This window comes from Homalodisca vitripennis, chromosome 2 (assembly GCF_021130785.1).
Source record: "Homalodisca vitripennis isolate AUS2020 chromosome 2, UT_GWSS_2.1, whole genome shotgun sequence".
NCBI lineage: Eukaryota > Metazoa > Arthropoda > Insecta > Hemiptera > Cicadellidae > Homalodisca > Homalodisca vitripennis.
The window spans coordinates 67,857,628-67,929,716 of record NC_060208.1 but is presented as its reverse complement, the minus strand read 5'-3'; the positions used below and the strand labels follow the sequence as shown (position 1 = coordinate 67,929,716).

The 72,089-nt window shown below is 32.9% G+C and overlaps 1 protein-coding gene across 3 annotated transcripts; it reads right to left on the bottom strand.

Annotated features, from left to right (window-relative positions):
- Positions 1–19,904: 19,904 nt before the first annotated feature.
- On the bottom strand, positions 19,905–69,879 carry LOC124354090 (uncharacterized Golgi apparatus membrane protein-like protein CG5021). 3 transcript variants are annotated; one of them, XM_046804295.1, is made up of 8 exons: positions 69,570–69,879; positions 58,376–58,467; positions 47,816–47,877; positions 47,036–47,190; positions 42,703–42,782; positions 36,922–37,047; positions 33,385–33,516; positions 19,905–26,922 (listed from the first exon to the last, which is right to left on the bottom strand). In XM_046804295.1, exons 2-8 carry the CDS (start codon positions 58,376–58,378, stop codon positions 26,842–26,844), a joined length of 639 nt encoding a protein of 212 aa, XP_046660251.1. In that variant the 5' UTR covers positions 58,379–58,467; positions 69,570–69,879; the 3' UTR covers positions 19,905–26,841. The 3 variants fall into 3 exon arrangements, with proteins under 3 accessions (XP_046660251.1, XP_046660249.1, XP_046660250.1); XM_046804293.1 differs by lacking the exon at positions 58,376–58,467; XM_046804294.1 differs by lacking the exon at positions 58,376–58,467 and having other exon boundaries at positions 36,922–37,035.
- Between the last annotated feature and the right edge of the window lie 2,210 nt (positions 69,880–72,089).

Below are 72,089 nucleotides of genomic sequence, written 5' to 3'. Positions count from 1 at the left end.
TGCTTCAGATGGAGAGCACTGTTGAAGACATTCTGCTGGTAGAGACTAGGACCATGACCAAAAACGCAACTGCAAAGGTGAATTTTTTTGAATATGTTCATCCTGTTTTTATCAGAACTAACAACACTAATTTCTGTAATAGAACTAAAAAAACTGTAGTTGAAATGTAATGAAATCAAGGAACTAAGAAGTAAAATATAATTTTAATTTTCAAGACGAAAGTTATTAAAAACCGTTACATCAACATTTTTGAAGGTGATGGCAAACTTTCATAAATATGTTTTAGACAATTGGTACCCATATTATACGTTATGTTGCCATTATCCATTGTTACATTCCTTTTAAATATTTGTGAATACTCACACACACAATTTATTAGCAGTAATTAGGGAATATTACTATACTACGTGTTTATTTTTGTAAGAGATTGTATCTAAGCTATGAAACTACAAATCATAAATGCAGGTATTAGGATGTCTTCCTAGCCAGAAACGTATTTCAACAGCAGTACAGTATTAAATATATACGATATTTTATATATATATATATATATATCGTCGTATAAAAGACATAACGACGTAACTGCAAATTTTCACATTTTGAGATATTGATGCCTTAATACCAAGCTTCGCGAGCTCTATCTACGAGTCTGAACGACGTATCTGTATCTTTATCCGTTACAAAGATATCGAGTTCATTGGGTGTGGCGTAACTGATATATATATATATATATATATATATATATATATATATATATATATAATTTGTAAAAATACATAAAGGCGTATGTTAACTTACGTCACTATGTCTTGTGGTAATATTTTTAGTTTGTCCTAATCCGACAAAACATATCGACGTAAGTGAAGATACGCCACTATGTCACGATAAACTAAAGTAATGTTACAAGTTTTCTCTATGGCGTATCTTACAATGTACACAATGAACATTGAACAATCTCAAATAACAATTTTTTACTGTACTATAGTACTATCATAATGCAATTGGGTCGGTAATTGATATTAAATACATTATAACATCACTGAAGCAGTTTAATTTCACTTTTATGAACATTATAAGATATTCATTTGAAAACTTAAGTTCTGAGTCTTTTATTAACTTTACTTCTTTGTTTTATGTTTTATAAGAGTAGCTGAAAGAAATTAATGCAAGATGGACTTTACAAGTGATGATGAACAGCCATTAGCTGCTTTAAAGATGTGTGAAAAGTCAGATAAATCAATTAACTGTACTGAAACTGAAAGTGAATTTGGCGATTCTTTTTGTGACCCTGATTATTTTCCTGTTTGTGAAATTGAGAAGTGCAAGGGAGATCTTTTCTCTGTTTGTGAGCAATGTAGTATACCTATTTGTGAAAATTATGCTCTCTATAGCTCTTCTAACGGCCACAACATTGATATTTTAAATATAGAAAAAACAATTACTACTATAAGAAACCAAGAAAATAGCTGTGAAATTGGTGACTGCAAAGGTGAAGTTTATGCAGCTTGTCCACTTTGTCTTCGCTATCTTTGTTATGACCATTTAATCAATAGCGTTTGTATCAATGATCACGAACTTGATCAGGAAATAAATTTGAATAGATGTGCAGAAACTCTCAAAAGCAACGTTAAGAAAAGAAAAAAACGCCTTGACAATCCGTGTAATACACACAATGAGACCAATTATTGTAACATGGACAAAAGTTTAGTCCCTGAAGATTTTCAGGTAGAGGGAAACCAGAGGGAAGTTGGCACTCTTAATCCTGTAGACCTAAAAAAAGAAAAGTTAACAAAAGAGGTATTGCGAAGGAGCAAAGGAACAGAGAAGAAGAATACATTAGTTACTCAACGAAAAAATTAGTGCCCGCAAGAAATATTTTAAGAGAAACATGCAAAGTAGAGATATGCAAAAAATTTGAGTGTTTTGAGTTTACTAATACTGAAAGACAAAAGATTTTAGAAGACTACTATGCAACAAATAATGTATAAATTAAAAGAGAATATATTGCAAGATATGTAAAAAAAAAAAAAAAACAGGAACAAAAATAAAGACAAGCTCAAAGGAATCGTCAAGAAGAAAATACACATTAAATTATTATTTACCAAGGGGAAATGTGGAAAAATCTGTCTGTAAAAAGATTTTTTTTTTTCAATACTCTTTTCATTACAGAAAGAAATGTTCGCACGGCTCTTGAAAAAAAGAAAAACACTGGAGTGTTAGAAGAAGAAAAAAGAGGTGGCCGCTCTGAAAAATTAAAAGAAAATGATTTAAAAGTTCGTGAATGTATCAAAACTGACAGAAACAGATTTTCACGGATGGAATCGCACTATTGCAGATCCTCATCTACAAAAGAGTACTTGCATCCTGAATTGAGTATTAACAAAATGTATTTTATGTTTGTCGAAGAGTACAAACAGCAAGGTATTTCTTGCAGCCGTACAACGTACAGTGATGTATTTAAGAAAATGAACCTTGGGTTTTACCATTTAAAAAAGACCAATGCAGCCTGTGTGTAGTTTACAGAACTGAAGATGAGCAAAAAAAGCTGAACTCGAAGAGCGATATAAAAAACATATAAATGAAAAGGATGCTGTTAGGAGTTTAAAAAATATAGCAAAGTTATTTTCTGATGTCAAAACTGTCAGCGCTTCATTTGACTTGCAGCAGGTTATCCTGCTACCAGTATCAAATGAAAGTCAACTTTTTTACCATAGACGGCTTGCCAACTTCAACCTGACTATTTACGATTTATTCTCAAGCAAATACAACTGCTATCTCTGGCACGAAGGCCTGAGCAGACGTGGTGCTTCAGAGACTTCTACTTGCTTGTATCTCTACTTACAAGAACTTGACAAAAGAAAAGTTGAAGAAGTGTTTTTGTTTTCTGATGGCTGCAGTGGCCAAAATAAAAATTCAGGTATTGCCACAATGCTTTTACATTTTGTGTCCACCTCTAAACATGTTTCCAAGGTAACTCTGAAATTCTTTTAACCCTATCATGGCCAAAATGAGGGAGACTCTGCACATAGTGCAATTAACACTGCTCTGACAGCTGCTGGTAATATCTATGTACCATCGCAAATTGCAACTATCATTCGACTTGCACGTATGAAAAAACCCTTATAACGTGCTTTGTCTTGAATCCAGTGACTTCTTGGATTTCATTGGGAAAGCAAAGCAACTTAGGGTTCTAAGTGTAAGGCAAGATGACGAGGGAAACAATGTTAAGTGGCTAAGTATGGTAGAGTATCTGGTTATGAAAAAAAGAACCGAAAAAGATATTTTTTAAACCAGCCACCTCTGTGAATTGTACACGAGTATCACGCTTCCTAGAACATCTGACAACCCAAAGATTAAACATAAATCTCTGAACTCTCTGCCACAGAAGAAAGCGCTATTACCCAAGGAAAAGTTTCAAGATTTAATGTCCCTATGTTCTGGACCCACACCTATTGTGAGAAATGAGGAACATGTGCTATTTTATAAGAGTTTACCTCATGTCTAACAAGACATACCAAAGACAATAACAATATATTCTGACTGATCACAATGATCTTACTATGTAGCTTAATTTTTTATATTTAAAATGACAATGTTATAGCTGTGAAGGAATTCCTATAACAAATTATATTTTGCATTTTATACTATATACTCTTTATAAAGTTAATGTTCAGTTATTCAGATTTAAGGAAATATTGCTTTTTAAATAATTTTCATTACGTATATTTACTGTCAACTTATACAATAACAGAGTTCATTTGACAATACCTTTATTTTAAAACCACATAATTCATATTATATACAGTTTCTCGTAATAGTCTTACATGTATAAACTAGTTTTACATAACTGTTGTTCTACATTCAACTTTCTTACAATAGTTTTTTTTTATTATATCGCTTACTTATTGGTCTAGTTAAAATATCATCTTTTAATAACCTCTGTTTCCTTAAATTAAAATTATATTTGGAATTTTAGATGCCTGGTTTTACTGGTTTTATTAAAAACATTATTATGGTTTTTTGAAGTCAGTTGTATTTGAATACTTTTTTTGTATTTTAGTGGTTAATATTTTATAACCTGTAATTTAATTAGAAATAAGTGTAGGCTATTAATTCCAATTAGTGAATATGTCAGCTTTTATTGGATCGCGGCAAATCTACATGAGTTAGCCTATTCATTTTATCAACATAACAAACCTTGGTATATTTACTTCATACTGATACTGAATCTATTCCGATACTCACATCAACAATATTCCACACATAATCAAACAGAAGTACCATCCCAAAAAATAAAGAAAGTAAAAATGTACTTTGTATTACTGGATTAAATTCGGTATACTAATATGTCTGGGTTCTTCATAATTAGTATAACGGTCTTCTGAAAGGAGGCGTTATATAGTACAGGAATATGAGCACCGAAACAACCTCTAAGAAGGTTGTAGGCTAAATTCGCTGCGTCCTATTTCCTATGACTCATCGACGACAGCCTCCTTTCTCGGAATCGTATTGACGCAATAAACTCATCTCGCTCGCTAAAAATCGGTCTGTCTTGTGACGGTGCTGAATGTGGTGGTTGCTGGAGCTTGTTTTATTGATAGATAATGTCTGGTGAGTTAAAGTCGAAATAGTGAAGGCTGTTTATAAATTTATGAAGGAAGAGACAGACCATCAAACTGTTAATATTCCTTTGTCGAAGGCTCGTCAAAGAATTGCTCCAGCAACTGGTGTATCAGAGCGAGTAGTGACTCAAATAAACGGTGAGCTTAAAAATTGAAGGTTAGTAATCACACAGTAAGTTTTATTACACAAAACCCGACGACGTAGAACAGTTATTTATTTATGACTATTTATTAATGACATTCCGTCAAAGTGTCAACGACTCCAACTTATTTTTGTTTGCCGATGATACTTCCCTCGTCATCTCTAATAGCAAATCGAGAGGTATAAGGAACTGTTTCAAAATAAGACGTGCGCAGTCCTGCAAGAATGTCTTTCGCCAAAACAATATTCTGACCTTACGGTCTATTTAAATTTTTAATGTCTTTCCTTTTACAAAAAGTCCACATAATTTTACTGTCAGCAACAATGTTGTTAATCATACTTGCCATTTAAGGATTAGAAATTACCTTATCTTAATCAACGAATTGATCTTAATTCGTCACAAAACAAAATTATTTGAAAATCAGAGTTTTTATATCTGCATTCCTCTTTTTAACTCTTTGTTTCTTTACTTGAAAAGTGTTGCTGATGACAGAGAATTCCTGAATAAACTTTAAAAATCCCTTATTTTAAAAGAATACTACAGTGTTCGAGAATGCCTAGAAGAGCACAAAATGAAGACCTCCATAATTAGTTTACTTTATTTTAGGTTTCATGGATAATTCTGTATTGATTTATTACTTTTACATACCACATCGAATATAACTACATGTATTTTGACGATTGTCCATGCATTTCATGTTTTTGACAATGAATGAGTTGAATTGATTTATTTAGATGACTTCGATAAATGTGTAGTGAGAAGACTAGTGTACAACTTTCACATTGAAGAACATCGGATATCGACTGCAAAACTATTAAGTAACGCGCTATGAGAAAAATATACTTCTCGGGCTATGAGAAAAGATTGAAGTGGATATTAAAGCACCTGTGGTTTATTTGGTGAAGGACAGCAAAAAATGGGAAATTATTAATAGAAAAACCAGAAATCCGAGGGAAAGGGATAATGTTTGAGGGCATTGAAACACAACAGGGAGCACGGGCGTTAATTAATTTATTTATATGAGTATTAGGCCTATATACGTCGTCTCACGTATCTAACCAAACTTGGTCGGATGGCTCAAATAGAGGATTACATATTCTGATTTAAAAGTGCGAGAGACTGATAATATTATCCATGCGGGTGGAAAGGAAGGGTTCGTGTCTAATGCTTTTACCTGTTGGAAGTAAGCAACCAAAGTGCGGACTAACACGACAACATGAATGGGGAGATATTTACGGTTCGTCGATAACGCGCCCTTCTACAACAAACAAATTGAAAAGGCTCCAATTTTATAGTGTCGTTTAACGCGTTTTTTCAAAATAACTTATTTGTCTATATTAATCGGCAAATCGAGATCGTGAGTTTAAACTGATATTAAAGAGATTGTTGCGCCTTCATCTCAGCGGCTAGCACGTAAACGCAACCCGCAAAACAGATAGCGTTAATGTGTTGAAAGGGTAGTATTAGACTCTGTGGTATTAGGGTTCCGTGCGCGCTGCTAAATTCCTCCACCTGTAGTCGACATTGTGGGACGGCATGTTTACAGCGGCTGAAGGAATGAAAATGGAGGGAGGGATCGGGCACCAACTCGACTCGTCGAACCATTCGCTCCACGACTACAATTGCAGGACACAAGCACCCGCAGCTAGTCCGTGACTGATGCAAATGGAATCACAACATACTAAAAGAGTAACCTTTTGATGGTCGAGAAAATCACCGAGGGGATACAGGGGCCGTTTTGCACTGATGAGGACCTTTAGGCCTAGTCTCTTTACTCAACCGAAAATTAAATGTTAAAACACTAGGCCTAGTGATCACACTTGTGTTCTTTGGTGAACTCACTTTTAGCTTTATGTACATGATACATTTATTAGAGATAGTAAGGAAATGACACGCGGATGCGATGCAGCGTCCTTCCAGCGCTTGTATTTTTAACCTGTCCGATGCTCAAGAGTGTTGAGAAAATAGTGTAAGGTAAAAATATTAGTATAACGGAAACCGTATATTGTCATTGCGAATGTATTTTGTTACTTCACGTGAAGTTATTTTAATATTTTAAGTTGTGTTCGAGATATCTTTTGGGCATCCACAGTGTGCTTCAAAAATTAAAATAACACTTGTTTAGACCATGTTATACATTGTAGTAACAGTATTACTAATAATAAAATTGTGAAGTACATATTATAATATAATAAAAATATAGATTAAAATAATTTTAGCAATATAGTTACTAGATAAAACTTAAATCCTGAATTAACAAATATGATACAGTCTTCCTTCTTCATTTCTTGTTGCAAATGAATGAATAAAGTAATCGTATTTAATGTACTGTGTACACTGCAGCCCGACGTACGTGGCTATTTATCTATCTCAAGTATTTACACGACGAAGCGTAAAGAAGAATCGCTTTGTATAATTTGTACGGGAGCCTAAGTGCCTTTCTCAAGACTATGCCAATATTTGAATATTTATATCTACCATGTAAAATTACTAATGTAAAGCAGGGCAATACTTTTTTCCGCTTGTTTTGCAACAAAAATGGTTTTAGATTTAGACGTCCAATCAAAGCTATTATCTCCGGAGCTTCCAGTCATTTAATTATTTCAAAAAATCCACACAATTCATAAAGAGTAGTGAATAAATTTCTCAGCTTTTCAGCTCCGAATAGAAGAAATCTAATATTACATTAAAAGTTGTCACGCGGAAGTTGTAAATAACACTTCATTTACAGCTTCCGCTTTTGTGAATCACCAAATTTCCAGGTTTTGTAGTTCACCCTTTTTCATTATTAATCAATTCTATAGCTCTGTTTACAGTTGCATTTTACCTCTTTTTCTAAGTAGTTTTCAACTTTTTCGCAAGAAACTATAAATAGACTCTTAGCAATGTATTGTTTTATCCAATCTCTGAGTTTTTAAATAAGAGCTTTACACTGATCTTATTGAATATTTCTAAAACGTTGCAATTTATATGCCATCTATTATATCTCATAAAAGTTGCCATTTATGTTGTCTTAAGTTTACTTACTTTATCTTCTATGGTCTTAGATTCATTATTTCTCCAAAAAATCGCCCATTTTTCACTCTAGTTGTATTTGAAATGCCATTCAATGCTGCCCATATTCAATATTATCACCTAAATTATTTGTAACGTCCATATTAATTTAGTGTTAAATAATACATGTTAAATTATTCCTAAGCAATAAATTAGTAATAATAAATGAGTGCATAATAATATGTGCAATGTTCTGAGGTCAGTTGTAGTGAACAGCGATATAAATTAAGTGAATATTGTGCTTGGCGCATGCGCAGGTAACGTGATGGCGAGTCGTGTGCATCCTACCAGTACTAGAGCGCACTCTAGTTATGATGCAAAACTACTCAAGAATGTTCACTCGAAACCAATATTGAATTTAAAATTTTACTAAACTTAATCAGTTAAATATCTACTTAAGTGCAGCACACATTTTGATAACAATTATATTTTTAATATAACTTATCTCTAATTTAAATTATGATACAACCTCCGTTCATATGGAATTTAATTTAGAATGTTATTCTACCAGCCACGCTGCGCTCTTAGGCCCGGACCTATGCAGTAGTAAATCCAGGTCTGCCGAAACGCAATCCTTTGCGAGCAATATTAACTCATGATGTAAGAGCACTGCTATTGAGCCCCAAAAATCAGCAGTTTTTAATTTTAGCTACTCGAATCAGCTGATTATAGTATTAATTAATCGAAATGTTGAAAGAGAAACATTTAAGCTGCACCTAGAAGTTGAGCTAGAACACATTCATGGGGCCTTAACGCTCAACAATTTCCTAGGGCAAGCTTTGAAAGGTTATTTTGTACCTCCTAACCTGCCTAGAGTGACAGCCACCTCCCAAATAATTTTCTATATACACTACTACTAGAGATAAAAGAGAACCTTGGTGTGCAGCATACAAACCAGCTTGTGTCACTGATGTTAGGCTACATTGTGTATTAGCCTATGTATACGAGTTCCCATTAGTCTGATCAGCTGAACAGAAACTAACACGTGCTCAGTCACTTTGTCTCACTTTTACTTTTGAGGCTTAACAACTTCTTTGTACCATCTACTAATTCTTCACCTTCTTTATTCACTATAAATCGTCAATGTAAATCTTATAAGCAGGGGCACGCCGACAGGGGGGGGGCGAACGGGACCGGTCCCCCAAGAGATTTTATTTCAAAATAAATGATTGACTAATCTTTTTCCGCTAAAAAGAACAATTATGTCGAAACTTTGAAATTAGCCATAATAAAATATGAAAATTAAAACTTTATATATTTTTTAATTTGCGAAATACACGGCACAACACATATAATAATTCAATCTTGTTCAAACACTAAGTATTTGAATTTTACCGTCACGCAGCAACTACGAAAGTGAGGTTAGCTCACACTATTTCTTGTAGTTTCTACATGTAGCCGGTACTTTCAGTAACCAAGTACAAAAGAATCTCGTACTAATTTAGAATCATAAGTAAAAAATTACTCCTAAAATGCTACAGTTACTGCTAAACGAGTCCGATTACATTGTACCACGAACCACAGTAAACGTGTAAAGTACCTATATCGTAAAAGTACCGTAACTTTAGCAGTAACCTGTACCGGGTACTTTCGGTTTGCGTTAACTTGTACCTACTCTTGGGGCAGACGAGTATCCGGTAGAAAATATCTGTTATCGTAGTCCCTACGTGATCAGTTGTCATACCAAGTGACTGAGTTTTCCGAGCATGAGTAGATCTGTACTGTGTTAGTTTGTTTACATTCGTTGTAACCAATAGCCTTGATCATGAATCCTCTAGGATTCATAATCAAGGGCACGAGGCAATACCGCTCTGAGTGCAGTCTGGCGATTTGCACGTTAAAACGAGCAGTTACCGGTAAATTAACAAAACCTGCTCAGTTTAATATGTGTTAAAAATAAAACGTTCTTGTATAAACATTTGGACTTAATCGGATCAGAAGCTGCCGAATTATGAATGTTCAAATTTGCAGTTTGGTTGAAATGCACCAAAATCAGTATATTTTCGTTGTTATCAATATACAAACTGGAAATTATTTTTAGTGAACAGTTTTGTATGTTGAAACGCAGAAATAAACAAATTAAATTTTAATATAACTCCCGTTATTGTAGCATTATATATTTTGTTGTCAACTTTCAAACTCGGATATCTATAATTTTTGATCCGAGAGTAGACATAAAGATTTAGCTTTAGTCTTGATTTATGATTTAAACTTAATATTTTGTTAATGTTATAATTAAATTTAGTTTTAGTTAAATATACTTAATATAAACTGTAATTTTTCAGAATATTTGAATTAATCTGGTATAAAGTTCCTGGTGATTGGTAGTAAAGTGGTTTTACTGTAAACTATACCCTTTGACCATTGCTCTCTTTTTATTAGTTCATAAGTACTATAAAACTATTCTAGATCGAAATATTTCAAAATTTTCTATTGATATCAGGGGTTTCAATGCTTCTGACTCTCCAGAGTTCCGGATATTTTTTTCTCCCCAGAGAAGATGCTTATAAGTATGCATGTCCTGTTTTTCAGATTCGCTTGTTATTAGATGAAGTGTTTAACCAAGGAGACTTTAATGCAGCAGGCTTCGTCACTGTCAAGCCTCATCTTTTTATTACAGTGAGTGCATTTTTCTTCTCAACCCCTAAGAAAATCTTATTCTGAAACACTTTACCCATTTATTTATAATTCATATTAAGTTGGTACAATTTGAAAATTACCAGGTAAGAGTTAAGTTTTGCATAGAAGTTGGGATTAGGATAGTTGCACTTATTGCGTGTCTGGCCTTCTGATCAATCCCCTACCTCTGAACTCTCTACTAGTAACCACTCCATTACTAGTAATCTTTCAGTATGTACTATTTGATTAACGATTTTAAGAATTTCACAAAGTGCAATAAAAACTTGTATATCTCTAATGCAGAGATAATTTGAGATCAATTAATTTAAAGTAAATTATTTAATGAATAATTCAATCTCAATCAAATCACAATGAAAGCCTTATTACCTAAGCCTTATTAGTTATATTTACTAAACTCTAAGTCATAAACATAATCACAATTGAAGAAAAATTGGTTTCCCACACAAAGGTTTCATATACAGGTGTCTTATAAGTGGAGGATCAAAATGTTGTAAGATAATCTGTGAGGCAATGTTTAGCAAAAAACCCCAATATATGTTTATCCAATTGCTGATAATTTCACACTTGTTGACTCTTTTTAATTTATTGAGAATTAAGTTTAGAAGCAATGAAAACATTATGTAATCATGTTATCATTTTGTGTGGGTTAGATTAAACAATCCTCAAGAATACAGAAATAAATTAAGCTACTTTAATACATAGTAACAAAAACATACTTACAACGTGTAATGCTTTATCAGCTTTAAAATGTTAACCTATATTTAAATAAAATATCATGCTAAAGTGACTCCTCAAATACATTTCCTTTTAATTCAGATAAAAAAGTTTTTTTTAACATGGGTTCATTTAAATATGAGAAGACAATTTTAAAATTGATGAAGCATTGTGTTTTTAAACTGAGTTTATGTTACATTGTACATAAAAGATATTAATACCATAAAACTAATACTAAATAATAATAATAAAAATAGAAGTAGTTTTATTTATGGTTACAAAATGTTTTTATGCCATCAAAATGTAATTCTCGTGAAAATCACAAAATTCTAAATAACTATAACAATTGGATAACCATGCATAATTTTCTTGTTGGAAATGACCTCCCAGATTATCTCTCAGCATTTGATCCTCCACTTATGGGATCATGTAGAGTTCTTTGAAAAAATTCAATGCGTATTCTGAGATGCTCATGTCAGTTCAGGTTTCACCATCCCAATCTTGACTGTTAATATAAAAGTTTCACAACAACTCACTGGCCATTTCCTGAAAACACCCCTTCTGTTTCTTTTTTCAACAGCGTTAACAGTCATACTTAACAGCATAACGATATTTTCGCTCAGAGGCAGATATTGTTAATTGGTTGAGTTCTAGCCAATCACAAGATAGCTCTCACAGCTAGACTTGACTTGCAAATATATGCACACCACTGGCTCAGCCAGTGTCAGTTTAACATCTCTAGATTGGAGGTTGTACTCTACTGTACATTCTTGGCAGAAAAATCTGATTGTAATTGCAGAAGCAGTCTTTCATTGCTGTGTGAACTGGAAAACATACAGTATAGTCATTACACCAGCCCTGGAAACCTAAGAATGAATACAGTGTTGTTGTATTGCAGTTTGTGTCACTTAGCATCGACTACTACATCATGTGTGAGCAGAATCTTGAGTATCTGAGAGACATGACGGGGATGCTGATCTTAAACATCAATAATGGCACAGAAGACATTGTCTCTACAGCACTGGCAACAGAAAATACCTCATAGCTGAGGCAATTAATGCCAAATGGTTATCAAACACCAAACACCTGCCCTTTTGATGTAGAACATACTTTTGTGACAACCATCATATTTAGATTAAACAGCTGACACTTTCATTTACTGTACTTTAAAAAGTGTGCTTGACCCTTATATTAATGCAATCTCATTAAAAGTTTATTGTAACCACTTATTGATTGTTTTAATCTTCACCTTCGATCATCTTACCATTTGCAAAGCTTAATTTAAATTACACAGGTATATATTTTTGGAGGGATCCGGAAGTAACACACTTACCTGTAAGTATGCATGAGAGTATTCCTCATCTCTTCATTATGGTAGCTGGGTGAATTGCCTAAACTACCATATAGAATAGAGTAGAGAAATTTAAAAGCAAAACTCCTAATTGAAAGTTTTGTAAAAATTATGTGATAATTAAAAAATATATTTCACTCCTTGCGTATTATGTGGTAATAGTGTAATCTACCATTACAGTTGCTCAGAAAAATAGTATAACAATTTTGAAGCACAAATATTTTCAGAATAAGTCCTCTTTTTCTTAACATTATGTTAAGATTATTTATAATACTGATGGTAATATAGATGTTTTCCCCTATAAGGACCATGCTCAATTTTAAACTATTTACTATCTTAATTGCAGGTTTCTAAGACATCTCATTTTAAAGGTATACAGGCCCATGGTCAGCATGTGATGCATTATGAGTCCGAGAGACATTTCAACCAGAATCATCAAAACAAACAGTAACCAAAAGCCATTGGGATTTGATGTATGCATTCAAAATGTAAAAATGTAAATCATCAATAAATACATTAATATTTCAGATTAATTATTTTTGTTAGTTTTTCTTACACTAAAATGTTGAAATTCGAAAAACTACGTCCTAGTGACCAAAAAGATTTAAATATAATCATGGATCATCTGGCATATCAAATTAAAAATTATTAAAAAAGAAACATCTTTCAAATTTAAATTTCATTTCTATCTCTTCTAGTTTAAAAGTTATTTGAAAAAAACCCGTATTTTAATACCATTCACACATTCTTCTTAGTAATTAAAAATAACAATTGATCAAATTCAGCAAAATATTTATGATAACCTCTTAATGTAATATAACATGTTATTGATAAAAAAATCACAGTACTATAATAAGCTCAGAAGTCTTATAGTAGGGATAGAGAGGTTGGTATTTACACTAGATCCATTACAGCGTTTTAAATGTCTTTTTACAAACCTAAAACAGCTGATCAACAATGATACACTATAGAACGAAATGTTTTTATATGTATGCAATTATTTTATTAAGTCATTGTAAATAAAACTAATAAGTCACTGACTAACAAACTACAGATTGCAATGACTTAATAGAACGATTTATTAGGGTTATAGTTTATCGTGTTTATAGTGTATCTCTCAATGTCAAACGGTTCAACCACAGGAAATTGCGGCTGGGTGGTCTAAAACACCCCGTATGAAAAAGCTAATCTTCTCTAGTTGTGTTTGTAGTTCATGTTGTTTTGAAATGATTTTTGTATTTCGTTGTAAATCCGACCATCTATAAGACAGCAAAATTAAAATTTACATTCAACGCCCTAAACATGATTATAGAACCACTGACAAGTAATTCAATAATTTTGTTACGGAAAAAAACAGCATTGTACTGGCTATGTGTAAAAAAGCACTCACACATCTATGAATAATATTAGTAACAGAGAGGGGTGTGTTTTTGTTTTATAAAATACAACCATGTGCAAACTTTATTGTACTTACAGACTACAATGATAAGTTTTGCATATTATAAAGTGCATATTATAGTTTTAATCTTGCGCCCAAAATACCCTGAGTTGCTGGGCTCGAGACCTCCGAACCCATTTAGAAAAGAAACCTTAAAGGTCTGTTTCATATGCACCCAAGTATATATTGATCCTCTGGCATTATGGTTGTTTATTAAACAAAAGTATTGCAAAGTTGTTTAATTAGAAAGAACAACTGATAAAAACACTATACATATTAGACCCCATTAAAAATCATTTGGATACTTAAAACATTTTTTTAACTTTATTCTTATGACATAAAATGTAGAATTTTTCAGCACATTCGAATCTTAAAGTTTACCTCCCAACAAGCCTCCTCCTCCAGCAATACATAATTTTCATTTATTATAACATAAAAGATGGTTGCCTGCACAAAGTACATAGAGTTCAATAAAGATTCAAACCTGAACAATCTACCACAATTTAAGGAGTGGGTATCTCAATAAAGGGAGTATTAACAACCATATAATTGTATTAAAATGTCTATTAAGTTACTTATCAATGTTTAATCTGACTTATTCAATATGATTTACAAAAAATAAATTCGGCTTTAACTGTAAAAATAGTCTTTAAATTTTTAATGTTATCGCGTTTTCCGATTTAAAGTGGATTTGGGCAGGTCCAGATGACCTCCCTTTATGATATAATATGTTAGTAGTAAGGTGGAACACTTTTATACCCTGCAACACGGAGTAAGTTCATTTTTTGCTGTTCCAGTGGCTAGTGTAAAGTGACGCTCTTTGCATCTGTTATTTGTTTGTGTGTTTTTAAAATGTTTACAACCCAACAACAAGTTTACATCCTTCAGTTGTGGTGGAAGCATAATAAAAATACTGCTATAATAATTGAAGAATTTAGTGGTAATTATCCAGGTGTTGCGATATCCACTCGACAGTATATGTGGAAGTTAAATACGAAATTTGAAAACACAGGAAGCGTTTTAAATGCCTTGAAGTGTAGTCGTCCATGATCAATTTGCAACAAAGAAAACCTGCGGACAGTTGCTAAAGCTTTTGTAGCCAATCCCGGTAGATCGACTCGTAAGGTATCTGCTGAACTAGAAATATCAAAAGAAGCGTACAAAGAATGTTAAAGCAATTAAAATTTAAGCCATACCGTCCATCTTTACTCTAAGCGCTTCACGAGGATGATTCCTATAGGCGATTGGAATTCTGTGAGACAATAATTATCTGCTCAGAGGCTGATCAAAATTTCTTGTGATTAATTCTGTGGTGTGATGAGGCATGTTTCATACTAAATGGACGTGTTAATCGGCATGACCTCGCCAGACCTGACCCCATGTGATTTTTCACTGTGGAGTATTATAAAGGAAACTGTGAATGCTTCAAAACCTCAAGATCTTGACAAACTCAGAAACATAATTAGAAATTCATTTGAATTTGTTAATAACGATAAACCTTTATTGCTAAAAATTTGTGATTCTGTTCTAAGTTGTTGTATGATGTGTATAAAAAATCAAGGAGGACATTTCGAACAACGGCTATAACATAGTATGGTAATATGTAAGTAATTTCATATAATGAATTTGTTTTCTTGCCTACAGTAAAAGTGTTTTATTCAATTAACCTATAACGCCTTTAAATTTCTCTTCTGAGGAAACAAACTGACATATGCGCCACCCTGTATATTTATTGAATAGTATTAAATCTTTCCAAAATTTTGTGATTCGAATGTCTTGTCTATATGTTATAAATAATGTTTAGGCATTTATTTGTTGCTTATGAAAGGAATATATATTATTACTTCATCTATAATAGCACTAAATATTTTGGAAAACATTAAAAGGAAATGTTTGCACAAAAAGCTCATTGATGTATTTTATTGACTTTGAGTATGATAACAATAACAATAGCAGAAAAGATACATGTCATACTTTTAAAAGCTCTAAAGGTTTACAAAATTGATTAGTAAATTTCAGCACTTAGCATCAGTTTTTATGTACAACTTAAAAAATTAGTTTAATTTCAACTGTTTTTTTTTATGTAAATACCCTTAGCGGCTTACAAAATTTACATTTGCTCAAATAACAATAAAATTACCAAATTGCTTTATATAAATCAGATTTTTAAAGTTAAAATTCATCCACAGTAGTCCAGATAGAATAGTGTGTGCAGAATTTCAAGAAATTGGATATACGAGGGGGTACCCAAAAGTAACCGGAATTGTATTGCTGGCAGCCGGCAGCGTGTAGTACACATTCCTGCCGCTAGGCGTGTGTGTCGCGCAACCCATTGCAAGCTCAGTGACCCCAGTTCCGTTGTCCTAGTGCATTCTGTTCGTTCGTAGTGACTGTTTTCGCTAACCCTGTTTTGTTCTTGTTTCGTTTTTTGTCATGGCAAGTTTAAGTGAACAACGTGCAACTGTGAAATTTTGTTTTTTACTTGGTAAAAATGCTGCAGAAACTATTTTAATGTTGAATACAGCTTACAAAGATGATGCTATGGGGAAAACTCAGGTCTACGAGTGGTTCGCTCGATTTAAAAATTGCGACATGTCGATTGAAGACAATCCTCGTTCTGGACGTCCATCAACCTCTCGAACGGACGAAAATGTTGAGAAAATTCGTGAACTTTGTGCTCACCGACCGTCGACAGACAGACAATTGAGGAACTATCAGAGAGTAGTGGGTTAACTTGGAGCTCGGTTCAGCAAATTTTAACAGGAGATTTAGGACTTGAAAAGGGTTGCTGCCAAATTTGTTCCTCGACTTCTGACTGACCATCAAAAAGCACATCGAGTTGAAACTTGCCGCCTTCTGAAAGAACATCTCGAAAATAATCCCGATTTTCTGGAAAAGGTAATTACTGGTGATGAGTCATGGTGCTATGGTTATGACCCAGAAACGAAGCAACAGTCAAGCCAATGGAAGTCGCCATCTTCACCTCGTCCAAAAAAATGTCGGCAAGTCAAATCTTTTTTGATGCTAAAGGCATTGTTCATTCTGAGTGTTCTTCCAGGTCAGACTGTCAACCAAACATTTTATTTGGAGATTTTAAGAAGATTGCGCAACAGTGTTCGCCAGAAAAGACCCGATTTGTGGCAGACTGGAGACTGGTTCTTCCACCACGACAACGCACCGGCATACACAGCCATCTCAGTTAGGCAGTTTTTAGCCAAAAACGGCATGGTTCCGCTGCCCCACGCACCTTACTCGCCTGACCTCGCTCCATGCGACTTTTTTTTATTTCCACACATGAAAAGAGGCTTGAAAGGTCAACGATTTGACAGCGTTGAAGAGGTTAAGAAAAAAACGAAGCTCGAGCTTGCAGCCATTTCTAAAGATGACTACAAAAAATGTTTTGATCAATGGAAATACCATTGGGACAAGTGTATTAGTTGTAATGGAGATTATTTTGAAGGAGATAAGGTCGTATTGTAAAAAATTTGATAATATATAATTTTTATAAAATAATTCCGGTTTTTTTTTGGGTACCCCCTCGTATCAGTGGCCTGAAGAGTTGCCACAGCTATTATAACAGATCAATATGATTCAAATTTAAATTTCAAATAGTTTGCGGCAAACTCAGTAAGCAGAAGTTGTGTTATCACAAACAGCTGGTTATTACATGTAAGACTAAAACAAGTAATAAAGCACAAGATGTCAAATTTATACTGGAATCAATTTGATTTATTTAATTGCGTTTATCACTAAAGAAATTTAAAACATATTGGCAATATTAACGAACATTAGGGTAAAACTTATTAATTTAGGTTGGGGGCTGAAAGGCTCACCAGCTTCTGGTGTGTTGACCTGGCAGTTGTAGTGGATTGCTTTTCTTCTTCTGGCAGGATCGGTTTAAAGAGACAGGACTTGTGTTAGTGGTACTCGTGCTAGAGAGCACATGTTTTTACAACATTTTTATGATTAAATTTGTGAAGTGCCAATTGTAAATTATATAATGTAGTGTGATTAACATCTGAATATATTTGATTTTAATCATTATGTTGTAAAAGAACAAGTGTTACGTGGATAATCGGAGTGGCATGTTCATGTAAATTAAACTGGTGAATGAAATTACATAAAATAAATTAATACAAATTAAATTCAAGAAAATTTATTATCATGGAGATCATCTAATCCTGTGTTTTTACTCACTTCATTGGAATCACTTCACAATCAAGTTATCTACTCATCACATATAAAATTTTGCAAAAATCCTAACAATTTCACGCAGTCAACATAAACTATTGGCTAAATTCAATGACATGGTTTTTAAACATATGCAGTGACCACGTTTACCATTTAACATAACCTCACTTAAAAAACCTACAACTATGGCACATGACAATGTGAAGAAAATAATTAACATAATTCAAAACCTTCATCTTAACCTACATCAGACATCCTTCCATCGTCAAAAATAAACTTCAAAAAAAGAATATGGGGGAGTTTACATCAATTATTAACTCCACCGATATGCTGAAGTTCCTCATATTGCAGCAAAAACGTGGGGCTATTAAAATAAACTCCTACAATTGAACTACCTCACTATCAGCAGCGTTCCCACACTGGTTTTGGCTGTTATGGGCTGATAAAGAAATGACTAATGTTTAGCTAAATATTAATTTGACATAAAATGATTTATGTTAATAACAAAATAATATTTTACAAACATTTGTAAACAGGAACTAGACTAATGTTGATCATTCTTTCTTTATTCAATAATAATATGAATTGCTATCTAATTTAAAAGATAACCTCTCTTGTACTCTAAACTGTGCATAAAATATTGCAAACCACACGACTCGGGTGTTCACAAGGTCAGTAATCGCCGGCCGATGGCGGGTCCTCCCCTCCCCCACTGATCATCTCCGGGGTGCCTATCGCGCATCCAGTGTCCAGCGTTCATGTGATGTGTCTGTATGCCTATCTTGTATTGTCTTTGTGCGTTACATTAGTCATTATGCTTTATTTTGTTGACAACTATTCAACTGATTATATTATGAAATCATCCAAGATAAAAAAAAGACACTTCTGCCATTCTTCACTATACAAAATGAAGATATAAGTGATAAAAGTGAAGATTTTGGCTCAGGAAGGACATCTACTCCTGTGCCTGGTCGTATTTTGGGCACAAGGTGGGTATCCAGTTCCCTCAAAACAGTAACGGCCGTTTGGTATGGCTTTAGAATTATTTAGAAAACAGCATTCCAAAAGCTCTAAACTCCCTAATCAATTGCTTCAAGTTCATTCCTTGCAGTTCATCAGAGTGTGAGCAAGGTTTTAGTCACATTAACGTAACCATATCACCATCTAGATCATCAGACATGTATCAGCGCTGAAGTTTATCAAGCTGAATGGACCAAACATCTGGACATGGAAACCGGAGGACTATGTCAAGACATGGTTATGACATCACCACTCAGCCGAAGACACTGGAATTCGATGTGCTCAACCAGACAGAAAAGAAGTGGGAGGATATTTTTGTTTTATTTCACTTCTTGTGGTTTTTAAAATTTATGTTTAATTTAAACCTTCCTAACAATTCTTAATAACGTTTAGTAATGTATTGTGAAATATATAAAAATAAGATTAACATTTATTTTATTTTTTCTACAATTTTTTATATAAGTTAACTTAAACTTCCTGTAGACTCAGTGATATTCCATGATCTTAGATACATTGAATTTTATGCAAATGAACCTAGTGTTGCCACACTGAAAAATTTTCCAATACACCACTGCTCACTATATAGTAAGTATAGTAGTACAGATCAGTTGGGGTCTTGCTACGAGAGTGACTGTAATATCTAATATTGTTCTACACCACTTAGAAAATCAGAAAACATTTTATAAATACAATTTATTCAATACTATGTGTTGCAATGAAAAGGACAACACTACCATTCAGTAAAACATTTATTAATCATTAATTTATACAATTCACTACTATACAGACTATATACAATGGAATGTTTATAAACAACGGTTTTTATGAAGTATACAACATTTATCTACAACGAAGCAAATGTAATGTACTGTAAATCTCTGGCAAACAATTTAGGAACTTGTAGTATTATGTTTTAAAGCTAAAACTGAAGAACTGTAATTAGAAAAACTTAATTTTAAATTTAAACAGAAGATAGATTACAACTAAGGCTATAACACAATTTCTGTTTTACCCTAGTAAAATAAATACTTAGCTTTTTGGCTAACATTTCATTTTTGTAACTATTAATATATTTTTATTTGTTAATTTCAGACACAGCTTTACTTAAAATTTGATAAATATATTTCAGAAAGTGGAATAATTTACCAAGTAATTTTGTTACTTCCTAAGTTAAGAATAAATAGAACTAACAACCAAAGCAATAATGTCAAAATAACATTTGGGAAATTTATAAGTCTCCTCCAATTCACAAATACTCAACCAGAACTACAAGTCATTGTTTTTAACCAAAACATTTTCGTTGCGCATTCAAAAATAACGTTATTTAAGTTTTTTTTTTTTTTTTTTTAATTTAAACACTGGCTGATTGTTTAAATAAAATCAATTTTCAACTGTATTAAAAAAAACTGTAATTCCGTTTCAAACTACTAGTCTGTTCAACACATTCTTTGATGTCGCAATACAGTGATTAATAACTTTACTGGACTCAAATAAGACTTTGCAAAAGTGAATTGTTATTCAGATATCCACTAATTTGTATTATGACAAGTTAAGAAACTCATAGTTTTTTGTTAAATAATTGATAACAATCATCTGTAATACACTAGACCATATAAATCATCTAATTAAAACTGTTATTTTCTTTTTGTTATGCTACTTTTCACAGGCTACAGGCCTGTATCATACAAAACAAAGTTGGAAGAATCAACAGACTACTGATGAATTGTGCTCCAGTCAAGATAGGACTAGATCCATGTTATCATACACTTTCATGGCACTGACCGTGTGATCACAGGTCATGTATATTCACAAAAATGACAAAACTCAAAATATAACATTGGCTATTTTGAAATTAATACATCAAAATTAAAATATACGATTCACTTAAATGTCACAAATTGTATATTTACATTTCTACATCATGTATTCTTGTTACTGAGATTCTTGCACAATAATTTAAAATTCACATTCTAAAAATCAACAAACATAAAAGTATTGCACAAACTTGTTTAATTATTAAAATATATATACTTTTCTGAAGTGTGCAATAGGAAGATATTAATAAACTAAAAATGAGGCCCTGCATTTTAAAGATAATTATTACAATAATTATTTCATAATAAACTTTGACCTTTAATTCAAAATATAAATATATTTGCCTGACTGTGATTGCAGGGTGGTATGGAAGATAAGATATAACAGTCATGTAAGTGTGTGTGTGTGTGTATATATAATACAGTGGGAAGAAATTATGTGGCATAGTGTAACACGGATCAAACAACCATAGGATAAAAATGCAATCTTTGGGGAGCGTCCTCAAACAACAACCTTCAACGTGTTATGGTCCTTCAGAAGCGGGTGATAAGAGTAACGGCTGGCCTTGCGCCCCGGGACAGCTGTAGAGAAGCCTACAAAGACTTAAAGATACTCACTGTGACAGCTCTCTACATTCTTGAGATCATCCTACATGCTCATAGTCTCAACTTGACTCGAAACAACCGCCATGGAAGGGAAACCAGGCATGGGCATAACTTCAATTTACCAGCTCACAGAACTGCACTATTTACCAAAAAACCATCTTATGCTGGAGCTAAGCTATTCAATGCTCTCCCAACCCAGCTCAAGCAACTGGAGGAAAGCAACTTGAAAAGAGGACTGCGCTGCTGGCTTATGGAGGAGTCAATTTACACCATTGGTGATTTTCTGGAGAGGGAAATTGAACACAACACCATAATTTATTACTTTTTTCTTTTATGTTGTGTGACGACTGTTCTAAAATTGATGTTTGTGAATCAAGTTTTCTGTATTCGGTAATCCGATGCACAACACAATCAAATCTTAAATAACATAATAAATTACAGATCACAGCACCAAAAACTGTTACACAAACAAACAAGCACAGTAATGCACATGTGCTGTTACATGTTAAGTGAGTGTTTTATAAAATTCAAGTTTATCTAAGACATTCTGTTTCAAACCAAAATTCCACAAAACAAGTTAATTATCAATATTTATTTTAAAATTAAAATTATTGTAAACTGTGTTCTTTTTTAATACATTAAACCTATTACTCTAAAACTAACTCATATTTTTGACACATGAGGGACACAACCTGTGCTTGGGCTCTCAGAGTTAAATTATTTTAATAGGAATTCAATACTTACTACAGTTTATGAATGTATAAAATCCTTTTTTTTCTCTAATAGCAAACTTACCCATAAATCAGAAGAAGAAACCAAAATGATTAACTCCTGTAACTATAAGAGCTATTCAGAAAGTATGATCCAACTTTGCCCGACACATGGGAATAAAAGGCAGAATGCTGCCACTATCTATCTGGAATTAAAAGAGCCAGTACTAAAATTATCAGTGTCTTACTTGTTAACCCTTTTTGATAATTAACTTAAGGCCACTCCACCACAAAGTGGCATAATACATTAAATAACACAATAAAATAAAATAATATTCTTTGGAAAACCTGCAGTAGACAATTTAATATCAAAACTTTAAAAATTATTTTCACTTTTTCAAAATATGAACTGCTTCAGAGACAACTAAAAATCAAATAGTAATCCCCCTTGAGTGATCCATGGGATAAAAAAGCATAAAGCGGTAAACCCGCTGACAAAGATTTTAACTTGTCCCAATAAAAAATAGTGAATAATTTAAAATGTAACATTTTGTATATTGTATACATGAAAAATACGTTAAGTCCATTTTTGAACAAATAGAACATTATTTATAACTAGAAATTTACATAACAATCACTTAAAAAATATTTAATTTCAATTTCAATTGTTTCAATCAGGTTTCTTAGTTACCACTCAAAAATATAAAAGTTCTAAACTTTAAACAGAGACATCTTGTGTGGAGACAAAAGATTTTTTTAAGCAGTTTTGAATTTGTAATTTATTATGTTACGTTTTTAATGGCCACAAGATAGAGATTAAAATTTTGGGTTGATGTCCACTCTCCTTTTCACCCAATTTTTCTAAAACTACTAAGTAGAAAATGCCTATTATTTAAGAAGCTTATAATTCCATAAAAAGTATTTTATTTTATTTTCACTATTAAAAGAGATAAGAGGGAAGGATGGCTCTACCTTCAATGCTCTATGTTCTATGAACTGTTTTGATCTCATTCATTATCAAAACATAACTATGTAGGTATTTAATACTAAAAATGAATGGATGATGAGTGTGACTAGTGAGGAAGTTGTAATCTTGTAACCAAGTTAAGCTCTAAATTTTACATAGAGTTGTGTAGGGTTTACAATTATATTGGTTTGCTAAAATCTTTAACACCCTTCCCAAGACCTGGACACCTTTACAAGGATCCCTGTCATCAAAAGGGTTAGTGTTGACTTTGAGTAATCCAATCATTCAAAGTCACTGGATTACATGTCTCCGCTACCCATCTCAGCATTTAAAAAGCAGTCTTAATTACAGACAAATGGTTATTGGTATAACTATATAAGCATGTAAAACACTGGCCAATATAATGGCCACTAAAAAAACTCTGTAAAAAATTCTCTAGTGCATTTTCCAACGAGTGCAACAGTGATGGTTTCTCATCACCGGCTGTATTTGTAGTAAATGCCACAAGTTGCGGTGGCCAAGCAAATTAGCACGTACATGCAAGAAATTCTGTGACGATACATCGCTACCTGCTATTTTATTGTTTATATCTCTTGTGTCTTTCATTGTGTATAACTAATAATTTTCCTTTGTCATGTTTTGAAAATGCATGTGTGCATTTGGAAAATAAAAGAGAACAAAAATAACCAATCAGTGCTGGTGTAGGCCAAACAGTCTTGTATTGAAGATCAGACATCTGCAATGAAGGAACTTTGGTACGAAACCACAGGTTTGCCAGTATGCTAGGTTGGTTCGGTACAACAGAAAATAAACAAAAAAAACTTTTAACTGGATTCAACTTTTAACTTTGTTTATTTTTTTGGGTAAAAAGTAAGCCTAAGAATGCCATGTTATTTTGAAGAAATTTACGCAGTTGCAGCAGATAGACGCAGCAGACTCGTGATGATGCACTTCAATATAAATAGAAAATATGAAATGTAACCAAAATATTATTTGTTTAAACTACTGCAATTTGTTAATTAGTTTATATATCTCATTTTTTTCATTCAGAAAGTATAACGATAACATATATTTAAAATCGGTAGTTTGCCTGCTAAGGCATAGCTGTTGACCGTGAATAAACTTATTTGGAATTCAGATTTAGCTTTGACACATTACTAGTTATAATATTATAAAATCGTGACTTCCCAAGAAAATTTTAAGTACTTCTATTATCATAGACAAATTCAAAATTTTCAAATCCGATTTTAAATCTTAAAATCTTGATTCCAGATTCTAGAATTTCTAATCCTAATAGCCTTGTTTTAATCTAAATATGGTTTAAACAAAATCAACACCAATCCAATTTCGGTCATTCTTAAACCTTTGAGACCTGACTGATGATATAAAGAGTAATCCATGAATACTACTCTATCGCAAAAGAATTTGCAGAGGTTCAGAGAATTAGTTATATTTTAAAAACAAAGACATATCCCCTACCTTCTACTTTAATTTGAAAGATTATAATACGAACTTCCAGAATGTAGGCTTTAAATCCACACAAAAATATGGGCATACACTTGTACCACTTATTAAACCTATTATGAATTTAAAATGTATGAAAAATTTCCCTAGTCATGATGAAAAAAAATATATTTTATAGAGAAAATTTACAACTACAAAAATTGTGAAGGGAACACAGATTAGCTGTAAATATCAGCACATACATAAATATTGAACAAAGGTTTGAAAATTTAAATTAGAGTAAAAAACACAATTACCGCTTACAATTAAGCATAATCCACGCTTTTTAAAGTCCCTCGAAAGTATCATGGCTATAAATATAACCCACTGCCAAGTTATATACGTAGAATACATCAGAAAGTTATCTGCTACGTAAGTTATCGAAGTGAGGTTAATTCGTTATCTACAGGTTGACACAAGTAACGAACAATATCTTCCACAGTTTCCCCAGGAATACATAATCAATTACTGGCTCTTAAATATTTTTTTTGCCTTGAGGTATAAAATAGCAGAATCAGGCCATCATGAAAACACAACTAGAAAATAAATACATACAGTGACTATGACACAACATGATGTATGACTGACTCCTCATGTAACATTTGGTTTGACGATTTTGGTTTGAATAGTTCTAACTTCTGACCGATCGTCAAGCCATTGAGATGATTAGTTGATCAGATAAATGGTGAGATTTCCACCAGTTGTTCAACCAATGCCATTCTGACGATGAAGACTAACATGTGTGGGGAATTCACCCAACCGATCGTATACAGACTGGCAACAAGATTAGTTCAGCTTTGGATGTGACCGTGATGTGACAAAAAGGAACCTCACTTTTAACCTAAGTGATCTGATTACCAACCAGACTGTGGTGAGGAGCATTTGTTCACAAACCAAACTGAGATGATCGGTCGGCCGACTTTAATTGTCAAATGGATTGTTGTGTGTATGGGAGCTTACGTGACATAGGGTAGAACTAACTAAGATAAACTCCTCTACACTAGTGGAAGCAATTTTGGATTAACTGGTGTCAAGTGGAGCTTGAGACACATGGTCGATCGCACACATACTATCTACAGACAATGTAAACAATTTGGCAATATCACCGAGACGTGGTCGATCTTCATTCACAGTTACATGGTTCGAGTCACGTGAAATACAATGTTTGGGATTAATCAACTCCTAATTCAAAGAGCTGTAAAATTATTTCTTGATTTCATAATTTCTTACACACATAAACATTGTTCAGAGTCCTGAGATTTTTTCCTGTCTACAGGAAGATTCCCGGCTTATTCCGGGTGGGTGGCCACCCTGAATTCATATAAAAGTGAATGTTTAGAAACATAATTGCGAGTTGTAAATATAGGTTATTTAAAATAAACAATCTCTAGATGTACTGGCTATTTTACAACCAAATAAAACTTTTCCAAAAAAATCCTAAAACAATTTTTAAAAACAATAACAGTTTAATTATTATTAGAAACATATAAAGAAACAATATTGAACATTTCACATACAAAAATTGTTTGCATTAGTAGCTAGCTACCTTTAAACATTCACAAACAAAATTTTGGTTCCCTAACAGTAACAACATTCAACTTTGAGCTTTTCTAGAATAGAGCATCACATAATTGCAACCACAATATTCATTATATATTAAAATTATTTCAAAATTAATTATAATACTAATACATTATTATTAAATATGTCATACCTGTAATAAAACAATGGATTTGTTTTCAATTTTGCATAAATAAAACTATCACCCAAACCTAAACAGTGTACATGTAATTGACAACATTGATTTTTAACATTATTTGAATGTTTGATCTGTCCAAAAAGACATTAAAAATATTTAAAATCTTAATTAAAGAATGTTTGAAGCTTTTCTTACACTTATTCAAAACTAAAACTACCGGCCAAAGAGGTAATGCAACCAGACAGAACTGTCTGAATTACGTAATTTAATCTACACTCAAACACTTAAATGTAACAAGACAGTTGGCATAGACGGTCTTTTCCATCACATATTTACAAATTCAGTCGATCCAGCGCATGCACAATCAGGTTAGACGACATTGGTAGGGCGGGGAGAAGTGGGGGATGCAGAGGGGGCCGTGTTAGCTGACGATGTAAACATTGATGCGACCTGCAACACCCAGTACATTTATGACTCACACAGATCCTGGTGAATATGCATACAATAATTACTGACATACCAATTTATAAAATATCAATTGGATTATCGTCCTATCCCTAGTCTGATTGTACTAACAAAACTAAATAATACCTTTTAATACCTTAATACTGTGTTAAACCAGCACATGGGGACTCGGCTAAGCCAAATTATCAAAGTTTTAAACAAAATCATTGTTTAAACAAAGAAAAATATGAAACAGTCATATTTTGTTTGAAAACTGATATAGAGAATGATTTATTCATACAGTACAGTATTGACTATGAGTATAATATATACATTAAAATCATAATAGAATCACACAGAAAGATTTGACTCTGTTTAACTTCAATCAATGTCTATAGGTTGTGGTATATTTTCAGATGACGAGATAGTTTGCTCTATGTTTTTGTGATCCACTCAAGTGTCATACAAGACCCACTGTTTTCTGAAAATTTCAAAAATATGTCTAGGGCAGTTGTGTCATTATTATAGTTTTGTAATTTTATCTCTAATAGCTCCTGAGGGTTTAAGACATTTTGTTTAATCAAATCTAAATGGCCAAATCCTTGTTATCCTCCATCCATTGATTGACATATCTTCACAAAGATGACATTATCCCCTGATGGCGAGGATCACTATTAATTAAATTGAGGTTCGTTTTCACCTTCTTCACACCGGTTTTCAGCAAAAAGCTATCAATTTTGTAACATTTTAATGCAGATAAGTATAAAAAACAAAAGATCAGATTCTTATGGTGAGCTCTAAAGTTTTCAAGTTTGGGAACTGCTTTAGTGTTGAGAAAGGTAAAGGTTTTGAAAGTTTTTTTTTTTACTGCAAGAACAAAATGGTTAAAAATATGCTTTGAATAACTCTTACATCATCCAGGCATTAGCAAATTGAGATAATTTACAAAGTCTCAAAACATTTTCACACACTACAGAGCTCATCTATCTTTATTTTTCTTAAATCCTTTTGTATTAGACTCATTAAACTTCCACTGATGTTGAGTTAACAGAACAGTCTCCGGTATTGAAAGTTTGGGATGAAGATAAGTTATGATCATTGTTGAAGGTTTTTGCGGCAGGCTTTATTTTATTATTTTAACACATGTCTAGTTTTTGTATGATATGACGTATTTTAAATTTATGAAGCCATTCTTTTTGAAAACAATACCATTTAATCCTTAGGTAAAATCAATTCTATATCCATTCATTTATATCCAATCTAATATATTTTACATGACATACAAATATATAAAATAATTGGATAAATTTCCATTGAGACTAGAGAATTGAGTCCCTCAGCTAGTCCACCATATTACAGCGCACATAACAAAAAGAACATATGTATGCTAAAAATATAGATATAATGAGATATATATATGTGTGTGTTGTTTTAAATAGTTAAACATAAGGAGATTGAATAAGAGCCCTTGTAGTCTCCCAGCTGAGGCGGAAAAACCACTCGGCCACCGTTCACTTGTACACAATGACTCTGTCACTCTCAGTCACTAAATAGTGATGTGAGAGAGTTTTATTTTTTCAATAATCAAGGTCCAATTGTTAGTCTTCCTTCTGCTTTCCTAACACTAAACCACTTACACCTGAGGAAGAGATTGGATTGTAGATAGTTTTACTGATTTTTTTGTATCACTGAACAGTGGCAAATATTTTGTCACTGCCACCAAATGGTTCAGATCATTCCTGACTGTATAGCCAACACACTGAGCAAAACCCTCAGTGAATAATATCCATTTATACCCAGTAGTGAATTCAGTGAGGAAGCAACTGAATTTGGCAACTGACTTTGGCAACTGATAGCAACATGGCACCAAATGGTTGAGATCTGCCGACTGATCATGACTTTATTGCCAATAAGAAAGAGTAGTGTTGAATTCTTGTCTATCTGTTTTAGCTTAATGTCATATATTTATTGCTAAAGGAGTCTCTTTTGTCATTATCACTAATGCGAGTTGTCACTTGAGAAATAACACTGCTATGAACCTAATGTACATGCTAGAACTGTTTTTATGTATAGCTTTTTCTGTTTTCATATTTATCTTACGTTGGTATGCTCATTCCCATATATTTAATTGTGCTTCCTTAACGTTATCAGGTTTTCTTTGACAACTAAAGTAGACGATAAATTCCAATCCTTGAAACATGGTGTTCTATTCTTGTAATATATATCAAAGACAAATAATATACTCTCAAATTATCCATTGACCACTCTAGCTATATTCTAAAATGTAACTTCCCTGCTCATTAAATGAGACAGTTTACACTACAAGGCCACAGCAACGCGCCATGCCTACTATGCAAAACAATGATAGCTGTCACTCAATGTGCAATCTTTTTGAAATGTGTGCTTTCAGGTTGCATGCTACCACAACTACAAGTACCTAGCCCAGTTCTCTGTTGTATACCTGAGTTTATGTTTTGTGTTAAACTGTCTTTAACATATAATAAGAACCGAATCTTTCATAATACGCTTAAGGTCACACTTGAAGTGATTGTATGCACCCACTTGTTTCTTGGTGTTATAGAAAACAGGAAGACTATAGTATAGGACACATAATTAAAAGCCAATCAATTTAGATTTACCTATTTATCAATAATTTAATGAGATTGTAATTAATAATTCTCATAACAGGTTTATCACAAGTCACTCTATGGTTTAAACAATAATCAGGCCTGATTACATCAAACAACAGTTTATTTGCCATAAACCAAGCTCACAATATATGTCGTACTGTAGCTCATCATTGCTACTGTTGCAGTCAAACCATCTTTTCGAATACTGACTGTAAAAACATGGCCGCTACAAAATTACGGGTGGCATGGCCCGTCAGCATTTTGTCAGCATCTTGTACATGGTCTGACATCAGTGATTATTGTAGCAGTGATGAGTTTTAATCAACTGCTATTGAAAACAGTGAGTGTTTTTACCCTGGAAGTGTCTATCAGAAATTCAATAAAGATACATAGCTTTAAAGTAAAAATAAATAAATAAAGCATAATATTTACAGCATATATTCCATTCAGTATTTGACATGTGAAAAAATATGTTATATAAAAGTATCCACATTATTATAAAATACAGGGTGAGGCAGACCACCCGTACAGTACGTATAGCGGCCAGACCAAATGAGGTAGATTATTCGTAACAACTTAAACCCCCCTATTTCCACCCCAAGGAATTTGGAGAAATTATTTTGAAATCTATAAAACTCCACAAAAGGGTAGTTTTTGGGGGGTAGGGGTGGTTTTTGGAAAATTTTCAAATGTAAAGGTATGTTGAGTTTATACCTTATTTTAAAGGTATTTCTTCACTGATTATTTTGATGCAAAAAGTTTGAACCTATCTTGCTGCTTATGTACAGGGTACACCAAAACGTTAAAAAATCTGGGGTTTGTGGTTAAATTTATTGCAACTACCTGCACAAATTTAGAGAGACGATATTTTTCTTCAAAACTAATGATGAGACTGCTTATCGAAAAATATCATCAAATGCCACCCTACCCCAAAATTTACACATTTTAAAAATACATAGAATTTTGAAATACTTAACAGCCCCAATCTAAAAAAACTCAAATAGCAACCTAGGTTGAGTTGTACATCATTAGAAGGGTCTTTAAAAAATAAACATTTTCTACATCTAAAGTTTGTCTCTATCTCCAATGGTTTCAAAACTGTAGTACAAAAATAGATTTTCTTATAATTTTACTCAATGTATTTATTATAAAAGTCAGTGCAATGTGCAAGTAAAAAAAGTTCCGACAGTAAACTGGTCTCTTATGTTTATGATTGAAAAAAAAAATACTGTAGCCGATTTTTAAAAGTCTTTTAAAATTTAAAAAGGTATTGGAACACTGTAAACTACAATGTCTTACAATAAGTGCTGAGTTCTCTCATGAAACAGGAAAATTACCCAGTTATTAAATTAGAACATTTTGAATTATAAAAAGTTTTACACTTAAATTACACAAAATGTAAAATGTGTATTATTTAAACTAATATCTACCTCATACCACGTGGTCACAAGAACAACTGAATAGGGAGACGATAATAACAGAGATTAGATAAGAGACCAAGGAATTGGTTCCAAAATTCTTCCAGGGGCAACTCGTGTATTTGGGATTATTAAAACATGAACACCACGGTTAGATTGCTTTTGAAACATGTTACACTGATAGAAATACTGATGTGTTTTTTATTATATTATTTAAAAACAAATTAAACTTAAAAATCCAACTTTTTTCCATTTTTTTTCATTGGGTTTTGATATTAATTCAAACTAACTTAGTAAAATTATTAAAAGATCTATTTTTGTACTACATTTTTGAAACCATTGGAGATAGAGACAAACTTTAAATGTAGAAAATGTTTATTTTTTAAATACCTTTCTAATGATGTACCACACAACCTAGGTTGCTATTTGGGTTTTTTTAGATTGGGGCTGTTAAGTATTTCAAAATTCTATGTATTTTTAAAATGTGTAAATTTTGGGGTAGGGTGGCATTTGATGATATTTTTCGATAAGCAGTCTCATCATTAGTTTTGAAGAAAAATATCGTCTCTCTAAATTTGTGCAGGTAGTTGCAATAAATTTACCCACAAACCCCTGATTTTTTAACGTTTTGGTGTACCCTGTACATAAGCGGCAAGATAGGTACAAACTTTTTTCATCAAAATAATCAGTGAAGAAATACCTTTAAAATAAGGTATATCTCAACATACCTTTACATTTGAAAATTTTCCAAAAACCACCCCTACCCCCCAAAAACTACCCTTTTGTGGAGTTTTATAGATTTCAAAATAATTTCTCCAAATTCCTTGGGGTGGAAATAGGGGGGTTTAAGTTGTTACGAATAATCTACCTTGTTTGGTCTGGCCACTATACGTACTGTACGGGTGGTCTGCCTCACCCTGTATAATGATTTAATAGTCTGAAATAGCCAAATTGTAAGAAATTTAGTTGTGGACACAAAAATATATGGCGTTATGAAGTTCAGAAACAAAAATGAAAATAACTTTTATGTTTACAAAAAAAAGAGCACAGTGGCAAATATTCACCCATTTCCAGTGGCACACAATGAAATAACCATAATAAAATTGATTCTCAAGCGAATATGTTTTTCTACCTTTTAATAATATTACCTGATACAGAACAGTGTATGTCACTTTTTATTTAAAAATTAATAGAAAAAAAGAAAATAGGACAAATTATTTTTACTTCAGACTCAACCAGGTCAGTCATGTCAGATTCCATTAGAATGTCACGAATACAGAATACAGAATACCACTTCATCTACAAGGATCATACGTTCTGAGGTATTATATAATCAACTTTAAAATAAAACTTTGCTCAATTTGAATAAAAAGACTTCCGAACAAAGAACAACATTATTTGTTTACAAACAGCAATATCTGCTATACAGAGGTTAATAACAAAATGACATATTGGAAAATCACACAGATTGTCAACTAAAAACAGGATAAAACAAAATCAAAGACTATTAACATTAACAAGAACTCATAGGTTTTTGATTGATGTTTAATTTAAAGGTCTTCGGCCGGCAATAATGCTTTTAGCAGCAAAATATATACTTTGGAAGTTACACAATCAACACCAAATGACTCCCAGGGTTAAGCCAATTATATGTTCTTTCAGTTAGTTATCTCCTATTATTATAACGAGTTAAAGTTTTCTCAATTAATTACTGAAATCTTGAAGACTTGTGAAAAGTTTAAGTTTAAATTGTCTAAAGTGTCTAATACATGTGTTATAATATTATGAACAAATTGTGAGCACTAATTATTCCAAATAGTAATTTTCAAGTTGGGTTAAATAGGTAAGTTAACTATATATACTAAGTTCAATAAATCTCCTTTGCTTAGAAAAAAATCTCTGAAGTACAATTTTGTGGAGCAGTAGATTGGTTTATCACTAGACTGCATCTTGGTTGTCAGGTATACATACAAGTAGGCTCTTTATTGGTAAAAAAGCTTGTCTTTGAGGCATGACTTCAATATATAGAATAGTTTTTCTGTTTCATTGCTTTCAAGCTCTGCCATTACTATAGGATATTACAATTAAGCAAATGACTATTGGAAAATACACTATATGCTAACTAACCTACCTTTATATACAGAGTATATTATTAACTTGGATAGCAAATATGGTTACATTATAATTTGAATATTAGGGTGATGAACCCAATTAAATTTTTATTACAAAAGTATTCCAAGTAATTTATATTAACTAAGGAATAAATTATGAACACAGTTTTGTTAATAGTGGTTAAAAGACTATCACCAAACCACTTAGGAGCTACTTCTACTCCTAAAGTTTATTGCTTGTGTCAGGCAACTATACTGTGCATAAAAGTGCTAATACAATTTATAGTCACTGAAAAAATAGATACTTACACTATGGATGACTTGCTTCCTGAAGAACTCATTTGCTGTAGTCGTAAACTTCTGATCGTTGTGACCCATTCGACACTTGATGTAGCCATAGAGGTTCGCTCCATTGAGCGTCAGAGCTATGCCCACCAATAGCTGTAGCGTACAATTGTGAATTTAGTTGTAGAAGTGGTTAATCTATTAGTAACTACCCAGTTTTGAAAGTCTCAAAAACAATTAATAATTAGTAGCAAAAATAATTAAATATTCAAATACAGAGTGAGGCAGACCACCTGTCTGCAATGTATAGCAGCTGAACCGAGAAACCTATTTTCTTTGTTTTAACCAAAACTAAAAACTAAGTATAATATTTCGTTCCCAAACAATTTGGGAAAATAATTTTTAACACCCAAAAATACTCCCAATTGGCACTTTTAGGGAGGTAAGGGTAATTAAAAATAAAATTTCAAATGGTTAGTCTAAAATGTCAAAGTTGTAAGGTTTCACTGATTTTTTTTACTGTTACCTTGTTAAATATTTTAGAAAATCCAAATTTGTAATCAAAGTTACCACAGAAGTACTCTTTTAAAAAATATGTTACAGTTCTCACTTTACAGCACATTTCCAATTTTTTTAAATAGTTCAAATTTAGGATATTTCAAACTTGTAAAACCTAAAAAATTCAAATAGCAAGGTATGATAATTTTTTGTACTTTAAGTGTGGCTCTATATTGGATGGTTGAAAAATGGTGCTAAAAATACCAATTTTCAAGACATTTTGTTGTATTTAGTACGCCATAGTGTTGAACATTCCTGAACAAACTATCCAAGAAATGTGGTTTATGCACGATGGGGCACCAGCATCTAACGGAAGAAAAGGTTCATAAAGAACCTACTGCAAATACAGGAATTCAAATCTCTGAACTCTGAAATAATATTTTTGGCACCATTTTTTAAACATCCGATAAAATTAAACTTTAAATACAAAATAATACTTCAGTTTTCAAAAGAGCTATTCATAGGTGTAATGAGTGATAAACTCATTTTTAACTCTTTTTTAGGTTTTATGAGTTAGAAACATCTTAAATTTGAACTATTTCAAAAAATTGGAAATGTACTGAAAAGTGACAACTGTAACATATTTTTAGAAAGAGACTACTTTGGCAACCTTTGATAAAAATCTGGATTTGCTAAATTTTTAACGAGGTAACAGTAAAAAATAAAAACTGTAAAACTGCAACTCTGACATTTGGACCACCCTGTCAATACAAGAAAAAAAATTGAAACATTTTTTCCAAATGATCAGTGATTATGTACCTTTAATACGAAGTACAGCTCGACCTATCTGTATATTTTAAAATCTCTCAAAAATAACCCCTACTCCCGTAAAAATGCCATTTTAGGGTATTCAAAATTATTTTCCTGAATTCTTTGGGGGTTTTCGTTAAAAGAAGAAGGTAGGTTTCTCGGTTTAGTGGCTATACATCGTGGATGGGTGGTCTGCCTTACCCTGTATATAAATATCGATCATCATGATCTGTGAATTTAATATATTTTAGGAAATAGTACTTAATATAACATTTTTTATACAATACTAAGTTTTTTTAAACTAAAAAAGAGCAAAAATATACTAGTTTTACTTACATCTGAGAAATGGGTATTTGTATAGAAATAAAAGTGCTAAAAATATCTGGGGCTATGCTCTAAAGTCTAAGACATCCACTATCCAAAAAACTATAATTTGTAATCAATACAAACCTGTAGAAATATTACCTGATTCAAGCAACGACTATTTAATACATTGTACAATATTATATTTACTGCAGCATACATGACACTTTTAATAACATTTAGATCACATTAATTTTGCTGTATTATAGGAAATAAAAAAGTTATAACACAACAAATCAACACCATATGATAGGATAAAAAATAAATATATTTTTTAAACTTCTGTCTTTTTTGATCCTCCAGGTGTAAAAGTAAAATTCTTCTGGCAGAGAAAAAAATTTAAATACGACATCTAGTTTCTTCAAGATCAAAATGATATTATCAGATTTTGGTTAATTCTGAGTATGGATCTTTCTGAAAGGAGTCTCAACACAATTATACTGATACCTTGTTATAATGTCTCCAACAAATAAAATCTTCCCGCTCATAAATGTCTATATTATGTTTATTGCCTTTTTACTGAAAAAATCCCATATTTAAGATTTTTCATTTGCAACATTTTTCTGCTTGTACAGTGCACATTTGCACCAATGGGAAATCCTCTTTCATGTTTCACTGCATATATTTTTATAAGTTATTTTGATACGACTAAAACTACAATGAAATATTTCCAAAGAAAGTGAATACAATGCGTTGATGATGTCTTTGCAATATTTAATAAAAATAAAAACCTAAAAGACTTTCTTTGGACTCCCAAATTCATTTTACCTACCATTAAACTTACATACGAAGTTGACAAAACAATAGTATACCATTTTTAAATGTTTTACTCATTAGAAACAAAACAAAATTGGAATTTGATAATAACAGAAAACTGACGATGGATATAAATAGATTTATTATCAATGGATCTAGCCACCCACCTCAAAAAAAGAAAGCTAGTTCTAATTCAATAATTTACAGACTTTTAATTTCTTATGGTTACACCACACAACTTATTGATAACATACTTCACAAATCAATCAAAAGAAAAGCAAGAAAATTTAGAACAACATTAGTACCCCTTCAAGACAACAAACCGGAATTCATTTGTACAACATACAGCAATATTTCAAATCAATTACAGAAGATTTTTAAAAAGCTTTACAAAAAAATCTATCACATACAAAACAAACAATAAATTATCAAAATATTAGGAAATCCCAAAGACAAAAACTCATTAGAAAATAAATTAGGAATTAATGAAATTTAATGTAACAGCTGTGAGAAATTGTACATTGGCCAAACATAAAGAAACAAGACACAATTCAAAGAATACTTTTCACATATAAATTATTGACAAACTGAAAAATATGCTATTGTAAAACACTATATTGAATCTGGACACATCATCTCTAATAACAATTTAAAATTATTAAAAGAAGTTACAAACACAATACACTTGAATGCTTGGGCAATATTTTACATACAGAAAAATCAAGAAAAACTTGTAAATAATGAAGATGGGCCTATTGAAAATTCAATTCTACTCTCATCACAATTCATAAGACAATTAAAATGTAATAACACTTAAATATTTTATACTGGCTAACCATTTTTCCAAATCCTTTACCATATATTACTTTTGTATTTATTGTTTAGAAAAATTTAAATATTTATTCATTTGTGAAGCTGCCTGATGATGAATTCCTCGATTCTGAAAGGCATCGCAAAATTAAATTAAATTTGGAAAATGTGTTGTAATTCACTAGTGGTATTAGATAAATTAATACACGTTTTAATTTTTTTTAACCGTTAACAGTTAAAAACTTTACTAAACTACTAAATTACTAAACTTTCTGAAAATCAAGAAAAACTATTTACCCTCTAAATGAATACAAGATTACTCACCAACCACTTGAAGCTGAAGCTGAACAGTGCAGCGAGGAAGAAGAGTGCCCAGACCACCGGAACAATGGTCAGAGCTAGCCAGAACACGCGTGCCTCTCGCGCGTTGATGCGGTTCTGTGAGCCCCCCTGGACAGGGGCATCTCTCATTGTGTGTACTTACTACTTAACAATTATAAGAGAGTGGACAAAATACAAACAAGGCTTGTTCAATGTAAATGTTTACAAAGTAGAAGTACACTTTTTGTATTGCAAAATTTCAAATCTATAGCTTATTTCATTCTCAAGATGTTCAGTGCACAAATAGACATACTGGACTGAATGGGGAACTTTCCATCCCCAACAGACAAATTAGAAACTGTGTCAGCCTATTGAGTGAAGGCTTCAATGAAACAGCAAAATTACATGTTAGGATATGCATCATAATATAATTCATTGTTGTATACGTAGAAATGAAGTTTCGAGCAAAATTTAAATTCTAGAGATGGAGTCTTTCTCGGGATATCTTGCCGACACATTTTTATTAATTCAGTTAGGTTTCATAGCAGTGTTCAAATAATAAAAGTTCCGGTGAGCTAGCGAGGGTATTAAAAAGCAAGAGTGCTCTGAAATAAAATCATGTCACCAACTTTAAAAATTGACTCCACTTTTTTAACTTTATGAATACAATTATCACACGTTCAAATCTTATATGATTGGACTTAGTTTGTTTACAAATTTATTTATTCCGCTATATTCTGGTTGTCATCATGGTTATGCATAAGACCAATGTAATAATATTAGCTAATGCTCAGCCAAATTCTATAGGGTAACATGCATCATAATTTAACTCAATATTGCCTATAAGTAAATGAACCTTCATGCACAATTACAGGTCTATAGGTCAGTTTGGCTCCAAGATATCTTTCGAACAGACAGAAGTGAAAATTTTCTAGCCCCTCGAGCGATAGGCTTCGCTAACGCTTAGCAGTTAAAAAATGTATATTAAATTTATACTAAAACTCTAAATTCTAATATACAGTATTTTTACATAGCCTTCTCCTTCCTATAATGTTACAATTTCTATAATACCTTCTTGATCTTATCATCATAACAATGAAGTATGCTGTATCAAATGCCTATAGGAATGTTCTTAAGGCAACAGTTTAACAAATGAAAAATTACTCAGTATCTAAATGATCAAACAAACCATCCAAAATCTCGTTAGGAAGGAACAAGCACAGCAAACAGCTTTTGATCAGACAAAGATGGGCTAAAAGATGAAACTTGAAACAATTGAATCTGAATTTATACAGAATGGGTGTCTTCAGCCTATTGTAAATACTAAGTAAAAACGAATTAACAGAAAAAAAATTTAAAAAATGTATGTACAGGTGCCAGGTTTATTTAAGAAAATTACCAGGGTAAGCAGAAAATATAACACTAGGACAGAGCAGTGTATAAAACAGAAACAGCCTTGGGCAAGATCTACTGATAATGTTAGGCTGAATTGTCATGAAAAGTGTAGGATATATAAATGGCAAAAAAATAAAAGCAGTAATTTGAAATCGGTCACCTAATACAAATCACAACTGAATCAGGTCAAGTGGTCAACACAGAGATGTTTCTCCGCTATTATAAATCTTTGTTCTTAAATTCTATTATTGCAATGCCTGTTGTCCTTTTCTCCCTACAGCTGAGATAAGTTGATGATAACTGCGTATCATCAACCTAGCGAAGCTATTGTCCGTATGCTCACAAGAATGTGTTCTTGTGATTTTGAGATTATACTTCCTGGTTAGGGTGAGATTACAGAAGAGTTAAAGAATTAAATTGAATAATATATGAATATTATTTGCCAGGCTTCCGATTCCGTTTTTAGATTGTAATAATATTGACCTTGTTAGTAAAGCTTGTTAACCCTGGCTAAAGCTTTAACTAAAATCATTATTACTCATCAAAGACCTTTAAGTTATACATCAATCAGAAGCTATGAGTTTTTTATGTTAATATTCTTTGATCCTGTTTTTAGTTGACAATCTGTATGATTTTCCTATATGTGATTTTGTTGTTAACCTCTGTGTTTTTATTCAAATTGAGCAGTTTTATCATGCACTGTTGCTTATATATAATACTTCAGAATGGGTGATCCTTGTAGATCAAGTGATATTCATGAAATTAACCCTTTGCATGCCAACGTACCGGTATTACGGCCGTCGGCTACTCAACTGAAAATCGCCAACGGCCGTAATATAGGTACGTCACGTTTTTCGCCTGTAATTTTCTTATAGTTCATCTGATTGCCGCGAAATTTTGACTAATCGATAGTCGATTAGTTGCTTTGCAACCACAAAGTAGTTAATTCCTTTATGGACTGTTTGTTTGGTCGTATTTGAGCTTCGCAGCTGTTGAATTGTTTGGTCGAGATTGAGGTTACGTTCGTGTTGCTATGCGTTGTTTACGTTTGTAATTCTCTCATTACTTTTGTTGTTAGGGCATTTTTACTATGCCCCTTTTATTAGATTCATTGGTACTTTGGGATTATACCGACCACACCCAGACATGAATCGTTATTTGACATTTAGCTTCAACTGATTAATAGATTAGCGTAGAACAATATTTCGTCGATATAAAACAAGAATTGTCTTATCGCAAACCCCTCCCCATCCTCAGACAGTTGACATTTAGCTTCTACTGATTACTAGATTAGCGTAGAACAATATTTCGTCAGTATAAAACAGGAATTGTCTTATCGCAAACCCCTCCCCATCCTCAGACAGAGGTCAAAGTCAAGCGGTGTAGTAGATAACGTGATTGCAGAGTCTCGCCGCCCGTTCGCTTTGTTGTACTTTCGTATTTTACCCCTACATTTCTCCAAACACAAAAATTCAACATAAACAAACATTACCAAACAAAAACTAAACTCTTTATTGAAAAAAAAAACACACAAAACTTGTTATTATTCTTGATCAAACTCCGCCACCCAAAATGCGAGTGCCTCCGGCCGAAGGTGCTTCCGAAGCTCGCGCTGATGTCAACGAAAGAAAAACATCCCTCGAGATAGTATCTATCAGTAAATATAATTCTAGAGGGGCTGATAAGAAATATAAATTGAATTGTAATGGAAAGGCAATTATGTACCGTGCAAAAAACTTAAATAATCATGTGATGCCGCGCGGCCTGCCGTAATTGGGATTCTCGAGAAAGATAAGATAACAGCGACCACAATACCGATCACAATACCTGGAAATGCTTGTTGATTGATGGAATGTTAGTTCTGTTACTCAAATACATCGTTTTATAACGTTCTAAGTTCATTGAAAAAAGTTTAAGCGAATCTGACCTCATTAACAATTGATAATCTTTGCAAGTTTGTAATTTTGTAATTAAAGAGTTGTTTTTTCATTCTACAATGTTTGTTTATAATATATCTATAAATTTATATTTTTGTGTTCTTCATACTGGTGTGGTTGGTATAATCCCAAAGTACTACGATTTGTATAGTGTCAAATATTGATTTGTGAATATAGTGTAACATTACATACAACGTCCATGCAAATTACAAAAACTGTGCCCGTGTCACATTTAGTGAAAAAAATCATAACTGGACTTCTATATAAGGTAGGCTTTTGAAATTTTGTAATTAGGTTAAGGGTTAGATATAGTTTACTAGGATATAACAGGAAATCAGCATACATTTTTTTTAAACCACTTATTTGTGCTAAAAAAATGTTTTTTGGAAATTTTAAATTGTTTTTCTTAATTTTTAACTTTTTTATAAGTTTAAAGTACATTTATGCAACTAAAATTTACCAACAGAACAAGGGCATTTCATAAGCAAAATAATGGTAAAAAAATCATCAATATCTGTTAAAAAATAAAAAAGTTATGATACATTTAGTGAAAGCTTGCAAAACTGCTGAAAATGCCCTTGGCGTTTCTGGGTAGTACTTTGGAAAATGGGCTGGCATGCAAAGGGTTAAAATGGTATACATGACTGACTTTCTTGAGTCTAAAGTAAAAGTGTTGTATCTTGTTTTCCATTTTGATTTTTGTTAATTTTGAAATAAAAAACTGAGTTACACACTATTCTACATCGGCCAACTTCATAAAAAGGTAGAAATAACATTAAGTTGCATGAGAGTCAATTTTATTATATCATTGTGTTGCTTAGCAACTACAAATGGGTAAAAAGTAGCCACTTTTTTCTCTTCTCTGTAAACATAAAAATTATGTCCATTTTAAATTTAAATCCAACAACATTATATATTTTTGTGCTCACAACTAAATTTTCTACATTTTGGCTATTTAAGACTGTTGAAACATTATATATTTTATTATAGTCTGACAATTTTATGTAATATTTCTTTTACATGTCATATACTACATACATGCTGTAAAAAAAATATTTTTATTTTTTATTCAAAATTATATAGCTTTATTCTCTGATTCTTAACAAGAAAAATTAAATATAAAACTTTATACATATAAGATTGTATACAAATTTATGAAGAGACCCTTTAAAACCTTAAAAATCAATGCACACTTTAGAATTTCTGACGGAGACTTGCAGGGACCCATGTATCTGTCTGGACATACATTCTTTTAATATTTGAAAGTACAAATTGTTAGGTGCACGTGAGATACTCATTGTTCATGAAGAAAATCAAGATGAAAGTTCCGATTAATAGGAACTCAGCTCTTTTCCTAATGGCTACCTCATCTCAAAAGAAATGTACATAGGCGAGAATCTTCAAGTAAGAAAAAAATTGGTCAAAATTTGAAACACTATAAAAAATATTCAGGTAATGGCGAAATGTATGACAGTGAATTTGAAGAGTATTAAAAATTTACTTGAAAAAATAGCTGTATGTTTGTCTAGCTCATGTTGCCAAAAATAGATTTAAGTTTAAGTTTTACAAAAATAAAATGTAATAGCTGTAAATTTAGTGTGAAAGACTCAAACAGCCCATTAGTATGCACAGGAAAATCAACTAAATGTTAGGTGAGCCTAAACTTTCCGTTATATAGGGATAGGCGAGCAGAGTGCTCGAATCTTTTGTGGTGTAATGAACACAGCTTCTCCTGCGTCACTCAAGTATTATAAGTAATAATGTTCTGTGAGGTGACCTTAGAAGTTATGAAACCAGCAGCAGAAGAAGCTACAGAAAAAGTAAACCATGAAAATGATGTGAGTGATGGATATAGGTGTATAACTGTTGCACTGGATGGCTCTTGACAGAAACATGGGACACATTTCTTAAAACGGAGTTAGTACAGCAACTAGTGAGACTACAGGTAAAGTAATAGATGCTCAAATATTATCCAAGCATTGCAGATGCCCAAAAAGGTTTGACAAAGAACATGAGACTAGCTGTACAGCTTACTACATGGGTTCCAGTGCAGGCATGAAGGTAGTTGGAGTGATTGATATCTTTAGGCAGTCAGAAACGTTACATAATATCCGGTACAAGAAGTATCTTGGTGATGGGAACTCTGCCTCCTTCTCTAATGTCACACTTAAAACCATATGGCCCTGACTTTGTAATTAAAAAGTATAATTCATCGGGCATGTACAAAAAAGATGTAAACTTGCCTACTGAAGCTACTGAATACAAAAAAAGCTAACAAGTACTGTCTGATGGCAAAACCATTGGTGGTCATGGAAGACTTACAGGGGCTGCAATGATACAGTTTTCAATTTACTTTGGTCTTGCCATTAGAATAAATAACACACTATCACTAGCACATCACTAGCACCCATCTTGTTATAGTTATTTGTAGATGGGATATGAGAAAACTCACCTTCCTGGATTCAAAGACCCAATGCGAGTCTCCGTTGTCATCCACATAGTTCCACCATCTTAGACCCACCATCAGCCGACCTATTAATACAATAACATAAAATCAACAAGACCCAATGGGAGTCTCCATTTCCATGTAGTTTCTCCACCTCATACCCACCATCAGCCGATCTATTAATACAATGACATAAAATCAACAAAATATTTAAAAGTCACTCTTTTATAAACTTGAACAATTTAGATAAAAACATATCCCTTATAACTTGGAAGAAATTTATATTTTTTATATGTCGCTGTCATCTCAAAATGTCAAACTGAAGAATCATTATTAATTGAGATGAAAATAATTTGCACAACACTGATGGGTCCATCACAAATGTCTCCATCACTACTTGAGAGTTGTGATGGAGGCTGGGCAGGATATTTATAAATAGGCATTTGTCTTGGAATTGGCCCAAAGCACTTTTACGTGCCCAAACAGTGGGAATTTGTAATAAAAGGAAGTTTTAACCTTTAACTACTTGTAACAGTAAGTTGAGTTCTAGGGAACATTCATAAAGCCCATTATTAATGGTGCATTTTATGGAAAAAAACTCCTATCCCCTATCTCTAAAAACTTTGATTTTTTCATTATGGTTATTTGTGAAAAAAAAACTCCATATTATAACATAGTAACTTAATATTGGCAATAATCAATAATGCCTAAATACTGATTATTTAACAATTACTATGCAAGGTTTCCAGCCTATACTTTCTTAAAATACGGTTAAGGTTAAATTAAATCAAATAATATTCATAGGACAGTATGAAGGTACTGACAACTAAAATATTAAAAGCTATTCAACAAAATCCTTTTTCAATAATATTATAATTATATTATTTATAATATAATTATATTATTATTGTGAATTCAGAAAATATATTACTGGATTGAACACAAACATCAAATTACTCACTTCCCACTTGTAGAGAGGCTTGATAAAGAAATAAGCTAGGAGAGAGATATTGGAGGCACTGAATGGCATATGTCAAAGGGTGGAGGAAGGGAGTGGCAACACTGAATGGCAGTGGCGGTATGGCACCAACAGCTTGTTAGTGAGAAGACCTAACCTCTTCTTTGTGTTACAACCTAACATTAAAAAGTGCAAAACTATCGTAAGTACAAAATGGTTAGGAAAAGGAAACTTTTTTAACTTAAAAGGGAAAGGTGTCTCTTTTAAATATTGTTTTGAGGAGTATAAACAGTCACATTCTAACAAGATGGAAAGACATGTAAAATAGTGTTTTAAGTGCCCTCAGGAATTAAAAAAGTACTGTAAAAGTGCTTGAAAAAAGTACAAGATATAGGCTATTGTCTACTTATTTAGATGCACAATATGCAGAACTGCAAGGTAACATAGCAAAGCAACTAGAGGAGGCAAAAAAATCCCCATCTGCAGGTTGATGGCTGGAGTAACCTCAAACATTAATCGATTTTAGACTTCATAATTTCAAAGCCTGAACCAATTTTTGTTGAGTTTGTGATGAAAAAGTTACAGTTATAATGCTGATTACTTAGCTCAGCTTGTGATGAAGATAATAGAGAAGTATGGAGCAGAAATGTTTCTGGTGGCGATTGGTGATAATGCAGCTAATATTAAAGCTGTAATGCGTTTGGTAAAGGACAAGTTTCTTCATATTGTACCTGTTGGAGGCTTTTTTTTTTTTTTTTTTTTCTTCCTTGGGGCGGCCTACTGCCATGCACTTAAGCCTCAAGGGCCTTTTGCGCACCCCGAAAACACCATGAGGACTACCAGTCTACAACTTCAGCAGTTCAACAAACCGCCGAAAACAACCTATCAAGTCCTCCTGGGAAAACTCGCCACCCCTGTTCAAGCTACCAAAGATGGCATACCGCTCTCTTGCTATTGCTGGGCAATCAAAGAGCAGGTGCTCAGCAGTCTCCTCCTGCTCATTACACCTTCCACAGAGCGGATCCTCCTGAAGGATACCAACTCTGTGTAGATGCTTCTTCAGGTGACCATGCCCCGTAATGAGACCAATGACCTTGGAAGACATTGATCTGTTTAATGAGAGAAGGTCCGAGGCCACCTTGGAGGAAGGTGACTGTAATACCATTCTACTCACTCTCAAACCCGGATGCAACCTCCACCTTCTCCCATGCTCCGCGCGAATCCATTTCGAGACAACCCTAGAGGATTCACACCTTGGAACACCGCAGAATGGTTGAGGGCCCGTCATAATTGTTGCTGAGCCCTGGTTGGCCAGGGCATCAGCTCTTTCGTTCCCAGAAATCCCCTTATGACCAGGAACCCAACAAACGGTTACATTGTTGATTCTGGCAAGGGAGGAAACGGTCTGATAGCAATCCCAAACCAGTTTGGATTTGATTGCGCAAGAATCCAGCGCCATCAGCGCTGCCTGACTGTCCGTGAAAATGTTAATCGTCTTGCCCCTATATCGCAGACGAAGATTCTCACGAGCACATTCCATAATGGCTGCGACCTCCGCTTGAAAGACTGTCGGATACGGACCCATAGGAACCACCAGCTCCCTACATGGTCTCACTCCCAGAATTCCAGCACCTGTGCCGCTTTTTGTTTTAGAGCCGTCTGTGTACCATTCGAGCTCCGCTGGTGGAAGAGGTTGCTTCCCCTCTGACCAATCATCCCTTGAGGGCAAAATAATCCTAAAGGGTTTGTCAAAGGAAAACTTTTGTGGCATCTGATCAGAGATCATATGCAAAACATCCTCCTGTATCAGAGTGCTAATTCTGCAGTGCCCACCGCTGCAGCCCGACCAGAATCCCGTCTGCTGCAGACAGTAGGCACTCTTCCTGGCCATAGCTCGAATGACAATGTCCAGGGGGGCGAGATTAAGACAACAGTCCAGAGCCGCGCCTGGCGCACTAGGAAAGGCCCCTGTGATAGCGAGGCAGGCCATCCTTTGGATACCTGCCAAACGTGCTACCACCGTTTTGGCTTCCATTTTTGGCCACCATACGACAGCTCCGTACATTAGTGCAGGTCTGACCACGGAAACATAAAGCCAGTACAAGAGCCTCGGCTTCAGTCCCCAGGGCCCACCTATCACACGTCTGCATTGCATTAGAGACCACTTACCCCTGGCAATGACCCTTTCTAGATGAGGTCCCCAGTTTAGAACCCTATCTAGGATCACGCCCAGGTACTTGACCTCAGGCTTCAGCTCAACGGGTGAGCCTTTAAATAGAAAAGGACCAATGCCCTCCATCTGTCGCCTCCTGATAAAGGCTGTTGGAGGCTTAGCAAACCTACTACACCAACTGTCTTCAGATATATTAAGCTGTCACACAATTAAAACTGTCATAGCAAATGCAGTTGAGGTTGTCAAAACAGTAAATCCAGTCATGTTTTATTAGCATTGCTTATGTCAGCTGAAAAAAGGCATTCAAAAATAGGATTTCACTGAGGTTGCCAGAAACGACTAGGTGGGGCATCCATCTTTCCTACTTTCAGAGTTTGCAGTCAAACAAAGTTATCTTACAAACATTGGCTGTCAATGAAAACGGGTAACCATACCTCAAGCCTGATACAAAAAAAGAGAGTTCTCGATGATGATGTTTTCTTTGACAAAGTGATTGATTTGATGAACCCCTGTTCATTTGATTACAGCTTTTGAATCCATTGACCCTCTAGTTCATAGGGTGGTCAGAAAATCCAATAACTTAGAAACAGTTCTTATTGAGAAGTTACCAACCTCCCTACTGCAATCTGCTGATGAAAAGGCAAACTGATCTGAATTTGGTGTGTTGTTTATTCACCTTACAGCTAATCTACTTGATCCAGCGGTAAAGGGTAGTAATCTCAAACCTATTGAAATGCTTGATGCAATAAGCTTTATTTGTGACACAGCAAAGAACATGGGTTTAGATATAATATTAAAATAAATTAGTAGTGTTTTGTAAGCAAACTAGTTTAATTTTGGGTTAACTGAAGATGGATCTCCCCAGCAAGGCTGAAATATTTCAAGAAGTTAATTGTGTAAGCAATGTTAGGTATGGAGTGAACTGCAAGATTATGATGTTATTTATGACATCGGTCGCATAAGACTAAAAACTTCTAGGACTCACCAGGTTGAGCCCATACTCAACAACTTTGTCCCACCTAACCATCATACTTATGAATTCTACAATGTATAACATAACTGGATAAAAAGATAGAATAAGACTGATTGATTGATTCATATGGTATTAAAATTTGGTTTACAGAAATATACCACCAAATCAAGAAGATATTACCATCATACAATTAGAATTACCATTTACATTTAGTAGGTTTTAGTTTATTACGGACCTGTGATATTCTTGACAGTCCAAAAGTCCATGGATAACAAAAGTGTGACAACCACGAAGGTGGTGATGAAACTTACTCCTCCACTGTTGCAGAAAATATATAGGAGAAGAGCAGCTCCTCGGAATGCCAAGTGGAAAAATGTCACATAAGGATGCCTAGAACATCAAAATTCAAATATAAAATAGTTAACAGTTTGACATATTTACTACTATATTTCAGAGAGAACTTCATCATATTTGTATCTCACTGTGAATCATTGTCACAATATATTTGTAATATTCTTATGACATCGTTCTCACCCCAATTGCATCATTTTGTTTGTGACATGGTCATTGTTATTATTAAAGGATGGACATTGTGTTTATGCAAATCAGTTCATTAGAATATGAAGGTAACAGGACATTTTTAATTCATGGAATGACTTGGGCACAAAATTAGCAAAGAAGTTATCAATGTATTTAGAATAACAATAGTTGAGCATTCAATAAATAATAAATCAGAAACATGTAAAATCTCTTTCTTGTTTATATTTTATAAAAAAAGAGTAGTTTTTCATTATTTAAATCAACTGTAATGTTTTCTTCATCTTACTAATGATATTGTATTATTTCTAAAATAAATATAATCTTTTTTTAAAACAATATACCAGCTTTGACATCTATTAAAAAAATTACTTGGTCCACAGTAAAACTCACATATATGTTGGCCTCAAATACTCAAAAATTGTTATATATTTCCAGATGTTTTTATTAGCCAACAAATAGAAACTTGAGTACTTACGTTAGTTTTCCTACTTCCTCTTCTTCTCCAAACCCTAAGGTATCATCTTCCAGCAGAGGTGCCTACAATCACAACATCCTATATAACTTACAAGTATTGTTGAGACAGAACATAACCACGTCAACAGGCAACATTGTGAAGGAAGATGTTATGCTAAAATGAACTTTTTATTCTTATTGAGATTACTTTCTTCAATTGAAGTTTGTCTCCCACTTCTCCACCAACGCACCACTCAATACAAGTAGTGTTTGGCAAATTTTTTCAATTGACAGTTTTGAAGTTGTTAATTTCAAAATGTAGAAAGACATTTTTATTTTTAATACCAATTTTAAATTTAGTTTCTAACCTAATCCATAATTATATTAGAAGCCTAAGTTTTATTTTACAAATCAAAAGACAATGAAAATTATTATTGTCATTAAAACAAAAATTTGTTGATAATTGTCATTTCATAAAAAATCAACAATCAAAATTAATACTTTTCAATTTAGCTATTTATTTTTAATATGGATCATACTGTGATCAAGGAGTAGAGTAGTAAGGAGGAAAAAGGCCTTTATACTTCACACCCATGCAGATGTGGACTGCTGTGTTGACCCCCACTGTACTATCCAGACAATACTAAATCACAGGGGCCAGTGGAGTGATAATAACTAGTTGCCAAAATTGTCCACATCTACATCGGCCCTTACCTTCATTGGCTCAAAAATCACAATCCATATTTGCCTGGCATATTCAAGCATTTAAATTTCTTATATTTGCATAAGTATCAGGAATTTCAATAATTTATATAGGTAAATAGAGAAGTGTACAATGTGTACAATTTATATATGTACACATAGAGAAAATAATGTTTGGGAGAAGAAAAATCAGCTGGCAGCTACGAGGAAAACGATGACTTCCGCAGATCAACTGTATTGGAAAGTTGCCCATTACCATACAGAGTGATGAAAAAACATTTACATGCTTGTTGTGTGATGGTTAAAAGTACTTGAATGTTAAGGTGCATAGTTTGAAAAGTGTCAAATTATGGTATTTCTTACTTTGGATACTAGACATTGTAATTGTCTGTTTCTGCACAACTAGAAACATCTAAAGGTCTGAGATGAAACATTATGTCACTTAGGTTTTGGATACTAGACATTGTAACTGTCTGTTTCTGCACAACTAGGAACATCTAAAGGTCTGAGATGAAACATTATGTCACTTAGGTTTTGGATACTAGACATTGTAACTGTCTGTTTCTGCACAACTAGGAACATCTAAAGGTCTGAGATGAAACATTATGTCACTTAGGTTTTGGATACTAGACATTGTAATTGTCTGTTTCTGCACAACTAGGAACATCTAAAGGTCTGAGATTAAACATTATGTCACTTAGGTTTAAATTGTGTTTATGTACAAAACCAAAATTAAATCATTTTTAAAATAACAATTCATATACGGATGTTGTTTGTTCTGTCATTAGCTACTGAGCTACAGCAGTGAAAATTTAATCAAATCAATTTAAAATTATATTACATTAAATGCGTTTTCAGTTTTTATGTTCTTGAAATTGTACAACTATCAGATGTTTCTTTTTTATTATACAACAAAAAGTAAAAGTTGAAGTTTTCATCAACAACCCGAGAAGGTAAATATTGGGTGTGTAGACCTGGGGACTACAGCAGACTGACACTTGTTATCTGAGCACCTCTGATACCAGCAGTTTGGTAACAGGTGACAAATAATTGTTTGCACAGCCTTGCAAACAACTTCACGCTTCCACGTAATTTCAAGTATGGCATACATTTAGTCACTAGAAGATCTGCTGAAGTTATTTTTAATTTTTACTGGTTAGTTGTATAAAAATACTTGATAATTAACCGAGAGAAATTAAGAGTAATATTCTAACAAAACAAATTAACTAATTTGTAATTTGTTCCATATTGAATTAATTTTAAATATTGTAAAAATATTAATAAATTATTTACACAGGGGTTCAAATAAACAAGTAAAAATAATACACATTAACAAAATGTATGATTACTCAAAAACATAAGACTGTTAGGTAATGGATTAGTAGAAAATTTGCATTCAAACTATACACAACAGAAAAGTTATTAAAGAAAATTCAGCCGACAACTAATATGCTTACTAAACAAAGCGCTATCAATTGCTTTTGAAAAATCGAGCATCTAGCATCATAATTTGCATTGATTATAGGTAGTAAAAGGGTGAGTAAACAAAAGTGTGATTATGGATTTTGCATATTTTAGAAAATTGTTTTGTAATATAATTAAAAAAAAAAAAAACGTTAAATACTAAAAATTAAAACTTGTCTCTATACAACACAGCAGAGTACCTCTAAATCCAAACAAAAAAAAATGCATGCAAGACCATCTTTACTCCTGAGCCCACAGTTACAAAAATAACTTAGAAAAGATACTGAAGAATATATTAATATATTGATTGAATATATCTATTGATGTTATATTTGTTATGATGTTAACAAATATAACATCATATTTGGGGTTTAGATGTGGTGGCTAGTATTTTTAATGTCACGTTGATGGTGATTAATATTACTGGGAAAACTGTCCAGATGTTAGTAATATTGCTATAATTGGAGCTTATACCATGTGGGGCCAACAAGTTAACTTTTTTATATATTATACTAATCAAGAAATTTAATTGTTCTGGCCTTTATATTAACGTAAGTGTTTATTATGTAAATGTAGATTGTCTACATTTATGAAAAAGCACATATAGACTGATTCACCTTGATGCTCAGAAATACTTATATGATGGCTAATTCCCAAATATCAAGATAATTAGGGAGTACTTTTCTAATTTAATAAGTAAATATTAACATAACAGTGTTGTGTAGTTTGCTTTAGATCTATATTCTTACTAGTAAATTTATTTTTTTGGTAGTCAGACTTCACCGTCTCTTCCTTGTGCGTGCCCTGGTTTTTGTACAATCATGAAGTTTAACAGACCTTTAATGAAACAAATATCTATGCAAACATGATGAAAATCACTACAGAACAATGATAAATAGGTGGTATATATCTGAGAGAAACTCTACTCTAAATTTCTACTTAAGTCCAAAAAACACATTTTAAACTAAAAATAATAAAAGCGTGAAGTGATGTAAAAATATTTTTTCAAATTTTAAAACTTGAGAAAATGTCAATATTTACGATGTTAGATTTATGGTTTAGAATGTTTAAATGAATGCTTATTTAAATTATGGAGCTCTCATATTTCCGTTAGTCTTAAAATATTTTTTTCTGTAAAAAATAATAATAAAAATACAAGGTACTCCATAAAAAAGCATTAGAAAAGTGATAGCTGTAAATGTTAGAAATGCATATTTACCAGTCTCTAAAAACAAGGAAAGGATTGATCTGTTGTTTTCAAGATGAAAATGGTGGCCCATAAAAAACCCATTGTAATGTTTGAATATAAGAAATTTGATAAAGAATCCAACAAAAATTATAGTTTTATTGCTAGACTGTTTTTTATATCAAATCAAATCAAATCAAATCTTTATTCACATATACATTGAGTACAGCGATTGTGTCATTTGAATTACAATTGTTAAGTTCGAATTAGGTAAAAAGTATGTACAGTAAGAGTTACAGAATTCGTCATTATTCATCTTCATTGCTGAGTTCTCCAATCCAAAAACTCCTGGACTGTGTATATTGTTCGTTCCAGCAGCCATTCCATGAAGTCTTCTCTTCAGATTCTTCTCAGGGATTCTCTTCATTTCTTCTGGCAGACAGTTGTAGAAGGCAGCTCCTCGATAAGATGGTTTCTTCTCGAATAGACAGAGATGATGAGTGTCAAGTGCGAAGTTGTGCCTATGCCTTGTGTTGTATGTGTGGTGGTCTCCTAATCTGGCTCGGCCTATTTTTACTGCATGCATTACTGTTTCAAGAATATAGAGTGCAGTAAACTGTCAAGATCCTGAGCTCCTTGAAGGCTTCTCTACATGTCTCTTGCGGTCTTAGTCCTTTCAGTGTTCTTATGGCTCTTTTTCTGAATTACCAATACTCTTTGGAGGTTTGAAGCGCTTGTCCCACCCCAGGCCACTAAAACCATTATCTTAGGGTGGGTTTCAAATAAAGAGTAGTAGGCTATGATGGCTGTTCTGTTATCACTGACCTGCTTTAGCCTTCGTTATAGCATAGAGACCCATGTTTCAGTTTTTTACAAAGTTGGGTCACATGAGGTGTCCATGAGAGATTGTTGTGTCAAGGACTATGCCTAGATATTTATTTTGAGTTTAGTGTTGTTAATTCTCTGGAAGGCCTTGGTAGTCCATTGGGAAGTGATGTGTATATCAGTTGATAGGTTTTACTTTCATTCAGGACCAGATCATTTGAAGGCAGTACTGTTTTGCCATGCTGTATGCCACATAGGAGTTTATTTCAAGCTCTTGTCGATTTTTGGTGGCAACAAGTAGTGCTGTGTCATCAGCAAAACATCACTGTCTCACAAAACTCTGAAAGGTAACTTGGAAAATCATTGGTGAGGAGTTATATAAAGTACAGGGCCAAGGACAGATCCTTGTGGCACTCCTCTTTTCATTGGGAGGGTTTCAGATTTTACTGTGAGAAGGGTGTTGTTATCCTTGTAGCTGAGCTCAACCAATTGTTTCCTATCGCTGAGATAACTTGTGAACCAGCTGGCTTCTTTTCCAATTATCCCAAGTGCCTTGAGCTTTCCAATTAACAGGTTGTGGTCCAGGCAGTCGAATGCCTTGCTGAAATCGAGCATGACACTGTGTTGCAACACATCCCTGGTCTAGTTTATCAATAATGTACTCAATTAGTTGTACTATACTGCAGTTGTTGTTGATCTGTTCTTGATAAATCCATGTTGTCTAGAGGTCAGGAGGTTGTGTTGCTGCAGATGTGCTATAAGTTCTGTTCAATATTACTCGCTCTAGGATCTTAGAAAAATTTGATATCAGAGATATTGGTCGATATAGTTTAACAGCGTCATTGATTTGGCCACTTTTGTACTTGGGATAGACTTTAGCCCACTTTTAGACTGTTAGGGAAAATTCCTTCGTCCAGAGATTTGTTTATAAGAGTTGTCAGTGGGGTTAAAAGTTCACTTTTACAATGTTTAATTAGCTTTGAAGAAATGTCGTCCTCTCCAGCAGATGTTTTAGCTTTCATAGAGTCAATAATTGTTCCTATTTCTTCTTCAGTAGTGTTGTGGTGCTGCAAGTTAGTAAACAAAGTGAGCCTGAATAACATTTGCTGGTGTAGGATTTTGATTCAGTGTTTTATTTTTGTCAAGTGGTCTTCTCTGCTATTCTGGAGAAAAATTGATTTAAAGCATTGGCAATGTTATTGGGAGAATCGTGTAATTCACCTTCAACAATGAAACTTGCTGGAATTATGGTTTGTGGTGTTTTTGTTTTTCTTTCAGAGTTGATTACCCTCCAGACAGCTTTTGATTTATTGTCAGCCTGCTCTATGAATTCCGCATTTTGCTTCTTCTTAAGTTCTTTTAGCTTAAGATCATACATCTTCTTCCTAGTTGCTGTTTCCCTTTTATCATTTACATCTCCAGTAAGTATTTCTATGTTCAAGGCTTCCAAATATGATTTTCGTAGTGTCCTCACTTTCAGTATCCCATACTCTTTTTGCGTGATTGGTTTTTAATTTAAAAGTTTTATGTGGGCAAGATATGTCCATCCGCGTATTTCATAACGCTGTTAAAGGCTGAAAAAGCTGTTTCTGTGTCTGTTTTTTTGAGTAATTTGTGACCAGTCCTTGGGAGGCTAGGATTTTCCTCACTTCCTCTATTGTAATTGTGATTGATTAGTCTTTTTTTTTGGATTTTGCTGTATTGTCATTTTGTAAGTCTGTCTTGATGTAGCAGATTTGTGCTGTGTGGTCAGATAGTCCTGAGCTGATTACTTCATATGATAGATGGTCCCTCGTTCAGATTTGTACAGATACAATCAATAGATGTCTGGCTATGATGTGTAATTCGTGTGGGAGGCAGTTCTAGTCTTTTTATGTTGTATCCTTCTAGGCATCTGTCAAGGTTTGGTTGTCATTATTGTTCGTTCAAATTGTCCACATAATATCACCCATAATGACTATTGGATTGTTTATTACAGTGTATTTTGTCCAGTTCAGCTGATAATGCATCCAGTGAGTTTTCTAGCCTGCTGTGTGGTGATCTGTAGATTCCCATTAAGTAAAAGTTGGATTTTCTAAATGTTATCTTTAGTAAAATGGGCTTCACACGATAGCTCAGATGATATGTCAGAGATGGATACTATGCTGATTGTATTTTTTAGTTTAAAGCTAACAAATACAGCAACTCCTCCCTTCCTGTGGTGAGTTCTGGAGAAGCCTCCGATGAATTTCGTATTCAGGTATCCTGGTGTTCTTCAAGTGATCACTATTTAGCCCATGTTCTGTTAGAATTATTATGTGTGGATTGAACTTGTGGAGGAAGGAAGTGTGTCAGTCTTTCTATTTTGTTTTTTAGGCCATCTATATTTTGGTGAGCTATTGAGATTTGATCCTGGGTTTTTTTGTTTCATTCCATTATATTCTCTCTGTCGTGTTCCTTCCTCTAAAAAAAGTGTTCTCTGTGCAAGTTGTTGGACTGTTGTCTGTGGAAGCAGTGTGATTTGCAGGAGCACGATACTGTCCGGGCAAACTGTCGTCAAAAATAGTTGTGTGCAGAGATATTTGGTTTATCTGTGATGGATCATCTGTAGTCCCCAGCATAACCGTAGTGTGTCCTCATATGCTTCTTGAAGAAAGCAATATTTTTTTAGAAAGAAGTCCTCATAACTTTCCTCACTTCTCTTTAACTTTGCATTTAGAGGTGGAGAGTTTCTCAAGCTCATTTTTGAACTTAACTTGGCTGGTTTTTTCGAGCCTCTGGGCATTTGATTTTTCAGCAGCTTTTGCCACTTTAAGGGAGACACTAAAAAACATTTGCCTTTTTGCTTCTAACTACCTGGGGTGTATGTTCTTTTTTTTGTGGTAGTTAGGGTTAATTCTTTGTACAGGGGGGTTGGCATTCCCTGACTTTTTATGCCTTTGCAGTTTGCTGCTGCATCCTGTCAAAGTATTAGTCAGTTTTTTCCTTGCAGGTTTGGCTGTCTCCTGAGGTCGGGGATGAGCTGTATTCTGTCAATGTATCTGTCAGTTTTTCTTTGCAGGTTTGGCTGTCTCCTGAAGTCAGGGATGAGCTGTGTTCTATCAGTTTTTGTTGGCAGGTTTGACTGTCTCCTGAGGTTAGGGTGTTAATAGCTGTCTCCAACCGTCAAGTTTTGTTTTGATGTCAGACATTCCTAATAGCAGGAAAGTGGGACTGTCAATTACTTCAGTAGTGGGGGAGGTTTGAGTTGCGGAATTTTGAAAAGTCTTGGTTTTAGTGTCTTGATTTTTTATTTTATTTTTCAGTGCAGAAATAGTTTTTTCAAGCTCTGTTATTTTCTTAACATAACCATCAATTAAATGACTTAGTTTTTGAGGTCATGTTCCTCGTAGATGCTTTGCGCTTTCTAGGTGAAGGTTTTTCTCTTTAGTCAGTTGAGCTTGAATGTCTGCGTTCAGCTGTAACAGGTTTTCTACTTTATATCTAGGTGTTTTCTTATCTTCATTCTCAAGTTCCTCAAATTTGTCCTCCATAATACTTAGTTTTGTCCTTAGATTGAATATTTCTTCTTTTAAGAGCTCATTTTCCTCTACTAACGCAGACCCTATTTTTGCAGCCATTTCCAGTTTGTCTTCTTGACTGCTTGAGTTATCTAGTAAATTAAGACTGTTATATCTGTACTCTGACTGTATTATGTTAGGAGATACAATTGTTTGAATATAATAAATTGGCTAGAGAATGTTAGCAATGATTGTAATGAAAAGGGACAAAAAATCATTGTTTTATTACTTATTAGACTAGTCTTTTGTCATTTCTATACTCTTTGACTGAATGATATTACAAAATGTAATGTGTGAATATAAGAATTTGACTAAGGAATGTTGATATATCAAGTATACAAAAACTTGATATTCACACAAATTACGTTTATAAAAACATACTGGATGAAGTTACTTCCATAATATTGATAACTATATGCTTACTCAATGAAGATTAAACTTTTTGAACATATTTAATCTAAAAAACAGTCTTCTTTTTTTATATTGTTCCATTATTGGAAATTTTTCAATAATAAAATAATATTGCATTTAATGTGATATAGCTTAAAATTGTCTTAAAGTACTTACAGTTTTGGTAATATTTTTATAATTCAAATCTAATTGGATATTACATAAAATGGAAGAAACCAACATTCCGTTACATTTTTCAAGAAAAATTACTATTAAAAGTTTGACTTTTGGTTGTGTATACAACAATGAATTAGAAATATACATAGCAGGTGGCAACGGGATGATTTGATTTAGATAAAATTTGACTAGCTGCATACTATACAAATCTCAAAAAAACTTGTTCATTTTTATTTTTTCAACGCTGTTTTTACAAAAAGACTATGATTTTGAAATACAAAAGTAGTTACTGAACCAGAGTGAGTACGTTTACTTTACCATCAGACATTTGCGATACATATTAACACAAATTATAAGCATCCTAATGATAATATGGTGAGCATAATACCACTTATCAATCACAGTATCAGTCTCATACCTACATAATCTTACATTATGCTGTTCTATTTAATAAAGATCTATTCAGACTGTGCCTCAGCTTGCAACTCATCTCAATTGATAAGCACCAAAGATTTTTATTTTATGCTTTATTTGACTTACAAGAACCTGTTTAAAAGTGTGTGTGTATACATCTTGGTACATAATTTTGTTTCAATATTGTGGCCGTCCAAACTTTAAAATAATCACAACTCAGTTATTTATGACAGAGAAAAAACAAAAAGTGTTCTAGAATGTTCACAACATTTACTACACATTTTGTAATTAACCACTGTTATGTATCTCAAACGATTTTCAAGATATCAATCTCCTGGCTATAGAAATGCTAAAACAAGTTAAAACTTGTTACAAAAATGGGGTCATCGTGATATTAAGATAAAAAAAAACACTTCTCATTAAATATTTTTACAATTTATTCATAAATTCCCTGAAAATATACTTCATTATATCGAAACTTGATTACAATAGGGCAAGTCTATTTTTAATTTTCTTGTTGTTAACACTGAATAAACACTGATTCATATTTACTAATCAGAAGAAAATATAAAAGATAATACTAATAGAAATGCTACAGCTCCTTTCTTTTTACCTTAGTTTCAAAAATTTTTAACCTTATTTATACTTCAAGCCATAACATTTTGATGAAACTCATAATAATTGTTTGAATCTATGAAACTCATAATAATTGTTTGAATCTAAAATATGCAGTTAAGTTATATTTTTATGATCTGAAATATTAATTATTAAGAATAAATGTTTTAAATCAATCCCGAAGCAACAGTTCCAGAAATTGTTCTGAAGTCAAATTTTACCCACCTCTAGTAAGATCAAAATTTGCATTTAATTTGTTTCCAATTAAATACAGCGTAAAGTAAATTTGAAAAATTGTAATATAAAAAAGATAGAACATTTACTATTATTTTACATTTTGATCCATTTTTTTATAGAGACAATAGCTTAAAACAGCAACATTCCAAATCTGATAAGAGCAATACAACTTGGAGATAACAGATATCAGTGTAGCACTAAAATAGAATAATATTTAAAAGGTGAACTTTCATATCATCTGTTTCATCATGTTTTATGGTAGGCTTATACTTCAATTAGGTTCCTTCGTAATTGAGATAGTAGGCAGAATGAGCAAAATGATCAACCAACCTTAATATAGAATCTAGATCATTGGATTGTCAGATACAAAGGTTTTTTTCTAAATCTTGCTTTAGTCTTATCTTATGAAAAGGAGAAGTGATCTTCTGCCTATTCTAAAGGGCCACTGGCCTGTGCAAGGATCTTATTCTTATTCAAACAGAATAAAGGAGAATCAGTAACATGCAATGTCAAAAGTACTGATACAAAGTGCTACAGTAACAAACAGAATTTGAACATCTAATTTAACATCTAATTCAGATCCAAAGTCTAAAACTAGCTTACACCATGCGGCCACAAAAAATAGTCTTCTGTTATTCAAAATCAAATTTCAATTGTAAGCTCCTAAAAACAAGCAGAATTGTTCACATTTTAGATTGATCAACCCTTCACAACAAGCAATGTTGAAAGACTAGAGCATCATTGAGAACTCAAAACTTTTAATTTAAATGTTGATGAATGTTCATAACCAGTTAATTCATTATATAATTAATTAACAATTGCCACACTCTTCTACACATATACTGTTCAAAACTATAATATTACCGAAACTATCCTTTACAACAGTTTAAAATATTCCAAAGTGTTTTTAAATTTACTTCACCCGTTTGTAAAGATTACAATTTACTTTTACAATGAAAATGGAATATTTTGTCTTAAAAAAGTAGCCTACCCATCACCACTGTACCCAAGGCATATCTACTGTAATACACACCATCTTGTATTGCCGTGTTGTGTCTCAGTTAGATATTGTGTGAAGTGCACCACTCAGGGACAATTCTAAAATTTGGAGCTCCTAAAAGTAAGCTGAAATCATAGTATCAGGTTTAAAGCTGTTAGGTATTAATGGGGGTTGAGGGAGAGGGCAAAAAAGAATTATAAACACACAAACTAGACGTCATAAGACACTACTTAACACTAATGTCATTCAAAACATGCATTTAGTTGTTACAAAATATATTTTTGATGTAGACATTTATATTGCTTAGTAAGTTCTTTTAAAATGATTATCAAGATATACTAGTTCTATGTGACAATACAGGTATGTTATGATTAAATGTATCTACAAGTAGGGCCAGCATTACCTTTATTTTCAGTGAATTAAATTTACTAACAGAAAAAACAAACAAACAAGATATAGGCCATATTGCTTATATAGATATGCAATTCAGACAATACAAAGACAATATAAAAATAAAGAACTGAACAACAGTATGCTAAATAAAACCAATTTCATGATGAAAAGTAGCTATATACTTCTAATTGCCCAGCAGAAAGATCACACATTAGGGAAAAGGTACAAGTATAAGACCACTAGAACAACTAAATGTTAGCTATGACTATGTTCCACTTTTAGGTTTTAAACCTTATTTTGTCACATGTTGCATGCTTGTGTCTCAGGGCTGTTTTTGACACTTGGGTCTTTGCGAGTTCTACTTCTATAATTGCTCAATAGGGAGATTATGCAGTAGGGAGAAAGGGCAAGTATAATACAACTAAATGTCAGTTATGACTATGTTCCACTTTTAAGATTTTAAAGGTCTGTTTTTGACACTGGATCTTTGTGAGTTCTACTTCTATCATTGCCCAGTAGGGTAAAGTGACCATATTTTTTGGAACAGAATTCGGGACGTTCCATAATATTTACCCTCCCCTTCTAACCTCTTCATTACTTCAGGAAGTACTAACACCCAAAATATTAATAATAATATTATAGGAGCAATTGAATTCTAGATATAAACCTAGCACACCTTATTATTATTAATGAATTTTAATGAACTTGTACATTATTTACATACAAATGAAAATACAACTCAAATTCTTAATATGTTGTAGTATGAATGAAACTTAGCAAATAATTACATAAATTAAGAATTGAACTTTTTAGAAGAATATTTTATCGGAAAAGGTTTTGTTTAAAATTTACATTTATAAAAGTATTGGCAGTCCATGTTAAAGTTGACATTTGTAACAAAATAGATTTTAAAATGTCAACTGTCAATTGTGATTTTTCTGGTGACCACAAATCATTCATTTTCATCTCTTTCCATTTATTCATGAACAAACTTCTTCACATACACATATTCCATAGAGTTCATTTTCATTTATTGTAACTAAAGAAAGTATTTTTTAAATTATTTCTTAAGTTTTTTCAATATTTTCCCACATGGATGTTTTGTGCAATATGATCCATACACACATGCAGCTCATCAAAACTAGCAGACCAGTTTTCTAAATATTGGAGGGCAGTTTGGTAGAATAGCTTGGTTATTGAGTGGAAGTTTTTCACATCTTCTTGTGTGATTAGCGTACATTAGCAAGATTTATAATCATACTTCTAACTGACATAAGAAGATAATTGTCTAAGTCTGAATTCCAAACTTTTTTTCACTAATTCAGTTGTTCAATATCATAAAAAAACACAAACTTTCTGACCTTCCATCAACTTGAATGAATCATGAAAAGCTGAAGCTTAACTGTGAATGAACCACAGCCATGTCTCTAAAAGGGATTTTCAAAACATGATTCGATAACTGCTACGTCAGACTTAACTTCTGAACTAGCATGAGGTGCCAAAACTCCAGTAATAATGGCTTCTGACTTAGGTTTGGCACAAGAAAACTTTGGCTCTATTGACATTTAAATTAGTTTGGATGTACATTATAGTGATCTAAAAGATTGATTGTGCTGAACCATGTGGTAAGCAAATGTGTCTATTAAAACTTGAAGCAAATATTACATTGAACATCTGAATCGGAGGTAGTTCTTTTTATAAAAGAGATTCTTTTTGTACTTCTGTATTAAAAGTACATTTACGCTTTTTTGCAGCCAACATCATTGTCTTTGGTTTTACACAAAACTTCGGTATCACAAAACTCAAAACTAATTAAAAACTTTGAAAACCCTAAAAAGCAGTGAAAATTAAAACAGGCTGATTTTTAGGCAACAACATACAAAACTCCAACTTTGTGTCAAGGCTGGGTAGCAGAGCCAGCTCCCTGCTCTTCCACATCTTTGCTGTACGTTTGTACAAGATCACTATCTTGTACAGAGAGTGTAAGGGTAAATAACTAAAGTGGTAATCAATATTTATCCTTAACTGCACTAGGCTGCATTATAAGATCTTCTGTAATATATTTTGTAGATTTGGATTTAAAAAGAATAGTGTTTGCACAATTATTCTGAAATAACAAACACATTCGGGATGAATGCTAATTCCTTATCTAAATTCTGGACAAACAGCTGTCCCGAATTGCACTCTAAACATTTCGGGATGGTCACCTTACAGTAGGGAAAAGAGGTAGAGTATAAGACCAATAAAAAAACTAAATGAAATTGGGACATTAACGTTAAAGATAAATATTGTTATTTTGTTGGTAAAAAGCAAGAATAAAAGGAATAAAGAGCCTTCAGTGACTCCTAGATGAACAACAAAACCATCAGAATTCGATCCATGGAATCATACTTGAAAGTCTTTAGGAAAAGATAGAATTTGATCCATCAGTTAAAGCCCAAAAGGAATTCAAGTGCCCAAGTTTTTTTCAAAATGAAGTAATAACAAAATGTATCATGGAAGTTACTGTAGATAGTATCTATCTAATCTCATTGCTCGACCACAGGGTCAGCCACTGCTGAAAAGAATGACAAATTCATGAACGTTTACTAATCATCTCTCATCAAACCGTGATTGTAAGTACCTAACTATTAAATACAAAAACATTCTCAAATTATAGTTGACAGTTATTGCCAGCTTTGCTACAGTATAATAAGCGACCACCACCAGAATCAAATCATTGATATCATAATTATCTAAACTACCAAAACTAAAATGTCAAACTGAATTATGTTGTAGGTTAGAATAATAAGTCGTAAACTAAAACCCTTTTAAAATTCTTTTATTTCAGTTTATACATGTTTCGGTGTAAACCATCTTCAGTGTGAACATTAACCTCTAACTAAATAACAAACGAATCAAATAAATATAGACCTGTCAACTATTTAAACAGATGTTAAATTATGAGATGTTAGATGTGGCTTTTATGACACAGTTGTAATTTTGATTAGTATTCTGTGTTTAATATTTTTTCAAAGATAGGATTTGTTTTATTTTTTTCATTGCTATTTAATATATTGTAAAGATCTTTGTTATAATAATTTAGATAAATATGTAATTCTTCTTTCGTGTTTAATTTTTCTCCTTTCCTTTCGATATCCAAAATTTCCATGTTCTTTTCAATATTTTTGTAGTTATGTCCAGTTTCTAATAAATGTTCAGTGAAATTTGGTTTTATTGTAGACATGTTATTTGTTTTCAAAGCTTGTATATGTTCTTTAAACCTTTTATTAAAATTTCTGCCAGTTTGTCCAATATAATAGCTTTCAAAGTCACTACAGTTAATTTTGTATACTCCACATTGTTTGTATAAATCTTGTTTGTCATCTTTTTAGTTTACTTTGTTTTCAATTGGTTTAAATGTATAATTTCTTGTTTGGTAACTGATAGAAAATTTTGAAAGGGTTTTAGTTTACAATTTATTATTCTAACATACAGATAACCCTATAATGTGGAATTCATCACATATGTTGTAGGTATTTAAAGTTATATTATAGTTCAACTCTTTTTATATATAAAAAAGTAATAATGTAATGATGAATAAAATTTTATCTAGGCTATTTGTATTTGTTACTTTTTACTATGTCTTACAGCTTGTGACAAAATAACACATGTACACCACTATTGTTCTTAAGACCATTATTAAAATACCACACAAATGATTTACTTGGTTTGAACTAATTTGGAACAATACCGTTATTCAATACATTAAAAAGAGTAGGTAATAATTAATTGTAAATAACTATAGAAATATAGAAGTAGAAACATTTTTTATTTCCAAAAACATATACACATAGATATTACATTTATTTACATTTGATAAATAGTAAATTACCCTTTTACTATACTTACTAAGTGGCGATCAAATAAAACAATTTAATTTTAAGTATAGTATTTGGGTAATATTATTTATATAATTTAAGTAAACTATTTATTACATATATTAATATATATTCTAAATGGAAATTAGCCTACATGGGCAAGCAGCCTGTGCGTAGGCTAGAGTTGTACTAAAAAGTGTATGTTATCTAGATGTCGAAAAAAAAGTGTTACTGTTACGTGTCGGTGTGTTTTAAGGCATAAAATGTAGAAATGTAGTTGTGTGATGAAGGAGATAAGAGATAATATTGTATTAGACAAAAAGAATTAAGACCACATACGATATGACAAGCGCCGGGGGATGAGGAGGGGTCAAGGTCAGGTTGGTCCCCAGTCTGAGTGAATGAAAGTCTCGGATCCTTGGACTCCAATTTGTAACAATAGTTCTGTGACATTATATTTAAATTTTGTAATACTACCTGATTCAAATAAATTTAAATGCTGAAATTTGTTACATATGTTTCTAAATAGAATATGTGAAATATAGTAAGAATTGGTTTTTGAAAAGGATTTATCTAATCTAATTAAATTAATACTAACATGTTCTGAATATCTTGTTTGGTAAGAGTGCACAATTTCTGGTAATACTGTATTAGCATTTTTGTAGATGTGAATTAGTAAATTTTTTATATATAACTGTTGTAGTGAAAGTAGGGAGGATTCCTGAAAGAGAGACTCAGTTGGATAACGCACATTTTTCCTCAACCCTGCCTTTAGTATACTCTTTTGCGTAATGAAAAGAGGTTCGAGAAGCGTTTTACACGCACCGCCCCACGCAATGTTACCGAAGGAAAGAAGTGACTGAACGTAAGCATAATACGCTAATTTTATCTCGTTTCCGTCTAAAATTTCACTTAGTTTCCTAAATGCATAAATATACTTTCTAATTTTGTTAAGGACATAATCAACGTGCTCAGACCATTTTAAGCAAGAGTCAAAAACAACTCCTAGGTATTTATAGCGTTTTACGAGCTCTATTTCTTTGCACCCACATGTCGAATTGGAGTAACTACCGCACTGATGAATTATTAGATCTGTCAAATTATATTCTGTACTAGAATGCAAAGAAATAGGCATAAATTTTGTTTTGGAAATATTCAATGAAAGAATATTTTGGTCAAACCATTTTTTTAACGTCTTTAAGTCACTTATTGCATTTAATTTAACATCTCACCAGTTTTTTCCTGAAATGAAAATCAAACTGTCGTCGGCAAACAAATAAAGCTTCCCAAATAAATTAATTCTGGAAATATTATTGATATAAATCAAAAATAACACTGGTCCTAAGGTACTGCCCTGGATTACCCCGTAATCGACAGTTTGTTCGTCACTATTATGTCCACAGATTGAAACCACTTGACGCCTTTCTTTGAAATAACTACTAAAACAAGCCAAAGCAGTGCCGCGGACGCCTATAGCTACTAATTTGTCCAATAAAATACTGCGATCAATTGAGTCGAAAGCCTTTTTCAGGTCTAAGAATATGAGCATGCATCTATTGTTTTTAGATAGATTGGTATTTAAATCTTTATTTATGTCAAATAAAGCATCATTTATACATTTGTCCCGCCTAAATCCATACTGATTTTCACTTAAAATGTTATTGTTTTCCAAGTAAGATACTAGCTGACCTTTAACTATTCGTTCTAGTACTTTAGAGAACACGCTTAGCAAAGAGATTGGACGGAAGTTGCTTTTATCTGTAAAGTCGTTAGATTTGTATATGGGAATTATTTTTGCCAATTTAAATTTATCAGGGAAAATTCCTGTTGAAATACTGGTGTTAATTAAATGTGTCAAAGGTTTTAAGATAATGTGAATATTATTTGTAAGAAGGTTAGCCGATACCCCATCCAGTCCCGGGGCAGACCCTTTCCTAAGTGCAGTCACCTGTCGTAGTACATCTTGTTCCGAAACAGTACACAGTGTGAAGTGCGTGTCCAGTGTGTAGTCAGAGTCCCTCACTACTAGCTCCCCTTCTGTGTCTATCTCTGTTGCCAGGTTACTTCCATAACTAGAATGAATTTGTATTCGATAGGTAAAGAATTTCTAATTGACATTTGGAATCCTCATCGACTGTGATGGTGGCCGCTTAATATTCTGCAGTCACCGCCTTTTAATGTAATTTATTTGTTTGCAATATTCCAATATCTCATATAAATACAATAACGTTGGGGAAGACTTTAACAATCGGCTTATCCTTGTTATTCCTTTGTTTGTATCGAACAATTCTATATTATCCAACTTCGATATCATACAATAATCGCACACAATATGAGTTATAATACATCACAGTAAAAACAAAATGTTGTACATTACAATTTTAATGACATAAATTTAACAATAAAATAGAAAAACAACAAAAACAACTATCGCCTAAATTTATATATCAGAGAAACCTTCCAATATTTATAACTTGACCAGCTTGATAGCAGTGAGTAACCATTTTTGTGAAATAGAGGAAAGAATTCTCCCTGTGGGTTCCCAGAAGCCAAACCCACTTGTTGAATCTTGTCGTGAGAATATCTCTCATAAATTCCTAATAATCATTGTCATTTTCAAAGTTTCAAAATATTAGTTACTTTTTGCTGTTTATTGTTTACGTTAAAAATTTATGTAACTAATAAGATGAAATTATATGGCAAGTTAAATAAATTGAAATATTGAATTATTCCTTCTGATAAAAAACAATAGGTAGATTTTAATAAGCGGCCTACACTGGTTATACGATTGCTATTATTAAATGGTTCAATTGTTTGTATCGAAAGGAATTATTTGAAACTACAATTTATTAAACTTAGTATATGATTTCAACTTATTAGTTACAGTATTTTTAATGTAAACAATAAACAACAAGAAGTAATTAATATTTTGAGATTTTGAAAATGGCAATGAATACAAGGAAAATATGTGAGATATTTCTCACAAGATTTATTTAACACTTTCACTGCCGATGTCACTTGACGTCGCGTATGGAATTACTTAGACTGCCGACAACGTCTTTTGACAGTGCCGTTTTTTACAGTAATAAAAATATATTCAAACATATTAAGACTACGGGATTGATAGTCATTCGCTATTTCTATGTTTTTATTTCTTAATCTATGGATTATGATCTACGAAATGTTGTTGGCAAACATCTGGAATATCGGAAAAAAGTGGTTTTTTATGGACTCGTCGTCGCAGCTGTTTGTTGTTGTTTTGCTAATTCGTCGTCTGCATTGTTATTATTTTACTTGTTATTACTTTAGTTTACAACGATTGTTTAGTGAGTAAATACAATGAATCATAACAGTATTGAAGACAATCAAGTGCTAGAAGAGTTACTCTGATTTTAAAGTGACAGTGAAAGTGATGATTTATTCCAAAATGACATATATATTGATCCTTATTTTATTGCCAATGTACTTGTTGACATTGTTTTTTCTCAAAAAACAAATATCAGCATAATAGCAATAAAAGCTTTAATTCTTATGTTTTTATAAATAATTGGTTTATCACAGAATTGTATAGTTTTTTTGTTTATTTTCAGCTCTGATGAAGATCTTTATGATAATCCTGGAACAAGTGGGTTAGACTTCCGAGCTAAAAAAATATTTAAACATAAGTGGATTTAAATTGTAAATACGAGGGTCGTCCACAAAGTAACCTCCGTTTTGAAATAAAAAAATAAACCAGTTGAGATACAAAAAGTTTATTATATAAATGTTAAAACTACAGCTTTTCTCTACTTTTCTACATATTCACCATACAAATTCAAGCACTTATCATATCTTTTAACAGTTTTTGAACTTCCGTCTTTAAAAATATCTGCCGCCTGAGAACGCAGCCAACCTGTCACCTGTTTTGAAGCTCTTCATCACTCTCAAACCTCTGAGATGCAAGCCACCGCTTCATGTACGGGAAAAGATAAAAATCACTGGGAACCAGGTCCGGACTGTAGGGGGGGGGGGGGGTCAAAAACGTCCCATTTGAACTTTTCCAAAAGTTCTGTTGTTCTTTGAGCTGTATGAAGGCGGGCGTTGTCATGGACAAACACAACACCAGATGTCAGAAGACCATGACGCTTGTTTTGAATCGCTCGTCGTAGCCATTTTAAGGTTTCACAGTAAAAGGTTTCAGGAAAATGATCGGAAGTTCCGAGATTGTGAAGCGACGGTTCTTGCGAATTTTCTCATCCACTTTGTTCACCAAGTCATCACTGACGAGAGATGGCCTACCACTCCGGTCTTCATCGTGAACGTTCGTTCTTCCATTTAAAAAAAAACGAACCCATTGACGGACTACACCTTCCCTCATAATGTTTGGGCCATACACCGCACTCAATTAACGATGAATTTCAGCTGCTGTGTAACTTTTCGACCACAGAAATCTTATTACACACCACGTACTTCACACTTGGCGGGATTTTCTATCATAGCGCTCATGTTTTTACGTTGTAACAAGAGAACGCGCGATCGCACGATGCTCTCCCTTGCACAGCTAGAAGCGTACTGAACGGCTGCGCACACCGATGTGAGAGTGGCGGCGCTACCCCCACTACTTATCGCACCACGCCCAAACGGCGGTTACTTTATGGACGACCCTCGTATTTGTAGCTGTAGTAACAGTAATTAAAATACTAAATACAGAAAGTAATAATAATGGGAAATATATTATTTTATATTATAGACTATGATGATATTTTTTGGTCAACTTTTTTATTTTAAAAATCATTGTTTTTAAATTTTAAAACAAGACTTTTTGTTTAAAACTATGGTAAATCTTAAGATCAGCGACTACCGCTCCAAACGCCGTAATTTTTTGCATTCTAACACAGGTTAACGTAATTTCACCGAAAAAAATAGTCCCGATTATCGCCATAGCCGTTTACTCCCCGCCCAAAAAAATTTTGGAAAAAAATAAAATTAAAAAAAACCTGACTGACAGTGCATTTATTCGTTTTTTTTTGTCTTATTAGTTCGTAGGGCAGTAGTCCAGGTACTACTTCTAGTATAAGCTCGTCTTATCTTATCAGTGATAAACGCGCGCCGCTTATCTTTTGCCTGTAATGAAACCTGCCTTAGTTCTGTCTGAGTTTTGTGTGTGTAAGCAGTCATGGCGTGATCTGGGCTTGGACTTTGCAAGCTCGAGTTAATTTTTTTTCTAAAAGAGCAAGCAGCGCAAAGCGCTGCGCAGCGGGCAAGCATCGCGTGATCTGAGTTTTGAATAGGCAAGCTAGGGTCTTTTTAGCGTATGACAAGAACCATCGCACGCCATGTCAACAACTTCACTAAGTATCCCTTGTCCATGTGGGTTTGTTTGTTTACGTCTGGCGGTCAATCGAAGCCGTCCTATAGGTCACGTGACCCGCTTGGCCAATCGGAAACTTTCCTGTTTGTCATGTGACTACTGTCAACTCGTCAAAACGACCATGGTCGGCCACTGTTTTTAGTTTGATAGTAGAAAATCTTGTTATTTATGTGTTTTGTTTTGCCAACATTATACTGCTGAAAAATTGGTTTTTATATGTTAGCGATAATCGGGACTATTTTTTTCGGTGAAATTACGTTAACCTCTGTTAGTATGCAAAACATTACGGCGATTGGAGCGGTAGTCGCTGATCTTAAGATTTACCAAAGATATTTATGCATGAACATTTATGCATGAACATTTAATATTTTTACATATTGAAGCTGGATCCTATATGAAATTGTTCGATAATAGCGAGTATGGGGAGACTTTAATAAGCGGCCTACACACGTTATTGGAATGCTATTATTGAACAATTGGTATCAATTTACAAAATCGTGACCATGGAAAGGTATGTTAATTTTTTTTTTCCTGAAAACTACAATTTTTCCTGAAAACAATAGTGAAGAAAAAATTCGTCGGCAACGAAAATCAAAGGAGTTACGATTTTTTGAAATCCTCTGAAAACTCTGTTTTTGACAGTACCTCTGGCAATTTTACTGAAATGATGACGTTAATCCTGTCAACGATGCCTGCCCGCTGCGCAGTGCTGCGCACTGCTTGCTCTTTTAGAAAAAAAATTAACTCGAGCTTGCAAAAGTCGAATCCCAGATCACGTGATGCCCCTGATCCAAAATTTTGTCGGTTATTTTCCATTCTTAATGCAATAATGGCCGAAAGGCATCAATATAATACAATGATATACTTTCCCCCCCAGGTTATATGCACCTGTGATAATAATACTTGGCTATAAATGCCCAACCCATGAAAAAAAGTCCATTTTTCATGGTCACGGTATTGTAAATAAATACCGAACAATTCGATATATTATCCAACTTCGATGTATGTAAAAACAGTAGACGATAAGAATTATATTAAATTACTGTAACAAGAAGAATCTCATACATTACAATTTTAAAAACACAAATTTTACAATAACACTTCAAAACAGCAATAACCAACTATAACCTAGATTTAGATATCAAACAAACCTTACAATATTTATAACTTGCCCAGCTTGATATCAATAAGTAACAGCTTTTGTGAAATGGACGAAAGAATTCTCCCAATGTCTTACCAGGACCCAAACCCACAAGTTGATGAAACTTAAACAATTCTCGTCAATTTTGAGAAATATCTTATATATTTCCCTCATATTCATCGCCATTTCCAAAGTTTCAAAATATTAGTTACTTCTTGTTGTTTATTGTTTATATTAAAATTACTATAACTATTAAGTTGAAATCATATGATAAGTTAAATAAATTGTAATTTAGGCTAATTTATCCTTCGGATAAAACAATTGAACTATTCGGTAATAGCAACCGAATAACGAGGCCCTTATTAAAGTCTACCCCAATGTTGCATTCTACTATAGGCCTAATCCAAATAATTGGAAATGACGTTTATAATCCTGTGATTTGATTATTCTAACTACTAACCATGAATTAGTTATTCAACTTACAATAAGAGAGTCAGAATCCATTCTTCAACACATTGAAGTACAGCAATAAATAATTTACGAGACAGGCCTATTAGTTCTGCTATTGAAAAATAAAATGTTTATTTCGTCTAAATATTGACGTTACTCAATTTTATTCCAGCTAACAAACTTAAGACAAATGCAAATGCTACGACTAATGCTGTCCCTAGCAGATATTGATAATAAATTGATTAATTAAATGAACTAAAACAACAATAAAAAGATTAAGTTTTATATCATCAAGGTATTTTAGACACACATCACACGAGTCACAACCATGGACCAACGAACGTTGACAGTTGATAAGTAACAGCTGACAATTTCTGTTGCAGCTCAAATTTTGTTGGCTTTGTGTTTATAGAGAAAACCATAGAGTATAAAATAAAAACAAAACCAAGAGCCCCAGTAGTCTATATTAATTTGCAGCAAGTGCAATTAAAATTGTAGATTATTTTACAATCCAACTGACATAGGAGGATAGCAATGTTAATTATCTTGACCCACGATAGTCACGTAGGGCTGAGAGTGTTAATACTACGTACTTTAGCTCTAGGGCGAGCCGTGGAAGACGCTACTTTGACTCTCTCCTCAAATCATCTAACAACCCCTTCTAATTTTATGACCCCCCCCCTCCATAATAGTTATTTCTTTGAATTTATATACATATATAATTATATAAATTCTATATATATGTATATATATATATATACCTATATATATATATATATATATATATATATATATATATATATATATATATATATATATATATATACACATATAGGTATAAAAGAAAACAAAACACGTTTCTTCAACTCGAAATGCTTAATATTTTGTTACTTTTCAGTAACATTATCAAAAGCATGTATAAAATAAAATATAAACAAATATAAGAATGAAGATTATAAAAACATTGCATACAACAAAAACATATGGTATCAAAACAACAAAATTAAACATGTAACCTTTCCTAAACACAGATATAGATCAAATGTTTGAACAATAATATATCATATATTATCTTTAATATACAGATTATCTTTAATTTTGGTAATAAATAACCAATCCGTACCGATCACACACACGCGCGCGCACCTTCACTGTTGAAACTGTAAGCTGGAAAATTGCCCTCTTGGAGGATTCATGACTTTTTTCCCACAAATCGTTCCGTTTTCTTTGTACACGCTCACGTAGGGTACTCAGGACGCTAATGTAGTAATTCTGAATAATTATCGGTAATGTTGTCGAACAAGATTACAGATTTTTTTTCAATGTTAGCATCAGTTTCTTATGACAATTGTGTGCCTAAGCGTGTGTCACTCGTGTCTTCGTGGCCATCTTTAAATCGTTTACACCACTTGTGTTCATGATAAAAGTCGTCAGTGTACACTTGTTGTAACTCCTAACAATGGCAACTTAAATTAAGTAATTCGTCTACTAAACTTCGTAGATCTTATCGTTACAAATTTAGAAAATTTACTATATATTAATACAGGATTTCATGTGTGTGTGCGCGCGCGCGTGTGTGTGTGTGATTTTAAAAACAGTTAATCTCCACATAAATATGGGTAATTTCCTTCTTTTAAGATGTGGGATTTGCTGCAAAAGTCAAAATGTGAGGAGATTCGGTTTCCAAGTTGCTAGATTGTTTGTAATGGGCTATCCTGCTTACTTGTCTCCTGCTAAATAATTCCCTTGGCCTTTGGCCAGTGGTGTAGCTAAACTTAATGGGGGAGATGGACTTTTACAGCTCAATGCTTTTTAAATGGGGAATTAACGAGATAGTTAGATACCGGTAGCTTTAAAACTACTTAAACTATTGTCCTGATATTTTCAAAATACATTGTTGAGTATATGACACTATACTATAGTATGTAAAAAATGTTTATATCAAAAATAAAAATTATTTTTGCCATTTGATTTTTTTATTACAAGATGAATTTTAGGTATATATTAAAAATTCTAGTACACTTTGTTGGTACCATAGTAACAGATAACCAGAAAAAATTCAGGTATTTTGGATTGCTGGTTCAGCAAATAATTGTACCCGTCTTAAAAAAATAGATTATGAAAATCAGACATTAAAAGTACTACTACACTTACCATGACTCAAAACTCTCCTGATGAGTAGTTCTCATCGTGTTTATCTTCGTCTTGCCTCTTCACTATGCTTTCTTTAGTTTGATCCTCTGCTTCCTTTTCTACCTTGATAACCCTAATTTTGTCAATACTTGAAGGCCTTTGACCATGAACTTTTTTAGTTGCAGTCTTTGGAATACATTTGTTTTTGCTAATGCACATTCACTGAAACATAGAACAGCAGCTGCCACTCCAATCTTTAGAGTTTTCAGGCCTACAAATTCCGTTTTAGGAATTCTTTTCCAAATGCAAGCATTAAAACTCTCGTTCGGGTTTTGTGTTCTTCCGTGAAGGCACCACTCAAGAACATCAGTGTTTGTTAGATCCTTGCATAAAGGACTCACTTGAATTTTTGTGTTTGTA

Excerpts from the sequence above, each read along its gene's own strand:
- LOC124354090 (XM_046804293.1), bottom strand. The coding sequence starts at position 69,590 with ATGGATTCTGACTCTCTTATT. Across the intron at positions 37,048-42,702 it reads GGGTCTTTGAATCCAGGAAG|GGGGGCTCACAGAACCGCAT; the intron begins GTGAGTTTTCTC and ends GCCCCTGTCCAG. Across the intron at positions 26,923-33,384 it reads GGAAGCAAGTCATCCATAGT|GTCGCATCAATGTTTACATC; the intron begins GTAAGTATCTAT and ends TGGGTGTTGCAG.